The sequence below is a fragment of the Xenopus tropicalis genome, chromosome 5 (genome assembly GCF_000004195.4).
Source record: "Xenopus tropicalis strain Nigerian chromosome 5, UCB_Xtro_10.0, whole genome shotgun sequence".
Taxonomy (NCBI): domain Eukaryota; kingdom Metazoa; phylum Chordata; class Amphibia; order Anura; family Pipidae; genus Xenopus; species Xenopus tropicalis.
The window spans coordinates 70550091-70622179 of record NC_030681.2 but is presented as its reverse complement, the minus strand read 5'-3'; the positions used below and the strand labels follow the sequence as shown (position 1 = coordinate 70622179).

General features: G+C 39.0%; 2 protein-coding genes and 3 non-coding genes across 10 annotated transcripts; 1 reads left to right on the top strand and 4 right to left on the bottom strand.

Moving 5' to 3' along the window:
* Positions 1-12387: 12387 nt before the first annotated feature.
* On the bottom strand, positions 12388-17804 carry rps12 (ribosomal protein S12). Of its 2 annotated transcripts, none has more exons than XM_012962911.2 (6): positions 17774-17804; positions 17526-17637; positions 16873-16989; positions 15979-16081; positions 14619-14720; positions 12388-12479 (listed from the first exon to the last, which is right to left on the bottom strand). In XM_012962911.2, the coding sequence occupies exons 3-6, from the start codon at positions 16968-16970 to the stop codon at positions 12417-12419; spliced, it is 366 nt and encodes a 121-aa protein (XP_012818365.1). In that variant the 5' UTR covers positions 16971-16989; positions 17526-17637; positions 17774-17804; the 3' UTR covers positions 12388-12416. The 2 variants fall into 2 exon arrangements, with proteins under 2 accessions (XP_012818365.1, NP_001008435.1); NM_001008435.2 differs by having other exon boundaries at positions 17589-17637.
* LOC116411287 lies at positions 14788-14878 on the bottom strand. The gene has a single exon (XR_004223035.1). It is a non-coding gene; the product is annotated as a small nucleolar RNA SNORD100 (small nucleolar RNA).
* On the bottom strand, positions 16488-16570 carry LOC116411288. The gene has a single exon (XR_004223036.1). It is a non-coding gene; the product is annotated as a small nucleolar RNA SNORD100 (small nucleolar RNA).
* Positions 17061-17134, bottom strand: LOC116411270. The gene has a single exon (XR_004223018.1). It is a non-coding gene; the product is annotated as a small nucleolar RNA SNORD101 (small nucleolar RNA).
* A 6613-nt stretch (positions 17805-24417) lies between the features above and the next one.
* slc18b1 (solute carrier family 18, subfamily B, member 1) lies at positions 24418-63447 on the top strand. Of its 5 annotated transcripts, XM_031901694.1 has the most exons (17): positions 24418-24534; positions 28737-28808; positions 37968-38045; positions 39031-39180; positions 42417-42544; positions 42620-42715; positions 42967-43040; positions 43756-43903; positions 46524-46680; positions 49523-49659; positions 50678-50779; positions 51004-51095; positions 58969-59064; positions 60581-60655; positions 61124-61217; positions 61298-61350; positions 62553-63447. In XM_031901694.1, the coding sequence occupies exons 4-17, from the start codon at positions 39057-39059 to the stop codon at positions 62617-62619; spliced, it is 1443 nt and encodes a 480-aa protein (XP_031757554.1). In that variant the 5' UTR covers positions 24418-24534; positions 28737-28808; positions 37968-38045; positions 39031-39056; the 3' UTR covers positions 62620-63447. The 5 variants fall into 5 exon arrangements, with proteins under 5 accessions (XP_031757554.1, XP_012818405.2, NP_001015938.1 ...); XM_012962951.3 differs by lacking the exon at positions 28737-28808; XM_031901693.1 differs by lacking the exons at positions 24418-24534; positions 28737-28808 and adding an exon at positions 28577-28693.
* Positions 63448-72089: the final 8642 nt, after the last annotated feature.

The window sequence follows — 72089 nt, the reverse complement described above, 5'->3', positions numbered from 1 at the left end:
TAGACAGAGAAATACATTGTCCATAAGTTTAATTACAGCCACTGCAAGGAGTTTATGTTCTCTCAATAACATTAAAGGAACAGTTTGGTGTAAAAATTAAAATTGAGTGAAAATACAGGCTGTGCAAAATAAAAACAAAATCAATATAGTATATACAAAAATGTAATCTATAAGGCTGGAATGAGTTGATGTCTAACATAATAGCCAGAACACAAGTTCCAAATTTGCAACTAACCTGTTAGTCAGAAGCTCCACATGGGTTACACATAACTGTTTAGTTAGTTTGCTATTGCTGTTTAGTTAGTTTGCTGACTGACTAACAGGTTAGAGAGATGCAAATAAGGAGGTAGTGTTCTGGCTATTACATTACACATCCGTTCAATCCAGCCCTTATAGACATTTTAAAAGCTAAATAGCTACACTGAAAACATTTTTTTGGAACAGCAAGGTATTTACCCAGTTTACACTGAACTATTCCTTTAAAGCAGGGCTGTCCAGCTGGTGGCCCACTGGCTGAATACTGTTCTCCAAAGGATTATTATGGCCCCCAGTCTACTTGAAGACTCCATAGACTTCATTGAATGACAATCATTTTAATTTAAACTGCCCGTCAACCATGCTTTATGAGAAATTATCAGGCCACTACATGTAATAAGTTGGACAGAACTGCTTTAAAGAATAACAATAATGCTTTGTTTCACATTTTAAATGATCTGCTGATCAATGTATCCATAATTCAAAGTATTTTCATAAAAATTAATTATCAGCTTAGTATCTGTGTGTATTTAGCATGCAATTGTTTTTACATATTGATGCCTCTATGACACCTGAACAGTTTAGAGCTAAGCAGGCTGTATGAGTAAGTGAGCAATTGTTCTGCTATGTATGTATGTATGTATATAGATGAAATGCACCTGTTTTCCTGAACATTTTTAGACGAACTGAGAGCAAACTCCATCTAGAAATGGGATAAAATTTCCCTTTTAATAATGTATTAGTTGCTTTGTCCTTTACTGAGCATAGCTGAACAGGGGTTATGACCATACCCAGACACTGGACATAAGGGTGCCACTAATACATAAATAATTAAATATTTCACTGCAGCAGAAAATGTTATATGATGATCAATAGGTCTTTAGATATGCCCCCCTCCTGGTGGATTTGAGATATGTGGAAAAAAAATGGGGGCTGATTCACTAAAGGTCGATAAGCGATATTGCATGCTTTTTTGCGATAAATTGACACGAAAAAAACGCGCAACTCGCTAAAGTATTATCGCATGCGTTAAGTTGCATATCATGTGCATTAAATTGTGCGCAACCGCATGCGTTCATTTTAATGCATTGCGTTAATTTACGCGCAGAAATAATACTAACGCATGATTCACAAACACTTAGGGGCACATTTACTAATCCACGAATGTCCGAAATGCGTTTTTTTCGTAATGATCGGTATTTTGCGATTTTCTCATAAATTGTTCATAGCCTTCGCGCCGAGTACGAAAGTTTCGGATTCATTCAAGCTTCAGTATCGTGACTTTCCTTGGGCCCAGGTTAGAGCTGCAGAGTGCCATTGAGTCCTATGGGAGGCTTCCAAAATCATGCAAAGTCTGAAAGGTTTGCCCGCCGCTTACGAGCGCTCAATACGAAAAAGTTGCGACAATATACGAGCAAATCGTAACGGCTACAAAAAAGTTGCGACAATTTACGAAAAAGTCGTAACGGCGACGAAAAAAATCAGAAAAAATGTTCGTTTCCAATCCGAATTTTTCCCATTCGGATTTGTGGATTAGTAAATGTGCCCCTTAGATGCGCTAAATATCGCAATATGGACTTTGTAGTGGGATTTATTCAAGTATGTGTTGGCCCTAGAGTGATGCATCCTCCAGTTTGCAGGTAAATGGTCATTTTCTTAAAAGTAGTTTTCCGAAAGTAATGGCGCGTATGGCTAATATGGTGTGTTTTTTTGCACGCATTTGTGAGTGCTGCATTAATTAGCACGTGTTGCATCAGATACCGCACGAAAATAGTCTTTGCGACTTAAATAACACAAGCAGCATTACATTTAAATTAACGCAAGTATCCTTTTAATGAATCGTGCGTTAAGAGGGCACATATCATTCATTAGAATTCACAACCTAAAAGTTAAAAAGGAAATAGGACTTCTGTAAAATATTATATGTATTTAGTGATCACATTATGTACCCTTGGATGTTTTCTTATGCCTATTATATCACTATTCTGAGCAGTTATTCTCAGCCCATTGATTGGATACACAGAAAATCCATCATGAAAGACAACAAAATTTGTTATATTGCTGATAGAATGATTATTTATAAGGGGTGATGTATCAACAGTTGAGTTTGATTTTTTTTTTACAATTCAATCTTTTTTGCACTAAAAAAATTAAAATGATGTTAAAAATTATTCAAAAACTTGAATATCTAGTACAGATATAGGACCTGCTATCCAGAATGCTCGGACCTGGGGCTTTCTGGATAAGGGATCTTTCTGTAATTTGGATCTCCATACATTAAGCCTACTAAAAAAATAATTTAAACATCATTTAAACCTAACAGGATTGTTTTGCATCCAATAAGGATTCATTATATCTTAGCTGGGATAAAGTACAAAGTTCTGTTTTATTATTACAGGGAAAAAGGAAATCATTTTTAAAATTTAGAATTATTTGCTTATAATGGAGTCTATGGGAGATGGCCTTTCCGTAATTTGTAACTTTCTGGATAATGGGTTTCCGGATAAGGGATGCTATACCTGTATTTATTAAGTGCAAAAAACTCAAAAACTTGAATGTAAAAATTCGCCATCTAAAAGCTTGCAAGTTTTTATAGAAGTCAATAAGAACTGTCCTAGGCAAAGTCAAGCCATATTCTCACATGTAGATTTTTTGTGAATTTGTAAACTCGAAAAAATTGTAGTATTCGAATTTTCCTAATAAATAAGTGAACGTTTGATAGGCGAGTTTATTCGATTTAGAAAAAAACTTGAATTCGCAAACCCGAAAACTGATAAATAAGCCCAAAAGTATCACAATGAATCCTAAGGCATTTTCTTAAATAGCTCTGTAAGCCTTATAAAATATAAACATCTCACCCACTTTACCTTTTTTCCTTTTTTTTTTTTCTTTTAACAAGCGGAGATCTAATAGAGGAAAATATGTATAACATTCAACAGTTTCACTTAACATTTCTTTCCTGTGTGAAGTGCTGTAAAACTAGCACATTACCTGTTTGTTTACTCCGTAAATCTAGTGTAACAGATTACCTGATGCGATACTGCCATCTGTTGTTCATTTTCGGTAGGCTAAGTATAATTCCCCTTTAAACAATGCATAAACCTTTTATGTGTACCAGGATTTTTGAAGCTGAGTTGACCTGGGATATTGAGATTTTTGAGAGGTATTAATAAAATAATAATATAATATTGATAAAATCTGAAATTGCTGTTTGCCCTTTAATTTGCAAGAAGTGTGTTCAATTGCCAGCTTAATATATATCAAGTTGTGGAAGGGCAATTTCCAAAACAATTTTTTGGATACTTCATCATTAAACAGTTTATTGATTTCAAAAGGTCAGCTTGGGGGTATTTGGAGAATGCAAGAGAACTAAAGAGCAACTGCACCAAGCTTAAACATTCATTTATGGATTAATATAAGGCAGCAATGGTATTCTAAAGCATTTATGAAAAACATTAAAATATAGCTTTGGTTAAACAGGAGAAATTATGTAATAAACTGCTAGCTTTCTACAGCGGGATGTGATTAAACTGAAGGTGCCCAAAGGAGATCCACTTTTTCTTAATCTATTGCAAGCAGAATATGGGGTGTATAAGCAATTACTGGATGTGAGCATATTAATCTAGAGGATCTCTTTGACCACTTACCTACTATGTCCTGTTACAAGCAGAATGGGGAAAATGTAATTATGTCAGGGGTTTGCTCATGACCCCTGAACATTACCTCTTAGTGAGTAGGAGGTGGCAATAGTCATTTATTTTCTCATACCTGGGGTGGGGTTTAAAAGTCCTATGCCTCATCTTGTGGTATACTGTACACTACCTCTCCTGACCAGAGGATTGGGACCTGGTTAAATGTGCCTTTAATTTAAGAATATAAAAAGTACTGGTCAGTAGCAACCTCATTCTCTAAGTTTCGAATAACATTCTAGTATCTGTCTAAAATAATACTGAAAATTAAAATCATGTCACATTCTTTGTCACATTACACAATGGGGGAACTTAATATATAATAAATAGTATAAATAAACATAAATGTTGCTCACATAAACTTGTTTTTATTTACAGTTTGACTATTGACAATGTATGGCTAATGGCAAAGGCATATAATTCATATTAAAACACATAATTTGGCCATTGCCCCTGAACATACATAGCATGCTTAGCAGTCATACTTATTACAGTTCTTTTCTTCACCAATTTACTAATTCTAAGCTTTGTAGTTAAATCAGATGCCGTGAACCAATTATTGAAATTACTCCAATAAAATCCTCCATATTGGAAGACGGAGAGCCCACTCAAGGTTTATTCACCCACACCCACTAGTACAAGTAGGCCATATTGGAACCCAGTTTTGCATTAATTACCCCTACAAATTTAGTAGGCCCTTTCAGTTATTCTAACCCCACATCATTTTGTATCTCATGCCTGTTTCCTAAAAGGGCAGATTTGTTGGATATCTGGGTGTCAGAGAAGCAAGTTTTTGTCTTTTTATAAATGCTGTAAGATGGTATTGGTTCTCCTGCAGCAAAATGAATATACACATGTATCACCTCTAGCTTGGCCTTCTTGAAATCTGTTCCAGTCCGAACAAATCAGCATATTTACAATCATAAAAGGTAAATTTACTGTTAAATGAGAGAAGTCTGCTACAATTTCCATAATTCTCAATAGAAGAATCCATTGGGTGGAAGTGGAACAGCACCTCAGTTTCTATGATCTGTGAAATCTTAAGCATTAAAGGGCCTGTAAGGATTCACATTAAAGAACATAGGTGAACATGTAGGGATATTTTTATGATTATGATTTAGTGATTTTAGTTATATATTATTTCATTATATATTTAATTATATATTATGTAACCTTTAAATTAATAATATGTCTGTACTGCATCCACAGGTATGGGATACATTAACCGGAAACCCAATATCGGAAAGCTCTGAATTACGTAAAAGTCATCTGCAGCAGACTCCATTTAAACCAAATAATTTTTAAAAATGTACACTATTTTCTTTTTCTCTGTAATAATAAGCCAGTAGCTTGTACTTGAAGCCAACTAAGATAAAAAAAAAAACACCTTATTCAAGGCAAAATAATCCTGTTGGGTTTCATTTATGTTGAAAAGTTTTTTCAGTAGACTTAAAGGAAGAGTTCAGTGTAAAAATGAAACAGGGTAAAGTAGATAGACTGCAGAAAATAAAAAAATTTTCAATAAAGTTAGTTAAGCAAAAATGTAATCTATAAAGGTTGGAGTGGGCAGATGTCTAACATAATAGCCAGAACACTGCTTCCTCCTTTACAGCTCTCTAAGCTGTTAGCAGCCTGTAACCAATCAGTGTTTTGAGGGGGCCATATGGGGCATTCTGGATAACAGGTCTCATCCCTGTACAAACAGAAATTCATAGTATTGTTGATGTAGATTGTGCTTAGCTTCCCATTGCATATACATTTCTACTGCCATCTTCTGGAGATTTACATGAACAGAAATATATTTTCAGTTCAATATATTTCAGTACATAAGCCAATTAATGTAAAAAGTTCTGTCTCTTACTCTTTCACTTCTTTCTGTTACAGTTAAAACTGCATTATTTCTGGTCTGAGGGAGCACACAGCCCATCACTAAATGGTGAATCAAGGGAAAGGATGTATAAAGGCCATGTATTGCAATTTGGTAAGCTTCTTTAATAGCCCATTTAATGTGGTATAAACTCTATAATGGCTCAGTATTTATTCAGGGGGTATAGATTTCCTTCAAATACTGTCTGCAAGATGACAGAAGGCAAACAATACCACTGTTGGGGTCAAAGGGCTTTCCCTGAGTTATGCCCTAAGGCTTAGGGCTAAGCTAATATGCTGCAATAATGTTTCCAGCTACCGCATCTTATTGCATGTAAGCTTTAAATAAGAACCTAAATGGTTAATCAGAATGTCAGTGCGTGTATCCTCCTTATATTACTCTTGTAAAACAGCAAAGTTCCAGAAGACTCTAGACATAGCATAACACCATGGTAAGGAAAGAAGTCTGAATATGGACAGGTTCAAATGTATGCTAACTTAGTAAGAAGTTATAAAATGTACAATTAAAAGTGAGAGAATAAAAGTGACGAATAGGGTGAAAAATGCATTCTATGAACTGAACCAGAAATCTTTGTTCCCTGATTGAACATTTTTAGAAGGAAACCAGTTGTCTGTGACTTGAAGGTGAATTTCCCTTTGGACCTAACACTGCCAGCAAGCAAGAACTGACAGGTGAGAAACCACAACTAGATGTTTTTTCAGTTAGTGAAATCTGGTTAAAAAAGATGTTTGAATCCAACCAATAAAGTAAAATCACTGGCTTTCAAAGTCACTCTATACAGTACCTTGTGCTTATGGTTAAATTTTTTTTCTACTGAGCTGACATGTCTTGCCACCTGCAGTTGCATTAGCTATAGATTGCTATACAACCATGTATGCATGTTGATTATATGCCTGCTAAGGTATGCCTTTTATATGTCTCAATGTGTCTTACCTTGCAAGATAAAACACCAGTTCCTTTAATTCCCATGATCCACTTTTCACCTGCATTATCAGGTTCATGGGTTTAATGGATCTTTAAAGACTGATACAGGGCGAAAACACATGCAGCAATTAGTCATCCTTAAAGTGTAACCAGCATACATTCAGCAGCATAATGCAGTTAAGGGGGCTACTGACCAACGCTACATGCAATCAGGGTCAGGCCCCATGGGCCCTGCAGGTGCCCCCGCTGGCCGCGTCCCCTAACCCCCCCCCCAGGGGCCCCCCTAACCCCCAGCAGGGTCCCCCACCCGAAGTCCTTCCTGACCAAGCATAAATTAAATGCATCAGGGGAGGAAAAGTCGGGCAGGGGGAGTGCCGGCAAGGGTCGGGTATGGGCCACTGAGGCCCACTAGGGTTGGCGGCCCAGTCCGACCCTGCATGCAATTAGGGATACTATATTGGTGCAATGAGATCTATATCAGTGTGGGCTATGGGGATGTAACCAGCAAGTGTAGGCTGTGGGCGCTATGGCCATTCTGTGCTACAACAATTTATCAGAATCATCTTAAAGTACATTGACATCATACAAGGTAAAGTATCATAGAAGCAAGTTTGGAAGCACTTAATGTAAACTTCAGAGCACCATGTAAAATGTTTAGATTTCTATATAAGATGCACAGTATTTGTAAATAAGTTTGATGGTTGCCATGCATTCTGTTTTATACAATTGTAGGGGATCAGAGAACTCTTTCCCCTGTTTTTCTGTCTGTGACATGCCCCAGTGCACTGTTGGGAGAGAGGAAAGTGTGCCTTGGTTTGGAGCCAAAAATCAGGACGGGTCCAGCAATTTATAAAGGGAGTCTCTATTGTTTTGCCAGCAATTGAAAGAGAGATCCAAAGTGAGTAGCCAGCCACTTACTGTTCAGACTACAAAGATAGAGGTCTGCTGGGCTGCTGCTGATTGCTAATTCCTCCGTATGAGTCCCTGTATGTGTCCCCTGGTGAGGACAGGTATTGTTTGAGTGCCTGCTATGTGGGACTAGCTGCCTTTCCAAAGGTGAAGGTACTCTGGGGCAGACAACACTACCTGGGGGGGACTTAAGAGCTCTTGGGGAAGGGACTGAACTGAGAAAAGGGTTTTTGCCTATACGGATCAAAGTGTGGACCAGGCACCTAAAGAGACTGTGCCAGGAGTGAATAGACTGCAAAAGTTTCCCAGGGCAGGATTATCAGTTATCCATAAAGTTATTCTTTACTTTATTTCCACTGTTAAAAACGTTATCCATGATGCAAAGTGTGTGTAATTATTTCCTAGTGGAATTTCCCCTGAGGTGTGCTCCTCAGTGCCCACTAGGTGGAGGCACTGCGCTATAAATCCCAGTTCTCTGTACCTTTCATGTAAAGGGGGGTCAGGGGACTAAGCATAAGCCAGTTAAGTTTAATACAACTTTTGCAGAATTGTGCCAAAAAAGGGTTATACAATACACTAACCTCCAATCTCAGCAGGTGGGAAAAGAAAGTTAAGGTACTTAACTTGTGGAGGGAGGGAATGAGTCTCAGGATGCATGGAGACTATTCGCATGGCATCGAGCAGAAGTCCCCAACCTTTCATACACGTGAGCCATAGTCAAATGTAAAAAGACTTGGACAAAAACAGAGCTTACAGGAGGCGTTATTTGGTATTAAATCTTGTTTTTATTCAACCAAAACTTGCCCCCAAGTCAGGAATTCAAAAATAACTACCTGATTGGGGGCACTGAGAGCAACATCCAAGGGGTTGGTGAAAGACATGTTACACACAAGCTACTGGTTGGGGATCACTGACATACAGTCTGACAGACTACTACTAAAAGCTAATTTGCCTCTATAGCCTTATCTAGATTGTTAGTATTTCTATTTACCCCACAGTGGGGATGGTGTGTTCAGAGTAATGTGCAGTGTTAGTTTTCCGCCACACATAGCATTTTGGTCTCATCTGACCAGAGCACCTTCTTCCACGTTTGCTGTGTCCCCCACATGGCTTGTGGCAAACTGCAAATGGGACTTCTTATGGTTTTCTGTTAACAATGGCTTTCTTCTTGCCACTCTTCCATAAAGGCCAACTTTGTGCAGTGCACGACTAATAGTTGTCCTATGGACAGATTCCCCCACCTGAGCTGTAGATCTCTGCAGCTCGTCCAGAGTCACCATGGGCCTCTTGGCTTCATTTCTGATCAGCGCTCTCCTTGTTCGGCCTGTGAGTTTAGTTGAACGGCCTTGTCTTGGTAGGTTTACAGTTGTGCCATACTCCTTCCATTTCTGAATGATTGCTTGAACAGTGCTCCGTGGGATGTTCAAGGCTTTGAAAAAATTTTTGTAGCCTAAGCCTGTTTTAAATTTCTCAATAACTTTATCCCTGACCTGTCTGGTGTGTTCTTTGGACTTTATGGTGTTGTTGCTCCCAATATTCTCTTAGACAACCTCTGAGGCCATCACAGAGCATCTGTATTTGTACTGACATTAGATTACACACAGGTGCACTCTATTTAGTCATTAGCACTCATCAGGCAATGTCTATGGGCAACTGACTGCACTCAGACCAAAGGGGGCTGAATAATTACGCACACCCCACTTTGCAGTTATCTATTTGTAAAAAATGTTTGGAATCATGTCTGATTTTTGTTCCACTTATCATGTGTACACCACTTTGTATTGTTCTTTCACGTGGAATTCCAATAAAATTGATTCGTGTTTGTGGCTGTAATGTGACAAAATGTGGAAAAGTTCAAGGGGGCCGAATACTTTTGCAAACCACTGTATACAAGAGCAGGGCAGGTACCTGGGTGACAGAGGGGTAAAATATTATGAAGCCCGTTAAAACTGTAACAAAAATAAAGTGTTTTATGGTGTGGCAAATGTTATCTCTTAATGTGGATTTCCAGTGGGTTAAGTGTATATTTACTGGCAGGCCTGCATACAGTAGCTGCCAAATCCTGGGTCTGTGTCTTTCATCCAGATTTAAAGTCCTGCCCTGCCAGTTGGCACTAAGATTAAAGCCATCTCCAAAACTCATTTTAGGGGAATATTCTTATAATTCACTTACATCAAAATAGTTTCTGGCTGCAGGGGTCAGTGACCTCCCCCGCATTTGAAACATTGTTACCAGTTAGGCCACACATGTGGCTGGCCAAATTGTATGACATGATTATTCAGCATGTTGGTCAGTCCTTATGCAATGGTAGCTGGTGTGATGGTTTGAGTTTGATCTAACAGATTGCTCAATAAAGGGCCATTACAATGGGCCATGATCATACAGCATGGCTACAAATCAAACTGTATAAAGAAGTAGTTGATGGGATCCTCTTATTGCAATCCAATAGGCCCATCTGCAAAAACACGGAACTTCCCATTGCAGATGACTGACACATAAATTCATATATGTTTTGTTCCTTACATCAGCAATGTCCATAAGCAACATATGGAATGCCCTAAGCATTAGGGTGGGGGAAGTGTATCCCATTGACGGGGTATATATTCAACAACAAAGGAGAGGCAGGAACACAAACACAGCATTCAGACACTCGCACAAACACAGCTAAGACACACACACACATTCATCCACTTTTTAGACATTAGATTCATACATTCATATATTATATTTTATGGTTTTGGTAGGCTGTCGATGATATCTCCAATTGGCTAAATATTTTATGATTTGTATGTATTTTTCTGTAACATTTCCACACATTAAAGATACTTAAAATATCACCATGGTGAGTGGTGTTGATTATAGAACTTACACAAATTTGATAAATGTACAGCAATTATTATACATTTGAGCATATTTGTTAGATATGGTTCTGAACCCTAATTAAGGAAATACTTTGAAGGGGGTTTTTCCTTTCCTTTAAAGCACTGTGCAGAATTAAAAGGGCAGTTAGAGCAGTGCTGTCCAATTTTTGTGGCACCAAGGGCTGGAATTGTTGATAACGAGGGCCAATAATAGAAGCCAGTTTTGACCACCCCTCTTTTTAAATCACACCCATGTTATCACAAGAGCTTTTAAGACCATACCCACATTAATGGTAGCAGCTCAGCAAAAACCCAAATGGTTGCTGCTCACTGTAGGGATATCATCCTTCATTCATATGTGGTATTAAGACATACCCTTAAAGAAGACATATCAAAATTAAGAATGTACCAGTGAATTATACTCTAAATATATTGTGCTTAAAAAAAAAAAAGTGTGTTTCCAACTGATAAAGTGAAACCAGCACCATATATTATTCATAATTACCTACAAAATAAGGGGTTCCCCCCCATTAAAACAAATATGTCTCCTTTAAATCCATATGCCACCGCCACCTCCTCCCCCCTGGGGACAGCACAGCAATGTCCAGCACAAAAAACACCTTAGTGACCATTTAACCGTTTCCAAAGGTAACAAATTCCCAGTACAAACTCCTGGCAGTTTCATGGCCCACAGGCAGCATAGGGTAGGCAGAGTAATGCCTGCATGTGCCACACTCTGCCTGCCCTACACTGCACACAGTATATTCAATAACACAATGCTGGCACCGCTACTACAGTCTGAGGGGTGAACAGGTGAACGATGGTGATTACAGCCTGAGGTGTGAACAGTGCAGAGAATTACAGCCTTAAACTGATATGTTAACCATGCAGGGGGGGGCAGTTAATCTAAGTACTCATGCCATTTAAATCTTACAGAAAGGTAAGCAGTCACAGCAGCCACAGTGGGGGCAGCCAGTTGGACAGCACTGCTCTAGAGAAACAGCCTATGCATTTCATTTAGTACTATAGTTAGTTATTCTGACAAAAGCAGTCTACACACATCCATGATAATAAAGTAAAACACTGGAACAAAGTTAACACGAAGCTCAACAATCTAATTTAGCCTGCTCATCTAACCATTCAGTATTTTGCTACAGACCATTTGTGCAGTTTTGGTCAAGTATTTTATCCAATTTCTCACCCACAGCTGAAGTGTATTCTAGGTGTATAGATGTGATATGTCTGTTAAGAAAAGGGAAATTTATTCTAAAACTGCCATCTTTAAGAAACATTACCACCATAAAATATATCACATTAAAAGAACGTACTACTTAGGGATGCACCAACTCCAGGATTTGGCGTTTCAGCAAGATTTAGCAAAATCCATGCTACTGGACAAAATGAACCCTTAAAATTACATAACTGTGTCACTTTAACATGGAAGTTAAAAATTTCTCTATGCATGCTCTTTAACCCTTCCATATCCCAATTTACATATGCAAATTAGAATTCAAATTCAGCAGGGTATGTGGCAATAGTGCATTTGGTGCATCCCTAGTACTGTTGCCCTGCACTGGTTAAGAGCTGTGTTTACTGTAGAATCAGTTTATATAAGCAAAGGTGCTGTGCAGCCATGGGGGCAGCAATTCGAAACTGAAATAGCACTAGATGTCAGGTTACATAGCAGATAATAGATTATCTCTGTATAACCTGTACCTTCTCTTTTTTACAACTTGAATAGTGCTCCCATGGCTACACAGCAGCGTAATCTATAAACTATAGAAGGAATTCTGCAGCAAGAACACTACACATAGCAAGTGGATGCTACATACAAGACAAAAAAAAAAATAACCCACACACATCAGGCTCAATACTTTTTATTTTAGATGTTTATTTCTTGCTCTTGAAGTATTCTTCGATGACATCCTTGGCCTGAGACTCCTTGCCATAATCCTACAAAAAGACAGTACATAATTACTCTCAACAAGAAAAGAAAGCATGTTTTAGCAAGTAAGGTATCACACACCCATGATCACTTAACTTCCCTCCCGTTAGCAAAAAATCCAAACTAAGCAGAAAGCCAGCTTTCACTGTACCCACATACACCAGCCCAGGTCCACTGACCACCTGAAAAGCAGATTAGTGCTCTGTGTACTTGCTTAGAAAATACCCTGGGCTGGGGCAGATACTTGCAGAAGTGCAAGCCCAGGGTATCCGTAAGCAATTGGCACTTCCCAGTAATACTAATCTTTTGGCATCACCACTAGCAATTCTACATTTCCTTCTTTAAAAAAATGTCTATGTTTTCATAGAAAAAAAAATATGTTATGAAAGTAATTTTGATATAAATAAGTTCTAGGAAACCTCGCACTACAGTAATCTAGTTTGGGTGCTCAGTATTTAAAGTTTTGACATATAGTATATCGTGTTATAGACACAAAGACAAAACTGGCACACCTGTTGTGGTTAAAATATAACTTTTACTTCAAAGTATTTAAAAACGCTTAAAATAGATAGAAAAGAAAAGAGAGGAAATTTGTTTAAAATGTACACAATCACACCTTGAACCTGTTACAATTCTAGCTCTTTTACTCCTGAAGATTGTTACTTAATAAAGTATCTTTAGTGTCGTAATTTGTTTGGTTACATTTGTAACGATTCTATCATTTGGTCTGCACATAATATCCTGTGTGGTTTATAGAGGAAAGTCGTGGTTCTATCACCTAGGTAAGTGAGCTGCTCTATACAGCATATCTTTTATGATTTGTGATCGGAGTCATAATCCTGTTACCCAGGTAAGTAATTAGTCTGCATAAAGCACTTTGTAAGGTTTGTAGAGAGAGTCGTAATTATATAACTTCGGTAAGTCTTGGTAGGGGAAAGTTCTCACAGAGAGTTGGAAATAATCTCACCATCCGTGTAATAAACTTTATTCCACAGTCATGTGTTGTGTCTTTATTTGATCCACGTTTACTTTATGGTGGGGATCAGTCAAGGTATTCACTGTGTAAACCGGTAAGTGTCTTTATAATGCTCGTTGCATGAGGAGTGATAAATCACCTGGCTATTGCCCAATACTTCACCCAATGGTGCGATGTTTCTAGATAGTACTCATATATCAGATTTATCAGAGAATTCCCTATCTCAGGGCGCTTAATAATTCCCTTTTATATACGAGTACTATCTAGAAACATCGCACCATTGGGTGAAGTATTGGGCAATAGCCAGGTGATTTATCACTCCTCATGCAACGAGCATTATAAAGACACTTACCGGTTTACACAGTGAATACCTTGACTGATCCCCACCATAAAGTAAACGTGGATCAAATAAAGACACAACACATGACTGTGGAATAAAGTTTATTACAGGGATGGTGAGATTATTTCCAACTCTCTGTGAGAACTTTCCCCTACCAAGACTTACCGAAGTTATATAATTACGACTCTCTACAAACCTTACAAAGTGCTTTATGCAGACTAATTACTTACCTGGGTAACAGGATTATGACTCCGATCACAAATCATAAAAGATATGCTGTATAGAGCAGCTCACTTACCTAGGTGATAGAACCACGACTTTCCTCTATAAACCACACAGGATATTATGTGCAGACCAAATGATAGAATCGTTACAAATGTAACCAAACAAATTACGACACTAAAGATACTTTATTAAGTAACAATCTTCAGGAGTAAAAGAGCTAGAATTGTAACAGGCTCAAGGTGTGATTGTGTACATTTTAAACAAATTTCCTCTCTTTTATTTTCTATCTATTTTAAGCGTTTTTAAATACTTTGAAGTAAAAGTTATATTTTAACCACAACAGGTGTGCCAGTTTTGTCTCTGTGTCTATAACACGATATACTATATGAAAGTAATTTTAACACTAAACATAGATGGCCAGCCATCCCATACAACTTTGCTGTATTAGCAGTACATGTTGCCATTTTCAGGGACCTTGAATGCCATAGGGAGGCCTCAAGGCTCGTACGATGGCTTTATTATTGCCATAGGATTTGAGCCAGGTCTGAAGAGCATTTAAGCCAACAGCTGCTCACAATGGCATTAGCAAGTTAAAATAGCGCTTACCTTGACAACTACACAACTGCAACCAACCACTTTGCGGGGTTTTCCTTCTCTATCAATCTTGCAGAGACCAACCCATTCACCAAGTTTCTTGTTGTCATCAACCTTAAAGACAATATATTTTTATTAACCAGTCACAATGATGCAGAGGAAGCAAAAAAAGACAGCACTAGCTGTAAACTCAGGAAGTATTGGGTAACATTTAGGCTTTTCTCCTCATAGCATTCAGTAGAGGGAGCCAAGTTATCATCATAGCATACAACTGAAAAGGTAACTTCCACAAGTTATTTAGAATAAAGAGAATAAGACTGATCCCATGATTTAAAAGGCCAACAACTGTTATAGTCACCATTAATAAGTCTGTAAAAACACCCAAATCTCACATTCCATAGCAAAAAATAGCACCCTGTATAGTGCATAGATAGGATCAAGCATGCCAGTATTAGCCAACTACAAAAGTTAGCACTGAATAAGGTTGCAATGTTACCCTTTACTGAAAGACTATTTTCAACACAATTCAATTAGCAGTGTTTGAGCACTGCTCACCATGAGTACAGAACACTTTGCCTACTGGCTTCTCCATGTTTTCAAAAGTAGCGAGTTTACCAGTGCAGAGATGCATAAGGGTGATGACTTATAGCACACTAGTCTGTAGGAAATCTCACTCCCCGCAGGTGAAAGATTCCCATTCAAGGTCTGTCACTATCAGCACCTGCAGGTAGCTAAGTTTCTCACATGGAACAAAGTGCCTGCGTGCTATAATCCTTAGAGAGAAGATTCTCTATAATCCCAAATAGACAAAATTCAAGGAAGGGCTACTTTAACACAGTTCAGTATCTATTTAAACTCAGCTAGCTACATGGAAGGACCTTACATATATGCATGCCTAATCTACTCAGGAAAATTGCCCCATTCAAATCGGGGGGGGGGGTTAGTTTTTTCCTCTCAAAATATCCAAAGCTTCTTTGATCAACCTTTGTGCTTTAACACAAACTCAGGTGTGAATGTCACAACCCTAGTTATTGCACTGTCCTTGTTTCTGTAAATCTATAGTATTAACATTTATTTATAAAGTGCCAACATATTTCACAGCGCTGTACAATAAGTGTGTTTCATACATTGGACATACAGAGTAACATATAAAGCAATCAATAACCGGTACAAGAGGTGGAGAGCCCTGCCCAAAAGAGCTTACAATCTTCAAGTATAGTATTGCTAGTCCGTTGGGCAGGTTTCTTTATCATATCCACTCCCCTGAAACACATTTTAACTGCAATCACATGGTAAAATACCGTTTCGGGTAATAAAGCATTATTTTTCCTCACATCATTTACATTTAAGTTTTTTTTTTTTTTTTACTTACCTTTATAAGATTGATCTGGTGCTCAGCACAAAGGGCTTCCACTAATTTAACATACATTGGCTCATCACAGTTGGAAGCCAACACACACAGGTGAGCTTGGCGCCTTAAAAAAAAAAAAAAAGGTTTCATGAGAACCAAAAAATTAAAGTGACTTCAAAAAAGTTCCAACAGCTCAGGCAACACATTTGTTTTTTCACTTTGACTATACATGTTAAAAAATTTAAAGTAGTTTTTAGCATGTCTTTTGAGCCCAAAAAGCCCCAGAACATACCTTTCTCCCTACATTCAGCTCCATTTTATTTTTTTTATCACAAGCAGCTCAACCACAGCTCTTAGCGGTTATTCTGAGTTTTTTAAAATAAGGTTTACTTATTCTTTAAAGGTAGTTTACCGTTTTTTTAGAACTGATGTATAGTTAAGTTACATTATCTGTCAGATAGGTGACAAGATCTAAGAGTTACCTATACACATATTTGGTTCAGCTAAGAACGTTTGCTATATTCCCCCCATGCACCTCAGAGATTATTGGGTAACAATTGGCAATTTCCTCACTAGTTTCAGAAGAGGGAGCCAAATTCTCATCATAGGTAAAGGTGGGCTGGATATGTGGGAGCAGAGACAAATGAAGCCTTGTGTTAAATTAAGTTTACATTATCTTTGGCACTTGCAGAACTTTTCATGCGCTACAAGAAATTAACAGCATCAAGATGCTCAAGTTTCATTCTACATGAAAGCTAAAGATGCAGAAAGTTTTTTGATGTGTCAAAATTAGCAAAAGTTTAAATATCAATTTGAGTATCTTCATTTAATATTTTCACATTTGGAAACCCATCGAGAAAAGGCCATGTATTAGACAGCACAGCAGTAGGGATTTCAAAACTTTGGAAGGCTTACTTGTCAAGAGCTTTGGCAGCTTCACGAATTCCTCGTGCTAGACCATCATGGATGAGAGCAGTCTTAAGCACCTCTTGCAGTGCGGTGTTAACATCCATTACACCTCCAGCAGAAATGCTAAAAAACAAATGCTGGTCAAATATCTTCTGCAGTTGCACCCAACACAAATACATCTGAGGCTGCTGCAGGTTTGTCAGATAGAAGTTATCACTCAGAAAGAGTGAAGGGGTATCCGACTTTACAGTAAAATCATCACACAAACACTGCAGCAATAACTGAAGACATTATGCTTTTACTCAGATTTGTTATTCCACTTATAGCATTATAACAACCGCATTTCCTGTCAAACAAAAAATCCCAGTTTTATTTACAATGACCCAATAAAAGGAACACTATAATAGAAGGAAAATATAGGCGCAAGATTCAAAAGGATGTTCACACTGAATATATCACTACGTGTAATTCCACTTTTCCTATAACTAGGAGACTGGACATTTAAACGTGCACATAAAAGGAACTAGCTGTATAAGAACAAATTCAACAGCGTCCTTCCCAGAATGCCTCACTCATACCCCAAACACATGAGCCACACATACAAGCAAGTAAAGAAAAGACACAGGGCAGATGCATTCGCTCTTTACACCGGTACGTACAGAAATGTAACGTGTTGCCATTACTCTTTCACACAGCAGGCCACAGCGGGCCTCGGCACTCACCCTTCCTCGGCCATCGTTGGATCAGGAGTGGGAGTAAGGCGTCAAATCGCTGAAATGAAGACATAAAAGGGAAATCGTTACTTAGGCCCTTCTGTGCAGCCTTATGACAGGGCTCGGGACAGAGCGATGCCAAAGATATAAGGCGGATTGCATGCCATCCCCAACCTTCCCACTCATTCACTCACCCTGCCACATCCAGAACAACTGTGGAAAGAGAACGAACGGCGCTGACGTCACATATTTATACTACGCATTTTAAAACACGCCCCCTTCTTACGTTCTACCCTATGCACGCAAATGCGGAAGCTTTGGACACGTTCTGTCATGGCTTAAAGATTACTATAGGTTCGTTTTCCGCTTTGCAACTTTATTTTCCAGACAAAGCGGGTGTGTATACTGAGTCTGAGATGTAGAAAGTTGCTAAAGTGTTTTGAGTAAAGGATGATAGGGCTAACGAAAAGGGATCGATACTCCTTGTTGCTAGGATACAGCCTTGGCACAACTTTTGTAACAACTTTATTGAGAATGATTCAAAAGCGCAGTTGTTTTAGCTGATGGTAGTTATGCACCGTGGTCTAGCAGCTCATTCATTTTTTATCATTTTTAACTGTAGTACTATAATTTAACTGCAATATCGATTAAATGTAAACAAAGTATGTATTTGTTTTGTTAATGTGTTCGTGTTAATCACTGTGACAATTTCATGACAATGACCTTAGCCTTAAGGTGGCCATACACGCACCGATAATATCGTACGAAACCTCGTTTCGTACGATATTCGGTGCGTGTATGGTATGTCGGTGAGTCGACCGATATCGCAGGAAGCTGCTGATATCGGACCAGTTTGAAAATTTTGATCGGGCGCCATAGAAGGCGCCTGACCAAAATCTCCCTTCAGTGCTGAATCGGCAGAAGGAGGTAGAAATCCTATTGTTTCTACCTTCTTACCTGCCGATTCAGCCCTGAATGGTGTGTGGCGGATCTGACGATGTTTCGTGCGACCGATGGTCGCACAAAACATCGTCAGATCACCACGTGTATGGCCAGCTTTAGGGGGAGATTTACAAAGACCTGAACGCTCGGAGCGTTCATGCGAACGCTCCGGGTGTATTCTCTGCAATTTTTTCCGCGTGCCCGTGTGAAAAATTCGGAAAGACTCTGCCGCTGTTTGCAATGGTTCGGTACGAAAATTCTATGACTTTCAGATTGCCAATACGATATTATCGTGACTAATACGATTTTTTCGTAAGCATTTTCGTGATATTTGCAATCTTCAGAAATTTTCGTTTCCAATCCGAATTTTTCCCATTCGGGATTTGAACACGTGTTTTGATAAATCTGCCCCTTAGGGTACCAACAGAGAGCATGAAGCTAAAAAGTTTGTTCTAGCATCTTTTATTTAAAAGGACAATTGGCATTGTTTGTGAAAGTAAAACAAAATTGTAAATTCAGTTTAATTACATGTAGTATGTTTTATCTCTTTGTTTGGCTGTGTGTGGAATTTTGCAAAACTTTAACATATGCTTAGGTCTGTTTGCATTACAATTGCTGGTATGTTTAGCACATTGGTGTCTGGAGAAAGATCTTGGGCTATGGTTTACATCTGTCCAAAAGCAGCTGACCTGGGGAACCCAAAATTATGCATTGCTTTTGAAGTGCACATTTTTGAGTATATATGTGAGTGTTCAGTTTTAACTTTGTTAATTAATGCGCACAGTTAGTTGCATAATTATTTGCCCAATAATGAAGCATAAGGAACTGCACTCTCCAGATGAATATGGCACTGCCTAGACGATTAATGAGAGATCAACCCGCCCATTCTAATTCAGTTGCTGAAGTGTTGGGTGCTTAGCCGGAACACTACTCTCCTGCAGAGTTGTCAGCAATTCAGTGGAGAAAATCCAGTAGCACACCAAAAAATGAAGTGCGAAAGGTGTTTATTTAGCCCATATACACATGTACAAAGGGCAATGTTTCAAGCCTGGCTTGATAAAGGGCCTGGGGGGGCCAAAATGTTGCCTTTGTAGCAGCGGAGTTCGGGTCTGGGCTGGTGGGGCCCACTGAGTTTTTTCCCGGTGCCCCGCTGGCCCAGTCCAAACCTGATGGGAAAACCCTTTTTTTCCCAAAACTTAACAGTTAATAGAGCTTCTTCAGCAGAATCCTGCATTGAAATCCGTTTTTCAAAAACACAGATTTTTAAATATTTAATTTTAAATTTCACACGGGGCTAGCCATATTATTCATTTCCTGTGTGCCACGGCCATGTGACCTGTGCTCTGATAAACTTCAGTCACACTTTACTGTTTAGATGCAAGTTAAGGTGGCCATACACGTCAAGTGAGGTCGCCAAGCGAGCGGATCTTCTCCCGATATCCCCACCTACGGGTGGGCGATATCTGGGGAATTTAGGCTAATTCGGTCATTTGGCCCTGAGGCCAAACGATCAAATTAAACCGACGGTAATGGCATCAACGAGCCGATGTGGTCCCCGATCTGACTAATTTTTTTTAACCTGCCCGATCGATGTCTGCCCGATTTCAGGCCAGATATCGGTCGGACAGGCCCGTCGTTGGTGCCCTGTTAAGCCGAATCGGTCTAAGGGAACGATATCGGCAGCTACAATCGGCCCGTGTATGGCCATTTTTAGAGTGATATCACCCCCCTTTCCCACCCAGCAGCTGATCCGCAGAACAATGGGAAGGTAGCAAAATAGCTCCCAGTAGATATAAGAATAGCACTCAATAGTAAAGGCCCCCATACACGGGCCGATAATTTACTGTCAAACGACCGATTCCCGAACGATCCGATACTATCGCTAAGTTATCGTATAGTTGATGGTGTGGGAACGATCGTCGGCCCACTAATCGACCCGACATTATCGTCCCCAAAATCGATAGGCCAGGTTTAAAAATTTTAGTCGTTTAACGATAAAATCTGCCAGTTGGTGTGAGTGTCAGGCATTTGTCTTCGAACGATTGTTCTCTGCGCATGTCATGATTGCCAGCAGCGGTCAATGAACATAAATAAATACCGCTTCCACCACGACATTGGATCGTACGTAGATGTACGATTGTACGTATTTTATGATAATGATACGATGAAATCTTTGCAAATTATCGTTGCCCCTGGATGGCATATCGTATGGAAACCTGATCACCATACGATCGTTTGTCGATATAATCGTTCGTCGCACAACGAGTGAAATCGCCTCGTGTATGGGGACCATAACAAATCCAGATCCATCTTGGGACTCCTGCAGTTACATGGCAGTAGGAGAAACAATAGGTTACCTGAAAGCTGTTCTAATGTGTAGCGCTGGCTCCTTCTGAAAGCCCAGACTCAAGCACAATGCACTGAGATGGCTGCCTACACACCTATATTACAAATAAAAAAAATCTATTATTTGTTGGTTCAAAAATAACATTTTAAATGGTAGAATGAATTATATGCTATGTAAACAGTGCCATTTAGAAATAAAAAGTACACCATAAAAATCATGACAGTATCCCTTTAATGCATATAAAACACATTATTGTGTTGCCCCATTCCAACTGCAAAGATGTGTGCTGTTTCAGTGTCTCTTTACTAATCACAGTTGCTCTTTTGAATACTGTCAACATCCAGTGTTCCCATCATGTCCACGTAAAGACACATGCATTTAATTCAGTTTCTAATTAGTTTTCTTTTTCTCAATGTAGACTGTACAGAAATGTTATTTAAAAAATGAGGCAAGAGGGCAAACATACAGATAGGCAATGAGAGTTGCTGTCTGGTTTCTATGGGATGCTGCACTTGTACAGTTTTGTACCAGTGTTAGACAATGAGCTGTCCTAGAATCTTACTGATAAAAGTGACAGTGCCAGTAACTAATAATAATCAATCTGCTATTATCTTTGAATCTTCTGCAAGTTAGGCAATGCAAGTAACTGATTGGTTACTGCACTGGTACAAATTAATAAAAAAATACCCTGAAATACAGATTTCTGGGCTTTAATCAAGTGTATCGCTATAACAAAATCAACTATTGTAAAATGTTTACATATTTACTCTATAATACATATTCAGAGAAATCCAGAAACAGTGATGTAGATGCATGTTTCCAGCAGAAAGTGTATAACACAAAGAATATTGTCTATTAGGATACTATTTTTTATGACCCTATTGCCACATATGTCAAGAAGTCTGTAATGAAAACTAGATGTTAATGTATGTTTTAAAGTATTTATAAATAATTAGAATGTGGAGCCACAGTGCTAGCATGACACAAAGGTATGTAAACACTTTTGGTGTACAGTACAGTTCTAGCAAACAAATAGCATAGCCTGAAGAAGTGTGTAAACCATAGTAAGGAAGTGAATATTACTTTTTAATCACTTCACTTAAGCAAAACATAATAAATATATACAAGGTATTCTTCACTGGTCATACCCATACTGTCTTTAACAGCATTCAAAAAGAATTATTCAAAACGTAGTTTATTTGTGCCACAAAAAGTTAAGTTCTGGTCTTAACACCAGTCCTTTATTATGAGTTACAATCCCTTAGTCATATTATTGCAGTTGGAAAAAGGTATACAAGGGAAGGTACTGGTTTGTGGAGTACTGAGAAGTATTATTTTTACCTGAAATTATAACGGGCCTTAAAGGAGAAGAAAAGGTAAAAACTAAGTAAGCTTTATCAGAAAGGTCTATGTAAATACAGCCATAAGCACTCACAGAAACACTGCACTGAGTTCTCTGTCAAAAGAAACAGGATTTGTTGTTTCCTGTGCCAGAGACATGCAGCTCTCTCCCCTCTCCTGCTCCCCCCTCCCTCAAGAATGCTAAGAACTCCCTCCCCCCTTAGGAATGTGTGATCTGAGCCAATTAACAGGAAGCTTCTTCATGTCTTACAAATTGAGCATGAACATTGGTCTTGGTCTTGGTGCAGGAGAGAGGCATTATGGGAACTTTCTTTACAAAGCTCAGCGTTTTTCTTTCCTGTGAGGCTTCTGATTATCTGAACGGGAGAAATATGGGGAGATTAAGGGCACTATTGAGAGAACTGAAGGTATGCCTGCAGTTTGAGGTTAACTCTTTATTAGCCTTTCCTTCTCCTTTAATCAGTATTTCACTCAGATTTGTATTTTGCTGGTAGGCCATTATCGGTAATTCAGCACTATAATTGTGACACACAGCATCATTACACAATAGAAATAAAGGAATAAAAAAACAAGAAAATAAAAAATTTAGAACTTATTACCCTTACACAATTCATACCCCCCAACTGTCCTGCTTTAAGCGGGACAGTCCCGCTTTCTATAGCGCATCCCGCTGTCCCGGATAGTTCCCTGAATGTCCCGCATTTTCGTAATAGATTACGGAAATGCGGGACATTCATAGAAGGATCCGCGACAGCAGGATGAGAGGTCTTAAGCTGAGCGCTCCGACTCCTTGGGCTACTTCTCTTCTTATGTGGCTCCTTCTCCGGCGGTCCCTGGCCCTTTTATAAGGTTGCGCCCGTGCGTAATGACGTCACACGTACACACGGGGCGCAACCTTATAAAAGGGCCTGGGCCCGCCGGAGAAGGAGCCACATAAGGAGAGAAGCAGCGCAAGGAGTCGGAGCGTGTATGGGGGGCTCTGTGTATGGGGGGCTCTGTGTATGGGGAGACTCTGTGTATGGGGGGGCACTGTGTATGGGGGGCTCTGTGTATTGGGGGGCACTGTGTATGGGGGGCTCTGTGTATGGGGGCACTGTGTATGGGGGGCTCTGTGTTTGGAGGGCACTGTGTATGGGGGGCTCTGTGTATGGGGGGGCTCTGTGTATGGGGGGCACTGTGTATTGGGGGCACTGTGTTTGGGGGACTCTGTGTATGGGGGCACTGTGTAGGGGGATACTGTCTATGGGGGCCTGGGGGGCACTGTGTATGGGGGGTACTGTCTCCCCTGTGTGGGTGGGCAAAACTGGTAGATAGTTATAACTCACTTATATTTATTATAACATTTGTCCTCCCTGTGTGTAATTCTGTATATTGTAAGATTGTACAGCACTGCGTACCCTTGTGGCGCTTTATAAATAAAGTTATACATACATACATAACTGACTGCCTTCTCTCTATATTTGTATTTTATATGTACGAGTTGCTATTTTGCTTTCCTTAGGTAGTACAGTATGAGGGTATAGCACATTTGCATCTGATCCTGCCATTTCAACTATATAAAAGGAGTATTTTTAGAAAAAAAATGGGATGTGTTAATTGGGGCGTGGTCACAAAAGTGGGCATGGTCAAAAAATGTTGCCCTCTTTTTGTTTTTCAAATGTTGGGAGGTATGCACAATTTACCTTGCTTCTTATTATATCTTACTAGCAAGGTATTATAAAATGCACAATGCAGGGCTTTCCTTATAATCCTAAACTATAAGTTGCAAATATCAATTTTCTGTGAGTAGCAGCATTCCTGAGAATTATACTGGGGTCTATCAGACAAGTAGAAATCCACACATTTTAAAAGCTGATTATTTTGTAATGCAGGCGCACTGTTGATCTGGACTAATACAGTAATACCCAAAAGTTAATAGCTAAGGTTTCAAAATCTGACACATGATGCAAGACTGAGAAACAATCAAAATGGTTTATTTGCAGTCCATTTGCAATTAGGGCAGCACATCTAACTGCAGCCATTCATGATTACGCCACAGCAGGCAGTTTTGAAGAAAAGCTGCAGAGTGAGATCTTATTCCACACTTCTTAACAAAGAGAGCAGTAACGCTGCAGTAGTTTAAAAAAAAAAAAAAAGTCAAAGAATAAAATAAAAATAGTTCTCTCTCAAATCAGCTTAATCCCATGTGATCCAAAGAGGAGGGAGTTAGATCACATGGGTAAAGTGTATGCAGCTCACAAGAGTTTTTACAAGTTGCTAGCTTGGAGTCACTTGGGGAGCCTAAGGGAGGAGCTGATTGTTCATGTAAGTTGCTGGGATTTCATACTGGGAGGCTAATGTTCTGTTAGTTAAGGTTGCTGTACTTTTGTGATAGATGCACTGTGTGCATAAGAAAAATATGAGTGAATGTGCCAAGGGATTTCCCTGTGTGCTGCGAGCTACAGACTGGTGAGAGATAGTAAAATGCTTGGCCTGGAATCTTTTTTACGCTGCACAGATTTATTGGTGATAGAAATTGTGCAGATCTTATATGTGTATGTTAAACAACTCACTTTATTTTCATGTATTTACAATAGTCCCTGGCTGATACAAAAACAAGGCATTTTCTAATTCACTGCCAATAAATTCCATTACAAATATCCAAATGATTGGTCTTCTGCCATTGATAAACTAATCTATTCACCACAGACAAGATTAAGGCTGTCAGGGGATGCTGGGAGCTGGAATTCTGTAACTGTTGACTGCAAGTTGGACATTCCCTAAAGGAACAGTAACACCAAAAAATGAAAGTGTTTTATAGTAATTAAAAGAAAATAGAATGTACTGTTTCCCTGCACTGGTAAAAATTGTGTGTGGCTACATAAGAGCTTTGTTTATATAAACTATGGTAGTGTTTCTGAAGCAAACACACAACTTTTATCCAGATCTGTTAACCAGAATGCTTGGGGTCTGGGTTTTCTGGATAAAGAATCTTTCCGTAATCTGGATCACCACACCTTTTGTCTGCTAAAAACATATAAACATTAAATAAACCCAATAGGATTGTTTTGTCACCAATATTGTTTTGTGTGGCTTAGTTGGGATCAAATACAAGGTACTGTTTTATTACTACAGAGAAAAGGGAAATCACTTTTAAAAAACAGAATTATTTGTTTAAATGTAATGTGGGAGATGGCCTTATTATAATTCAGAGCTTTCTGGATAACGGGTTTATGGATAAGGAATCCCATACCTGTGTACATAAACTGTAGATTTCAGAGGGGTTTCCAAGCCAAAACCTTTTTTATTTTGCATAATAAAATACAATACCATATTATAATATGGCATAATTTAATACAAAAATTTAAATGTACACATGTAAAGCCATTTATAAATGTAATTGCTAATGAAAGCAGTTTCTGTCTGACTTTTTATATTTATTGCACCTTTGGTTCTTACTCCTAAAACTATGTAGTAGAAGCCAGTTGGCTATACTACTATTGAGCAGAATATACATTTACAAATAACTTTAAAACTGGTAACATTTTTAATTAAGGAAGTCACAAATATGTTTGCCACCCCCAGCGAATTCACTGGCGCAAGTGCAACACTATACTATGGTAGAACAGAAAATTTTACTATAACTGTACAGCTCTAAGGGGCTGATTTACTAATCCACGAATCCCGAATGGGAAAAAATCGGATTGGAAACGAACATTTTGCGATTTTTTCGTAAATTGTCGCAACTTTTTCGTAGCCATTACGACTTGCTTGTATATTGTCGCGACTTTTTCATATTGAGCGCTCGTAAACGGCGGGCAAACCTTTGCGACTTTGCATGATTTTGGAAGCCTCCCATGGCACTCTGCAGCTCCAACCTGGCCCAAGGAAAGTCACGATACTGAAGCTTGAATGAATCTGAAACTTTCGTACTCTGCACGACGGCTACAAAAAAGTTGCGACAATTTACGAGCAAGTCGTAATGGCTACGAAAAAGTCGCGACAATTTATGAGCAAGTCATAATGGCTAGGAAAAAGTCGCGTCAATTTACAAAAAAATCGCAAAATACCGATCATTATGAAAAAAACGCATTCGGTCGCTTTTCGGACGTCTGTGGATTAGTAAATGTGCCCCTAACTGTACACTATAAATGCCTGGAAAGTACATATAAGATGGCTGCATTGCACTGCAACAGAAATGCCCAGGCCAGACTGGGGAAAATCCCGGAGCTACAACCACCTCCTTACCAGGCTATAGCTCTGGGGATCCCCTAACACCCAGCTTTAATAGGCAGCATACTTTTTTTTTTTGTAACTTACAGTTTTTATTGTTTTTAGAAACCACCTCTAAAAAGAACCACCTCTATGCCTAAGGCATAGAGGCGGGGCAGGGCAATATATGATTGACATCTGGGATTTTTAAATGCTTTTATAATGGGTTTGGATGTGTTAATAAAAAAAATGAGTTTGGGTTTCCTTTCTAATTTGAAATGGGCTTTTATTATACAGTTTTTATGCCTGGGTGACAGGTCTTTTTTAAGGCATTTTGTACAGTTGGCCATACATATGTTATTAGACACTGTAGAGGTTTAAATATAGCACACCATAAACAGCTGTTACATACAAAAAACATAGCGAGGCAGTGGCCTAAATCAACACTGCATGTAGGAGGTTAGTAGATATACAGCAGAACCAAGGGTGTTTGGCTGCAGCTATATGGGGTGCATAGATCTGTGAACGACCATATTTTAAGGAATTGAGGTATTTTATTCTGTAACCGGGCCAGACCATATTCAAATGGTTTCATGCCATTAACCCTCTGTTTCACTTCTGAGAGAGAACGGATGGTAGGCGTCTTCCATTTAGCAGCAATTGAGATACAAGCAGCTGAAAGTACCAGATTAACCAACTTTTTTGTGTGCTTCTAAAGATGTTAGGAAGGCTTCCCCAGGAGTAAAACAAGGATATCCTTATCTAGCTTGACTGGTGTGTGGTACCAGGACATAAGTGTGTTATAACTATTTTCCTAGTTCTAACACATTCGATCCCTCGCTCCGTGTTGTCCCATATGGCTTTCCATTCTTTTTCATCAATTGTTCTCCCAAAATGAATATCCCATTTTCGCATGTAATTATGTTTAAAACCCTCTACCGTAAAAAGATTAATTAGTAGCTTGTAGATAGTTGAGATTAAACCCTTCTGGGGAGGCCATGGACAGCTAATCGTTCAAAAGGAGTGAGGGGATCTCCTCTGTCTGCTGGTAATATAGGGATGAAGTAATGTTTTAACTGGAGATACTCATACCACAATAGGGAAAGACCCTGTCATTCAGGGTCTCCCGTGATAGAAACATACCATTGACTGGGTCAGTCATATCACGTAAGGTGAAAAAAGGGGTATTGTGAAGGTAAAGCTCCAAATCGGAGATTAACAGGGACAGTTTATATTTAAATCTAAGCTTCCACTAGAGTCTCAAAGTATGTTTTTTTGTTTTAAGCATTGGAACTTTGGGTCTGTTTTTCCCCAAACACATGCGTTGGGGTGATAGGGCAAAAACTGATGCGACTCAATGTTTGCCCATATAATGTTGGAAGACCAATGTGACCAGGCCAATATTTGGCGGATTTGAAAAGCACACTTGCGCCTATAGATGCAGGCTAGATGTCCAGATAACAAGATTGACAAAATGTGGGCACAGTTGTGGTAATTTTGATGGTAGGAGCATCATACCCTTGCAACGACAAATACAGCTGAAACTGTGGGAAAAAACATGGCAATTATGTTGGAAATTGCACTTTGATTATAGAGTTTCTTAATTAAAATAATAAGCAGAAATGTATAAAGCAAAACCTCAATTTTACATACCCTGATTTTAAGTGCTCCCCCATTTTACACCATTTTTTTGCTCCAAACTATATATTATGAATAATGCATTTCCCTGATTTTATATAATTTTTTTCTAGTCTCCTGAAAAACGTAAAATGGGGGTTCTGCTGTATTAAACAAAATACATATTCCTCATTTTAGACAAGGTGATATGCTGCCAGTTTTTTCTAATTTCAATTCAGTTGTGTTAAATGCAGAGCATTGTGCTTTGTCAGTTGGGGTGATAAGGACAAGAACAGTAGAAAATAAAATAAGAGAATGTTCACCTTTGTGCAAGTTGCCTCTATAGAGACAATGTGGCATTTTATATATGCCACATATGTCACTTTAGTATATCATAGTGAGAGCAGCAGTGGGTTCAGGAATTTCACATATGCACCTTTTTGTGTGATGTCACTGTACTGACGCAAGGCTTTTAAATGGGTGGGGTTTGTAAGTATAAGTATGTGTGTTAACTAAGCACTTGTTCACTTGAAAAAGAGCCACTGCTTGAAACATGTTGTGGGAATGAAGACTGTGCGACTGAGTTATGCATGTGTGTCCTTATCTTCTCTACTTTATAATATATGGCTTCCTTGGGACAAAGACAATCATTCAGGTACTCACGTTTACATTTGTTCCATCTGTAACTTTAAAACTAGAAATAGAAGCCGGTGCTGGCATGTTTCTATGTTTCTGTGACTAAATCAACCAAAAGAAGATTGATTTCAAAGGTAAAATTTGTATTATTTCTATTTATTGTTATTGCTTTTGCTTCCTGACTTTCTTTTATTCATCTTGCCTTTTAGAGCCTGATGCATTGTTTTTATGTCTAATGACCCTGGCAACCAAATATCACATTAAATGATAAACTAGCAAGTTGCAGAACAAAAAGCTATATATTTTTATAGTTCCATTACTAAAATAAATCATAATACAGGTATGGGACCTGTTATCCAGAATGCTCGGGTCCTAGGGATCTTTTCGTAATTTGGATCCCCATAACTTTAGTCTGCTACAAATGATTTAAATATTGAATAAACCCAATAGGCTTGTTTTGCCTCCAATAAGGATTAATTATGAAATGAAAACCTTTAAATAGCTGCATGTTGTTTCAATACTTTATAGTATAGATCAGTGATCCCCAACCAGTGGCTTGTGAGCAACACGTTGTGCACCAACCACTTGGATGTTGCTCCCAGTGGCTTCAAAGCAGGTGCTCATTTTTTAATTTCTGGCTTGGGGGCAGGTTTGGTTGTATAAAAACCAAGTATAATGCAGAACCTTGTGTAGACTGCCATTCCACACAGGGGCTATTAAGCCAATTATAGCTCTTATTGGCACACCCAGGAACCTTTTTCATGCTTGTGTTGCTCTCCAACACTTTTTCCATTTAAATGTGGCTAACAGGTATAAAAGGTTGGGGATCCCTGGTATAGACTATAAAACAGTCCTTATTTAGTTTTGACTTTGTAGCTTTTTCCTGCATGCCTGTCCCAAAAGACTATAAATATGGAAGAAGATCAATTTTATTGATACAATAGCACATCGAAATGTAAGCTGATATTAATCATGCCTTTTTTATTTACCACTAGCTGTAGTTGGAGGAATTTGGTATTTTTCTGCATGTCATTGTTGAAAAACTTCAGCCAGAGAAGCAGCTATTTATGAAATGCCAGTATCAGCAGCTTAGTCCAGCAAAAAATAGTTGACTGGCACAACGAGTGTAATGCAAGCGGGGCTTGGCCCCTGTGTGTTTATTCAAAAAACAGCAGCAACGTTTTGGGGGCGCACCCCTTTGTTAGGCCTGATGAAGGGGTACGTCCCCGAAACGTTGCTGCTATTTTTTGAATAAACACGCAGGGGCCAAGCCTCCTCCAAGAATAGTTGGAGGAGGTAAGGGTGTGCTGGGAGAACTTTTCTTGTAGTATCACCAGCTTACCAGCATTGGTTTTGTGTGTCCCTGTATAATTTACAACCAACTACGTTTTACTAGAATAATAATAGATTTAAAGGCAGTAACATATTCAATTGTTCTTCAAAATATAAGTATCAGTATTGTCGCTTTTTTAAGCCAACCTGACCTAAATTTTCAAACTTGTCTGAATTGTGAACTGACCATTATCTAGGCACAAAAATATGGATCGAGATCATCTGCCCAACATACAAACAGTATCATGCAAAAATCATGCAAAACTTTGTTTCATACTACAGTAGCTTAAAAGTTCATTAGCTTAACAACTATGGGAGACTTTGAACTAATGAATAACTGATTTGGTGATGATATCTACAGCTATAAAACAAAGACTGTAGCAATAATGTATTTCCAGTAATATATTACATATATTACAATAATAGCTGGGCTGCAGAACAAAGGGGCAAATTTATCAAAATGTGAGATTAGAGCTCACCACAGAAAAGTTTACTCACTTTCTATTCAGTCCTATGGGATTTTTAGAAGCACATTTATCAAATGGTGAACTCATTGATAACTTTCACCCATTGATAAATACACCCAATCCCACAGGAATGAACAGAAAGTTTTGGTCTTTTTTTTCATTAACCAGAACCTTAATGTAGAACAAGACTTTGAGACAAGGTTCTCAGCATAACTGATGCTTTATTCATTAATCAAAGACAAAGTCTAGTGGAAGCTTTCAGCAACACAGAACAATAAGGGCTCTGGCACACAAGGGGATTTGTCGCCTGTATTTTTTTCCCCCGGCGCTTTGGCGACAAGTCGCCACGACAGTACACACAAAGAGATTTCATGCGAGTTGAGCTCCAGGCGATCTGCTACCCATGGTACCACTCAACAGTTACCCCTCCCACATGTTTACTCAAGTCGCTCAGAAAAGGGTCTGTGTGCGATTTGAAACTGCAGGCGACTTGAAGTAGCCTCGTATGTTTTGACGCTGGCGATTTCCATTGGTTTAGCATTGGCGTCTTGTCGCTCGTCTTGCCGCTAAATCGCTCTTTTAAAAATCGCCAGCGACAAATCTCCTCATGTGCCAGAGCCCTACCAGAAATGTGCAACAAACAGCTTTAGTTGGGGCCGTGAATGTGTCAGCCTTTTACAGATATGGCATATTACGGCATACTTTATCTCAAATGTAAATAACACCCCTTTTACAACTTTCTGTGTAATCTCTGGTTACAGCTGTGCAAACGGCAAAGTGCATGTAGGGGCTTAGCTAGTCAACACTATCATGTCAGGTCCTTGTGGTTTTGCAAGATGACATATTAAATTTATATTATTCTTTGGTAACCTCTAATCTCACATTTTGATAAATCTGCTCCAAAGTATAATGTCTGTAATTACAGTTGTCTGATGATGTTCCAGCATCTGTTTGCTTTGATGAAAAGCCAGCATGTAAAGTCACAGTAGGAACTGATATAGAGGTTGGCAGGGATGATGGATCAGAAACCACTCAGATGTTATTATCAGGCTAAGTTTGACTAAAACACAAATAAACCACTATATTAAAATATGTATTTAAACATGAGCAAAATGTGTAGTCAACTGAAAATATATTTCCTTAAAGGGGAAGGAAAGGCTAAGTCACTTGGGGGTGCCAAAATGTTAGGCACCCCCAAGTGACTTAGATCGCTTACCTTGTACCCTGGGCTGGTGCCCCTGTTAGGAGAAAAAAGCACCAGCCCAGGGTACCTGTAGGAAGCGCTTCCTCCTTCCTTTCTCTTCTGCCGGCAAAATCCGTCGGCCGGCGCATGCGCAGTAGAGTGAAAAGCCGACTTTAATGTTTAATATGTCTATGAAGATTCTCATTCATCCAGGTCATGATATACAGTATCTAGTAGAATTAAGTCTAAAACAACTGGACTTTTCTGAGTTTTTCTTGAAAACGTTTCACCACTCATCCGAGTGGCTTCTTCAGTTCAAATGACTGGTAGGGAATTCCCCGGTATTTAAACTCTTGATGGTAGTAGAGTCACAGACATCCAATCACAATGGTTCCATTGAACTTGTTCAGTTAGGTGTTAGCTGAAACTGACAGGTGTAAGAAGGTATGATCCAATCACAATGGTACCAAGATTCTCATTGATGAAGGTGTTAATCCTTCAAAGTACATGACTGGAAGTGTGAACTGTTGTGAAACTGCCGGGGTAAGGATGTCAACGCGCCATTGTATGTTGGTGACAAGCGGTGTCTCAGGCCCCCTCCTCTGTTCAGGGATGGTTTTTCCAGGTTGGCATAAATGGCCTCTTTCACACCTCTTTCAAACCATCTGTCCTCTCGGTCCAAAATATGCACGTTACTGTCCTCAAAAGAGTGACCTTTTTCTTTGAGGTGTAGATAGACCGCTGAGTCTTGTCCTGAGGAGTTTGCCCGCCTATGTTGGGCCATTCTCTTACAGAGAGGTTGTTTTGTCTCCCCAATGTATAAGTCTGAGCACTCTTCACTACACTGGACAGCATAGACCACATTACTTTTCATGTGCTTGGGTGTTGGGTCTTTCGGGTGCACCAGCTTCTGTCTCAGGGTGTTGCTGGGTTTGAAAAACACAGGAATGCGATGTTTGTTGAAAATTCTCCTAAGTTTTTCTGATGTTCCAGCAACATATGGAATGACTATGTTGTTTCGCCTGCTGTGTTCCTCCCTTCTGTTTGTAGGTCTGGTCTTTCTGTTGGTCTTTGATTTGGTTTTGATGAAGGCCCAGTCTGGGTACCCACAAGTTTTCAGAGCTCCTTTTAGATGTTTATATTCTTTCTCCTTGGCCTCTGCATTGGATGCCACAGTTTCAGCCCGATGATGTAGAGTCCTAATTACACCCAGTTTATGTTCCAAAGGGTGGTGGGAATCAAACAGCAAGTACTGGTCTGTGTGGGTGGGTTTCCTGTATACTTCAATATCCAGGTCCCTCCCCTCTTTGATAACTATAGCACAGTCCAAAAAAGCCAGTTTGCTGTCTTTCACATCTTCCCTTGTGAACGTGATGTTTTTGTCCACCGAGTTTATGTGTTTGGTGAAGGCTGGAACCTCGCGTTCTTTAATTTTGACCCAGGTGTCATCCACATATCTGAACCAATGACTTGGTGTTGTTCCCTTGAAGGTGTCCAGGGCTTTCTTTTCCACTTCTTCCATGTAAAGGTTCGCTACAATTGGAGACACAGGCGAACCCATGGCACAGCCATGTTTTTGTCTATAGAAAACGTCCTTGTGCTTGAAGTAAGTGGTATTGAGACATAGGTCCAGTAAGGAACAAACTTGTTCTGGGGTCAGCTTTGTTCTGCTGCTGAGGGTGGTGTCTTGTTTCAGCCGTTTCCTCACTGTATCAATTGCCTCGGCAGTGGGTATGCATGTGAACAGAGATGTTACGTCATAGGACACCATTGTATCATCGATCTCCAGCTTTAACTCCTTCACTTTTTTGACAAAGTCCATGGAGTTCTGAATGTGGTGTACTGTGTTTCCAACTAAGGGGGCTAAGATGTTGGCCACGTATTTAGCAATGTTATAAGTCACACAGTTAATGCTGCTGACAATTGGCCTCAAAGGGGCTCCTTCTTTGTGTATTTTTTGGGAGTCCATATAGGCATGGAGTGGCTTCGCCTGGGTAAAGGCGACGATACAAAGCTGGACTGATGACCTTTTCCTTCTCAAGGTGCTGCAAGCAGTCTATAACCTTCTTCTTGTAGTTGCTTGTTGGATCTCTCTTGAGTTGCTCATATGTGTCTGAATCGTTGAGCAGTGTGGACACTTTGGCATGGTAGTCTGATGTATTCAGTACCACTGTACACCTTCCTTTATCTGCTGGCAGGATGGTGACACTTGAGTCCTTGGCAAGTGATGTCAGAGCCCTCCTCTCTTGCAGACTTAGATTGGAAGGGGGAGCTTTAGCATTAGCTAGGGCTGCTGATACTTTTAACCGGATGTTTTCAGCCTCATCCACTGGTATCTTATTGTTGTGGATGGATGATTCTGTGGCTGTGATGAAGTCTACCACTGGTACATACCGTGGGGCCACTGCAAAGTTCAGTCCCTTGGCTAAGACATCCTTCTCTGGTTCTGTGAGTTCCCTGTCTGATAAATTCTTTACCCACAGATCCTTGATGTTCTGGCATGTCTTGTTTTCATCTTCCTTCCTCCCTGTTGATTTGTCTGTTCGCTGGGTGTTGTTGGTACGTGATAATAAACTGGTGAATTTGTTTATTTGCCTCTCCTTGCCCTTGGCATGTTGTGCAAGTTGCGCCCGCTCTGTGAATTCAACCACTCTTTGCAACGTCAGCACCGGTAGTTTTGCTGTCAGTCTCTGTTTTGCATTATCAAATTTATGAACCAGGACCTCAATTGAGAAGTTAGTCTGCCTCACCCGTTCATTTAACAGTTGTTTCTGGGCTTTCTGAAGGATCACCTTGGCCCTGTGACCTTTAACCGAAGAACCCAGACGTAGGCTGCATGGTGTGATTCCCTGATATCGGCATCGTAGGTTAAAACGAAGATGGTTTCTGTAATCCGCAAGTTTTCTGGCCGTCCTCTCATATTCCCGTACCAATTTTAGGGTATTCTCCCCAAATTGAGTAGCAATATGTCTATGAAGATTCTCATTCATCCAGGTCATGATATACAGTATCTAGTAGAATTAAGTCTAAAACAACTGGACTTTTCTGAAAAGTCCAGTTGTTTTAGACTTAATTCTACTAGATACTGTATATCATGACCTGGATGAATGAGAATCTTCATAGACATATTGCTACTCAATTTGGGGAGAATACCCTAAAATTGGTACGGGAATATGAGAGGACGGCCAGAAAACTTGCGGATTACAGAAACCATCTTCGTTTTAACCTACGATGCCGATATCAGGGAATCACACCATGCAGCCTACGTCTGGGTTCTTCGGTTAAAGGTCACAGGGCCAAGGTGATCCTTCAGAAAGCCCAGAAACAACTGTTAAATGAACGGGTGAGGCAGACTAACTTCTCAATTGAGGTCCTGGTTCATAAATTTGATAATGCAAAACAGAGACTGACAGCAAAACTACCGGTGCTGACGTTGCAAAGAGTGGTTGAATTCACAGAGCGGGCGCAACTTGCACAACATGCCAAGGGCAAGGAGAGGCAAATAAACAAATTCACCAGTTTATTATCACGTACCAACAACACCCAGCGAACAGACAAATCAACAGGGAGGAAGGAAGATGAAAACAAGACATGCCAGAACATCAAGGATCTGTGGGTAAAGAATTTATCAGACAGGGAACTCACAGAACCAGAGAAGGATGTCTTAGCCAAGGGACTGAACTTTGCAGTGGCCCCACGGTATGTACCAGTGGTAGACTTCATCACAGCCACAGAATCATCCATCCACAACAATAAGATACCAGTGGATGAGGCTGAAAACATCCGGTTAAAAGTATCAGCAGCCCTAGCTAATGCTAAAGCTCCCCCTTCCAATCTAAGTCTGCAAGAGAGGAGGGCTCTGACATCACTTGCCAAGGACTCAAGTGTCACCATCCTGCCAGCAGATAAAGGAAGGTGTACAGTGGTACTGAATACATCAGACTACCATGCCAAAGTGTCCACACTGCTCAACGATTCAGACACATATGAGCAACTCAAGAGAGATCCAACAAGCAACTACAAGAAGAAGGTTATAGACTGCTTGCAGCACCTTGAGAAGGAAAAGGTCATCAGTCCAGCTTTGTATCGTCGCCTTTACCCAGGCGAAGCCACTCCATGCCTATATGGACTCCCAAAAATACACAAAGAAGGAGCCCCTTTGAGGCCAATTGTCAGCAGCATTAACTGTGTGACTTATAACATTGCTAAATACGTGGCCAACATCTTAGCCCCCTTAGTTGGAAACACAGTACACCACATTCAGAACTCCATGGACTTTGTCAAAAAAGTGAAGGAGTTAAAGCTGGAGATCGATGATACAATGGTGTCCTATGACGTAACATCTCTGTTCACATGCATACCCACTGCCGAGGCAATTGATACAGTGAGGAAACGGCTGAAACAAGACACCACCCTCAGCAGCAGAACAAAGCTGACCCCAGAACAAGTTTGTTCCTTACTGGACCTATGTCTCAATACCACTTACTTCAAGCACAAGGACGTTTTCTATAGACAAAAACATGGCTGTGCCATGGGTTCGCCTGTGTCTCCAATTGTAGCGAACCTTTACATGGAAGAAGTGGAAAAGAAAGCCCTGGACACCTTCAAGGGAACAACACCAAGTCATTGGTTCAGATATGTGGATGACACCTGGGTCAAAATTAAAGAACGCGAGGTTCCAGCCTTCACCAAACACATAAACTCGGTGGACAAAAACATCACGTTCACAAGGGAAGATGTGAAAGACAGCAAACTGGCTTTTTTGGACTGTGCTATAGTTATCAAAGAGGGGAGGGACCTGGATATTGAAGTATACAGGAAACCCACCCACACAGACCAGTACTTGCTGTTTGATTCCCACCACCCTTTGGAACATAAACTGGGTGTAATTAGGACTCTACATCATCGGGCTGAAACTGTGGCATCCAATGCAGAGGCCAAGGAGAAAGAATATAAACATCTAAAAGGAGCTCTGAAAACTTGTGGGTACCCAGACTGGGCCTTCATCAAAACCAAATCAAAGACCAACAGAAAGACCAGACCTACAAACAGAAGGGAGGAACACAGCAGGCGAAACAACATAGTCATTCCATATGTTGCTGGAACATCAGAAAAACTTAGGAGAATTTTCAACAAACATCGCATTCCTGTGTTTTTCAAACCCAGCAACACCCTGAGACAGAAGCTGGTGCACCCGAAAGACCCAACACCCAAGCACATGAAAAGTAATGTGGTCTATGCTGTCCAGTGTAGTGAAGAGTGCTCAGACTTATACATTGGGGAGACAAAACAACCTCTCTGTAAGAGAATGGCCCAACATAGGCGGGCAAACTCCTCAGGACAAGACTCAGCGGTCTATCTACACCTCAAAGAAAAAGGTCACTCTTTTGAGGACAGTAACGTGCATATTTTGGACCGAGAGGACAGATGGTTTGAAAGAGGTGTGAAAGAGGCCATTTATGCCAACCTGGAAAAACCATCCCTGAACAGAGGAGGGGGCCTGAGACACCGCTTGTCACCAACATACAATGGCGCGTTGACATCCTTACCCCGGCAGTTTCACAACAGTTCACACTTCCAGTCATGTACTTTGAAGGATTAACACCTTCATCAATGAGAATCTTGGTACCATTGTGATTGGATCATACCTTCTTACACCTGTCAGTTTCAGCTAACACCTAACTGAACAAGTTCAATGGAACCATTGTGATTGGATGTCTGTGACTCTACTACCATCAAGAGTTTAAATACCGGGGAATTCCCTACCAGTCATTTGAACTGAAGAAGCCACTCGGATGAGTTGTTTTAGACTTTAATGTTTAAGTGCGGCTTTTCACTCTACTGCGCATGCGCGCGCAAGCGAAAAGGAAGGAGGAAGCGATCGCTGCTACCCCGGGCTGGTGCTGTTCTCTCCGTACAGGGGCACCAGCCCGGGGTAAAAGGTAAGCGATCTAAGTCACTTGGGGGTGCCAAACATTTTGGCACCCCCAAGTGACTTAGCCTTTCCTTCTCCTTTAAGTGTATTAAAATATATTTCCTCAAGAAAGCCAAGTACAGTTCATTAAGCTTTGCGATGAAGAAATAAATACATTTATTAAAGAATATATCTTTTTCTCAGCCTTTCTTTGCATTACTGGAATTGTTTGGTTTCCTTTGTATTTGAAGAAATGCACATGCTTCTTATTGCTAAATAATTTTCAAAATATGAAAGAATGCTAGAGAAAACATATATCTGGCAACAGAGCCTAAAAAGTAGGCAGATGTCCTTCAAAGTTCAACTCCTCACAAAAACTTTTGTGTTTCTTTTTCAGAAGAACACAATTGTGAATCTTATCTATGTATCCCCAAGGGTCTAAAGAAAAAAAATCATCCTGATGCCAAGTTTGCAAGTAATTTCTTAATGCATGCTGACCAAAATTGATATTTGATTTTGCAGTTTTCTTTTAAAAACCAAATACTCAGCAGGCGGCTGTCACATGAGGGATGCTTCATTCTCACTCTTACTGCAAAAAAAATGTATGGGTCTATAGTATCCACTGCATAAATAGTCATGATTTTTTGCCTTTTTTTATTTGTAAGGTCCAGGACCTAAGGGCTGTGGCACACGGGGAGACTAGTCGTCCGCGACAAATCTCCCTTGTCGCGGGCAACTAATCTCCCCAAAATACCAGACAAGAAGTTTCCTCTCGAAGCATGTGTATGCTTGTATGCAATCCCACCAGCGATTTACATACTTGCCGGTGGGATGGTATTTCAGGGAGATTAGTTGCCCGTGACAAGGGAGATTTGTCGCGGGCGACTAGTCTCCCCGTCTGCCACAGCCCTAATATTTATTTCCAGCTGCAAACAGCACATGCTGTAATAAGCTGGTTTCAGCAAGAGATAAGGAATGCCCCACTACCAACTAGAACAGTTGAGATAAAATATATAAATCCAAATATAGCATCTGTTACCCAGAATGCTTAGGACTTGGAATTTTCCAGATATGGTATCTGTAGTTTGAATCACCATACCTTAAATCTGGTAGGATTGTTTTGCCACCAATATGGATTCATGCATCTTAGTTGAGATTATGTACAAGGTACTGTTTTATTGAGAGAAAAAAGAAATCATTTTTATTTTTATTTAGGATTATTTGCTTGTAATGGGCTCTGGCTTTACAGTAATTTGGAGCTTTCTAGATAAGGTATCCCATACCGTTACTATATATATATATATATATATATATATATATATATATATATATATATATATATATATATATATATATATATATATATATATATATATATATATATTGTGCTTGTTAAGTGTAAACATACCTTAAATGATTATATTATCTTTTTACTATCATTTCTGTGTTTTGTCATTAAGGTCATCATACATGAACAAATAAGACTATGATGGATTCAGTTAATGTTGTGTGGACTGAATCTTCAGAAAACAAAAGCACCATTAGACAAGACTCCACCACACAAATAATTTTTGACGAAGATACTAACAGACTTAATGGACATGTTGAAGGTGAGGATAATTGCTTTGTTTGTCTGCACAGAAGTATATTAAAGGTTTTTTTATTTAACCTTTTAGTTAACTTATTTATTTTATTTTATTTGCTTCTTTGCATAGGTGATTAGGTAAAACTAGAATATTCTGTAATGTCACAGCTTAATTAAATATCTTTAAATTACATTATTGGTTGTGCAGTTTACAAAGGAATATCCTACAGAACTATCCCCTAAAATCCACAACATATACTTAATTAATTAGATATCTTTTAACTTAACATTAAAAAAGTAATGCAAAAAAGGAAAATAGGGCAGTGATGCTGCTTATTATCTTTTGGACTTATGAACCAGTACAAGATCACCACATTCCTAGTTAAATTATCAAGATGTGAACCTCTGAAATTGCCCATAATAGGCCCCCCTCATCATCTATGCTGATTCACAACACATGCTTTAGGCTGCTGTCAGTTTTCAGACATAGCAATATAAAATTCACAATACAAAGCTGATTACTGAATTATGAATTTATACAATGAATTAATTACTAAAGCAGAACTGAGTAATTATGGCATGAACGTCTATATAACCTCACTTTCTTCTAAGATTTAAATGATTTCTGACAATCCCAAGCTTTGCTTCTCAACAGCAGGCCAGAGCACACTGAGCATATGAAGTGACAGACACTCAAAGGATGCCCATATAATATCAGAGGATAATGAGCTGCAGTGGACAGTTTGAAGGCATAAATAATTAGTTATAGGGCTGCTGAATCTCTTATACAGAAAGTTGCTGTTGTTTTTTTAGATTTTTTTTTTTTTGGGGCATGACAAAATATTAGAAAATGTCCCCTGCAACATTCCATAGATTTACAGATGCCTAAAAGTTTTAGTGCCGGTAAACTTTAGGCTAATGGCAGATGAGTCATAGGGCGGATATTTTCGGCAAGCGGAAAAGCGCCTCCTACATGTGCCTGCGTCCGAATAAATGAGATAAAAAGGCGAGACTTTGCATTCTCTCGCGTTTTTATGCATATTTTGGCTACATGTGCCTGCACCCGAGCGTATCTCATTCATTCGGGTGCAGGCACATGTAGGAGGCGTAGGGTGGAATTTTCAGCAAGCGCTTTTCCGCTTGCCGAAAATATCCGCCCTACACCTCGTGTGGCATTAGCCTTAGGGGCCATGGCCCACGGTTCATTATTAAAATGCAGGAAACAACTGTGTAGGAAGGACAGTATAGGCTAGTCTACTGTGTTAGTAATTAAAGTTATCTATTGGGTTGTTGAACAAAATGCCATATAAATGCGTGGGAAATTATTAAATACTTCATCATCCTGATGTGATAGAAAGTTCTCCTTACATAACAATTTCACATGTCAAACATTTCCATGAATATAAATTTTCTTTTGTGCAATTTTCAATAAGCAGTATTTAAACATACATGCAAAGCAGTTGATTGTCTTAGCAATTAATGAATGAAGCATCTTTGAACCATGTGTAAAACAAAAATAATGTGATTTATTGATATTTTTTGCATGGATACACGGGTTTGTGCACACTTCCAATTTGTGCCTGTATGTTACCCAACCACTTAGACTGTAAGCTCTATGGGGCAGGGACCTCCTTCCTACTGTGTCTCATACCACATGGCACTTATTCCCTGTGTATTTATACTTATTTATTATAACACTTGTCCTCCCTGTGTGTAATTTTGTATACTGTAAGATTGTACAGAGCTGCGTACCCTTGTAGCGCTTTATAAATAAAGTTATACATACATACATACATACACACTCCATGAAATCTTTGCAGCAAAATTTTCTTTAGAATGGGGGCTGCAGCTGAGCATGAAAGGCTGTATGTGGCCCTGGTCCTCCTGCTGAGATGTACAAGGAACAGTACATGGTTGTTCATAAAGCTTTGTACTACAGAATTGCTGTGTTATTCTTGTGAAAGCACACTACTCGAACTACCCCTGCAGCATCAGCCAAGCCATTGTGTATGGACCTTGCTTTGTTTATGGGAGCATTATTGTACTGAAACAGAAAAGGGCTTTCTCCAAACTGTTGCCTCAAAGCAGGAAGCACAAAATAGTCAAAAATTGAATTGTACACTGTAGCATTGTTTGTTGTTCACTAAAACCAGAAACCCCAACCAAACACTAAAAAAACCCCATTATTTTTCCAACTGTATACCCAGCATTACCCTTTTAGGCAAGTAGCATGATGAATGTGTGTCTCCTTTACCCTAAAAAAAAAAAAAAACAACTTTTTACTCTTATTTTGTTTTTAAACTATTATTTTAAGCAATACTATCATTCCCATAGTTCTTCAGATTTATTATTTTTACTTACAGTATTATATATTTCATTATACAGAACAGCATCTGATGGAAAAAAATACTGTCATATTAGTGTAATAGAAATAATACCACTCCCACAGCATATCACAAAACTGCCTTTATTTCACATTCATCATGATTAGTGCAATATTTTAGTTTGAGTCCTTTTTCTGAAACGCTGTTGTGACCATGTCAAATGTGAAATAAAGGTAGTTTCATGATACCGTGGGAGTGCTGTGATTTATTTTATATTGGACTCTAAAGGTACTGTATGGGGCCCATTCATCAATGCGCTATTGTGTCCGAATACAAAAAAATTGTATTTTTTCTAAGTTTTTCAAGTTTTAGAACTGTGCGTATTTTGTACGATATTTCCGTTAATTTGCGCAACTTTTTCGTACTTTGCGACAATTTGTGCGACAAAATCGCTTTTGTCGCGAAGAGTACGAAAGTTTCGGAATTCATTCAAGCTTCGGTATCGTGACTTTCCTTTGGCCAGGGTGGAGTTGCAGAGTGCCATATAGTCCTATGGGAGCCTTCCAAAATCATGCACTGAAGGATCAGAAACCTTTTTTGCGCTTTTTTGCATACGAAAATTTTGTAACTTTTGGATCGTACCACAATATATTTTCGGATTGTAACAATACGATTTTTCGGAACATTTACGCACATTAGAAATTTTCGTTAATAATACAATTTTTTTTGTACCTGTACAAAAAATCAGCCCTTATGTGTACATTAAAAACCTTGTACACAGGATATAAATGCTGGACCCTCTCTAATTTTGTTTTTATCATAATTAAGCTACAGACATTTTCCTCTATTAATATTCTGTATGGCCTTTTTTTACCAGTGATAGTCCACATTAGAAATTGTCTCAACTAATTTTATTTTTTATTTCTTTTCCCCCAAGATCAAAATGTACCTGCAACTTTTAGAAAACTCTCCAAAACTCAGATCTTTACTTTGATATCCACTGCCTCACTCAATTTCAGTTCAATGATCTGTTACTCAATATTGGGGCCCTTCTTTCCTCAAGAGGTAATGAACATCTTTTTCTAGTATACGTGTTTTGGGGTATCTGTTCTTGTCAAAATGTACCTTAATTTCTTTTAGGCACTGAAGAAAGGTGTTAGCAGTACAGTTATTGGGCTGATATTCGGATGCTTTGCCTTTTTCAATTTTTCAACATCATTAATTCTAGGAAAACACGTAAGTATCATTTATTATTAAGTATCCCTTATTAAAAAGACTACACACTTAGATCAGTTTTGTTTTTAGCAGCCTGTGATTAACATATTCTGTATACAGGTATTTAATTTATCATCTTTTTAGTGGTTTTCTGTAATTCTGTTATTTTATAGAATAGTACTTGAGTACATTGGCTGGGAGGTGAGGGCAAATCTTGTTTAAAATCTATACAAATACTTTGTACTGTGTATGTTTTTCCCTTACTGTTTCAGCTTGTACAGATTGGAGCAAAATTCATGTTTGTAACTGGTATGTTTGTATCTGGAATTGCAACCATACTCTTCGGGTAAGCGCTGATTCCAATTCAGGTAAAACTGATATTGTAAATATGGTACCCTACTACACATGATGCATAACGGGAGAAGGAAGAACAAAGGACATATTATTGTGGATTGTTAAGGGACTAAAGATTACAGGCACTAGAATAGTTTACTTTATTGCCAATAATCATGAACATATGTGCACAGTCTACATTTCCTTCATTGACTTTCACTGTCTCAAGTTCTATTTGAAACCATCATACACAAGGAAAAATAATGCATTATGAACAGTATTCAAAAGAATTGTGGCAGTAGCCTTGCAGAGAATTCTCTAAATTTTAACCCCTTTCATCAATAAAGTATGCTAATATATATACAAACCGGATTCCAAAAAAGTTGGGACACTAAACAAATTGTGAATAAAAACTGAACGCAATGATGTGGAGGTACCAACTTCTAATATTTTATTCAGAATAGAATATAAATCACGGAACAAAAGTTTAAACTGAGAAAATGTACCATTTTAAGGGAAAAATATGTTGATTCAGAATTTCATGGTGTCAACAAATCCCGGGGATATAAGAGGACAAATGGCCAAAAATAATTACATCTTTTAACACAGAATAATAAATACTTTTTTCTAGTTGTTTAGAAGAGTAGAGCTGTTTTTTTTAATTGTATCTAATAAAATATCTACTCTCATTATTGTTAAACATATATGAATATTTCTTGTTTTTGCAGAATGTTGGACAAAACACCTGATGGACCAATATTCATAGCATTATGTTTTGTAGTGAGATCAGTTGATGCAATTGGATTTGGAGCTGCCATGACTGCCTCTTTTTCTATTCTTGCAAAGGCATTCCCTAACAATATTGCAACTGCCATGGTTTGTCTATTTTATTTTACATTTCTGAAAAGAGAAAGCATAATACTAGTAATTCCAAAGTAGCTATTAGAGCTAAGGAGCTTTAGGAGTCAATTTACATATTGTTGAAATAAGCTTATAGTCTCACCCCATGTCCTTCTTTAAACACTCTACTGCGAGTGTATACCTGTTTATAATGCTTCTATCATAAAATTGTCATAATGCCCAGTAAAGCTGACCTTCAAAAACAGAAACAGGACCAGGAACAGGCTGGAGATATAGTAACATGCTACTGTTCAAGTAGATAGGGATCATAGACTGACCAAGGTTTGGGAAGGCAGCAGTGTGTGTAGTTGGCAGGAAAGTACCAAAGCCAAGAAACAGGCTTAGGTTCAATGAACAGAAGAGACAGTTTCCGGCAATGACTGGTAACTGAGCCAAGCATGGGCCCTGGTCAAATAATAGGAAAAGTTTAACCTTTTTACTGCTAGCCGTTTTGGTCAAAGCGGAACTTGTATTGCCAGACAGTTTTTTAACATCTTGCACTTCTTCACTTTAGGGGGCTTTCCTCAGGGGGACTTTTAGTTTACCCAGGAATTTTTGTGTAATTCCAATTCTGTAACAAGATATGGGCTTCTAAATGTCTAAAAATGAAAAAAAAAATCCTATTTCCCATAATATAAACAAACATACCAGAAACAAAAATTATTTTATGCATGAAAATACAACTGATTTGGAAAATCCCATGTCTCCTAAACATGCCAATACCAAATATATATAGTTTTATGGAGATTTCTTACTTGTATAGGTCAAAAACTCCCAGCACTACACTACCAAATTTCCAAAGCACTGCTTCATAAAGTTGCATACTTTAGATTTCAAGGCCAAAAATTCCACTAACAGAAGGTTTATCCCAGAAAATTGTACATTTTGGAAAACAGATTCTAGGGAATTCAGAATAGGCACAACTGTCTGTCTACTCCAAACTATCAAGTCACAATGCTTTCCTAAAGTTATTGGTTTTTATCAAAATTTGTAATTTTTTTTAAAAATCGCTTCAAAGCTTCCAGTCTATAGTATCTTATCACCTACAGGTCATAAAGTAACCAAATAAAACACCCTAAATATGAATGCCAGGGGTCCACTGAACAGTTTGATGCCCAATATGTATAGGTTTACTTAAGTATGTGGCATGTAGGGGCCCCAATGTGAACATACCCCCATATATACTGTCATTTCTGTCATTTTAGCTCCAGCAAAATCAACACATTTACATCATTATATGTGGTATAAAGCTAGTATAAAGTATGCTCACCCCAGAAAGTCCATATATTTTTGGAAAGTACACATTCCCCTGAATCTAAAATGGGTACCCATGTCTTTCTACTCCAAAGTACCAAGCGGCAAAGCTTTTCTAAAGTTGGCAATTTTGATTGGCATTTCCAAAAATCCCCTCAAAGCTTCCAGTTTTCAGCATCTTATCTCCCACATAGTATTAGGTACCAAGACACCCTAAATTTGAACACCAGGGGTCCACTGAACAGTTTGATGCCCAATATGCATAGATATACCAAAGTCTGTGGTATGCACTGGCCCCAAAATGAAAATAGCGCATATGGATTTCTTGCCTGCCAACTCTTGCACACAGAGCCCCTTGACCGTGTATTATGTGCCATAACACTCCTAAACTATACAGAGACCCCCAGAAAACCATATAGTTTTGAAAAGTACACATTCTGATGAATTCAAAATAGGTAAAGTTATTTTTCTACACCAAAGTTACACATGGCAAAGCTATGCTTAACACAGATCAGGAACACTTATACAGGGATAAAAATGCAATAAAACCACAAAAATTGTGCAAATCAGTGAAGCAACAAAATAACAATAATGTCACACAACAGTGTAATTAGCGGTCAGAATATCTGACAGAATATAAGTGGTACCTGGTTTAAATCCTAGTAGAGCCTTATATTTGCTCTTATATTGATAACAGAGAGGAATATGGCGCTTCAGGTTTACTTCCATTATGTTACTGTATAAAGTCTTTCATGCCCCACATGTTCAAGCTTAAACCACCTTAACTGCAAAAAGGGCAGCACTTATTCTTATTTTTTGATCCTCATTATTTAAGCTACTGCAGGAGATGATATAAATGTACATATTTTTATAGGATCCTAATGTATGTGTTATTCTGGGGCCACAGCAATTGTAAAGACCAAAATGAAACATTCAGTTTTTTATATAATTCTTGTACAAGCAATTAGGGGCACATTTAGTAATCCACGAATCCGAATGGGAAAAATTCGGATTGGAAACGAACATTTTGCGATTTTTTCGTAAATTGTCGGGACTTTTTTGTAGACGTTACGACTTGCGTGAATTGTCGCTACTTTTTCGTAGCCGTTACGATTTGCTCGTATATTGTCGCGACTTTTTCGGCTACGAAAAAGTCGCGACAATTTACGAAAAAGTCGTAACAGCTACGAAAAAGTCGCGTCAATTTACGAAAAAATCGCAAAATACCAATCATTACGAAAAAAACGCATTCGGACGCTTTTCGGACGTTCGTGGATTAGTAAATGTGCCCCATAGTATTGGTTTCCAAATTTCCATTAAAACACAATTCTTTTATCTGCAGGGCTGTCTTGAAATCTTCACTGGCCTAGGTTTTGTGTTGGGCCCACCAATCGGGGGCTTATTGTATGAATCATTTGGATATGAAATACCTTTCATTGTGCTTGGTTGCGTTGTCCTGCTAATGGTTCCATTGAATATGTTTATCTTGCCAAGATATGGTATGTACTTTATTATTTTAGTATTATAATAAAAATAATAAATTGTATTGTGTTATTAATAAAAGGGGATGTTTATCTTTATATTAACATTTTGTATCTTATAGATGGACCTATTCTGAACAACTTTTCACTTATTGTTCTTTTTGCATTTTTTTGGCTCTTGAATAGAATTCCTATTTTGCCTATTTATATCCTGCAACTAAAAATGCTACTGGTTGTTGGGGGTCATTGAACCCAGCAACCATATAACTACAAGAGTTAAATTATTAAAGTTGTGTATATTTTTAATTGCTTAGCTTTCTTTATGTCTTCTATAAATCTTCCTTTGTTACAGTAATTAACCCCTAGTGAGCTGTTGAAATTTCAAGTTTGAGAGTTATAGAAAACTGATGTTTATATCATGCGAAAAGTTAATATTAAGGGGAAATACCTCTTTTTACATCTTAAATCATTCTAAATGTTTTTAGCTTTCTAATGCTGTTTGTCATATTTAGTTGTTATTTTTAGGGATGCACCGAATCCAGGATTCGGCTCGGTATTTGGCCATGATTCAGCCTTTTTTGGCAGGGTTCGGATTCAGCCGAATCCACGGTCCTGGCCGATCCGAAGCTGAGTCATAATTAGCATAAATTAGCATATGCTAATTAGGATTTGGAATGGTTAAATGTTACTGGAAACATTTTTTTTTTACCTCTTGCGATTTTTGCCCCTTCCGGATCATCGGGATGGATTTGGGGGTTCTGCCAAACCCAAAAAACTGGGTTTGGTGCATCCCTAGGTATTTGACATATTTATTTTTTCATATGACTCAATTTGCCAGAAAAAAAGGAAAAGGATTTGGAAAGACTTACATGAAAGCGCGTGCCTACAGTGTACAGTACTTTAAAAATGTATGTTGTGCCCATAATTCCCATACTGCCACTATGTCCTGTACGGCGGGAGAGGAATGAAAAGAAAATTGTACTGGTCCCCCTGACTCCCCTAAATGAAGACACATGGAGCAGGGGAATGGAGTTGCAAGTGTATGGATCCATAGCCTGCTAGAAAAAGGACCAAGGAGACCTCTCACACATTTGTTTTAAATACCCACTTACCATGGGTTATATAAAGCCAATGGAGTCAATTGTGTTGGTCCAGGTGATTTTACATGTTATTAGCATTTAGAATAATATTAACAAAAAGGTAAATAAGACAGCCAAACCTCATATTATAAAAAAACTGTTGTGTTTATTATGCAGTGACCATGGTACATATTGCAGGCCTAACCCTTTATCATTGGCACTTGATAAGGTGCTAGAGCTAAAACATCTAATGTAGTCACTGTATAATAAACACCACAGTTTTTATAATGCTGAATTTGGCTGTCTGCTTTGTCTTTTCGTTATTATTCAATTGATTTTGGTGAAGCAAAGATAGCAGCCAGCCAGGGCAGTATTCTGATCGGATTCCCAAATCCAGAGCTTTATTCCCAGTTTCAGTAGTCCAGGCATGATACGATGAGATTCTGAATTGGAATTTTTGTTTCATCCCGGGTGATAAATGATTTTTGAAATATTTCTTAGGTAAAAGTGACATGGTTTAAAAAGTGATTGGTTATGAGGAGTGAAGGGCAGGGCAGAATCAAGGATAACTCCAAAGCACTGGGCCTTGGGAGATAGGGTTTTAGTGGAATTGTTAACTTTTAGGATGTTATGGGTGCTGGATGGAAGTAAGAAACCAATTCTGTCTTAGAGAGGTTTAGTTTAAGGTAGTGTTGGGACATCAAAGTAGGGATAGACAGGTAGGAAGAGACCCAAGTTAAGAGCTCTGGTTTAAGATCAGGAGATGAGAGATAGACTTGAGTATCATCAGCATAGAGTTGGAATTGGAAAACATATGAGTTGATTAGGGAGAAAATAAAATAAGGGGCCCAGGACAGAGCCTTGAGGAACCCTGAAAGAGGTAACAGAGAAGAGGATACTTCATTGTAAGAGACACCGAAAAAAAAATGTGAGGTAGCATTTAAACCAGGACAAGGTAGTATCATGAAGGCCAAGAGAGTGAAGGGACTGGAAGAGGAGAGGGTAATCCATGTTGTCAAAAGGAGTTGAGGGATCAATAAGAAACTCTTATTAGGAATAAAGTAGGACAGAGCTAGCAACCTTTGCATCATGTGCCTATATTGAGATCACAAGACATATTTTGCTTCTCAGTGTTAAGACCTTTTAAGACTTGTTACAATAAAAAAATGAATATATTGCTTTTCTTGATTTTCCTGTAGACTGTAGTTTAGTTATAATTTTTCTGATATCCATTTGTTATAAATAGTTTCTTTTTTCTATATCACATGCTTAATTGGGGTGTACAATGCGGGACTGTTTAAACATGAGATATACTTCTACAGTCACCAAATTAGCTGTATGTCTTTTCAGACATCTACTGTGTATTAGATGGTGTCAGAAGTTTAACTACAGAAAAACATTTTTTTTGCAGTATAGAAAAAGGTTTGTCACATGCTAGCAAAGTTTGTGCTACATCATATTGCATGTGCATGTTATGAAAACTGCCTACTTGCTTGGCTAGCTTTCTCCATAGTTGTATGTTGTCTTAATAGAAAAAAAAGCATAAGGCAGGAAAAGGGGTATCAGAAATGTATACCTGTTTTTCCCTGCCTGCTTAAAATTAAAGCAGTAAGGGAGATAGATGTCATAATGAAAAGAGAATCAGCTATTCTTGTTGTAGTTGGGGGCAGCTTAAAACCATATTTAGCTGTATTTGAAGAATAATTTAGAGGTACACATTGAATGGCATATATTTGGGATTGTATTTTAGATGTGTTTTTTTTTTGTTTTATTTTTTACAGATGCAGTCCCTAGCAAAGACTCCTTCTGGGCTTTACTAACTTGTCCGAAAGTTATGCTGATGTGTTTTACTATGGTCTCATTAAGCACATCTTTAGGTGTATTGGACCCAACATTATCACTATTCGTTATAGACAAAGTGAGCATTCTGTATTTTAATTGCAATACATTTTCTTCTATTTGCTACAGCAGTTAAGGGGCCATTCACTAAATTCCAAATTTTTTGGGCTTAAAATCATGCTTTGGAAACGATAATTTCTGATGCTCTAAAATGTCACGAAAATGTTTTTATCGGTCATACGAAAATATCGTAATTGTCTTCTGAAAGTCACAAAATTTTCGGATCCGAACATTCGTAAATGGCACAAAAGCCTTTCTGACTTTGGAAGCCTTCCATAGGACTCAATGGCACTCGACAGATCCAACCTGGCGAAAAGATAGTCGCAATACCAAAGCTTGAATGAATTCTGAAATGTTCATAGTCTTTGCGAAAAGTACGACTTTTTCATGAAACTTAATGAAAAACATGAAAAAGTCGTGGAATTTTAACAAAATTATTGTAGACATTCCGAAATGTTCGATAAGTTAGAAAAAATACGATTTTATCTCATTGATACTTAATCGAGGTTGAAGAGGAATGAAGAGAAGCAGATGCTAAAAGGAAAAGATAAACTTGATCATTTGGAAGTGGGTTGGACTTATTATTTATTATTTTTAGAACATTTCTTATATTAAAATTTCATGTTTGCAGTAGTTCCTCTTTAAATATGTATAGCTTGCACATACAGAACAAGCGGAAGAAGTGTTTAGGACATTAGTTAGTCCTTTAGCTATGTAAGGTTAGTCCATGCAATATATACATAGGCATGAGCAGATATCAGTGGTCTCTACCACACATCACCCCTCCTATTAGTGATTCTTTTTCACCCCCACATGAGCTAGGCAGAGGGTACACTGATTAAAGAGTGTTGCTTGTTAGGCAGTACTGTATGTTGTAGTCACAATATATTTCACCATTACAAACAAGAAAAACTTAACCGATCTACTGTATATTTTTGGTTATTTAAGATGCTGAAAGCCAAATGCATATAAAATAATAGAATCTCAGTATAAATATCATCCCCCTCTCATCCAGTGTTTTTCATTTTCCTTTTCAGTTTCATTTAAAAGTTGGATATGTTGGCTTGGTTTTTCTAGGACTTGCTTTGTCATATAGTCTGAGTTCTCCACTTCTTGGGCTTATCAGTGACCGCTTTCCAGTAAGTACATTTCCTCTACAGGTATATGTAATATTAACAACGTATCTTTCATAGTGTTTGCATTTTGGTGATACATTGTATATTTTATTTAAAACCATTTTTATATTTTATAGAAATTCATTAATGTTCCTTTTTATTTTTAAACACTCAGATATAAATGTTTGTATTAGAAAATAAATGCTTCCTTTTTTAATATTGTATGACTTTTTTTTTGTTTAATACAGGGGCTGAGGAAATGGATTCTCATCATTGGCAACCTAGGTTCAGCTTTCTGTTTCTTTCTATTAGGACCTGCTCCTATCTTTCAAATTGAGAGGTAAGTTTATGCTTGTATGTACATTAAATAGTGCTGAAATAATAGCGGAGTTGTTCATTTGTGAATGATATTGCCACATCTTAAACAGCAATACATACACTGTCAATGTAAGAACATTTCATTACAGTAGGGAGCCTGGGTTACAGTATAAACAACAAATCTGTATACATGTTCAAACATTAGATAAGACACAACCCCTACCTTAAACCCTTGTAAATCTTGTTAGCAGGGGTTCATGATGTGGGGAAATTATCTCTAAACTATTAATATAATAATCTACCTTGCAGGCAAAAAACATGGAATAGCTAATTACAAAAATAACCAGCACGCTGTGGCAAGTGATAAATTCACCAATGTGATTTAGAAACTTAAGCAATTAAGATATCATTACTATTCACTTCACCCCTTAGTGTAAAAATCCCTTAGCAGTAGTGATGAGAAAATCTGTCCCATTTTGATACGCCATTAATTTCACGAAACGGCGAAAAATCCGTGAAAAGCATTTGTCACGAAATTGTTTTTGTCACCGCGTCTTTCTTGTCGTACGTGTCTTTTTTGGTTGTCCAGGTTTTTTTTTGGTTTTTCTTTTGTCGGTCGCCATTTTTTACACGACCGCGTCCTTTTTCGACGCGACTGCACCCTATTTTTGCCAACGTAACTGTGCCTTTTTTTACATGACTGTGCCCGATTGGACATGCAACAGACATTTTTTTCCGCACAACAAATTTTTCCGCAGCAAAAAAAATTTGCTCATCACTACTTAGCAGTCCAAGTATACTTCATTTACATTTTGTGTAGAGTCAAACAACCACAACATAACTTATTATTATTATTAACATTTATTTATAAAGCGCCAACATATTCCGCAGCGCTGACTTAGACAATCATATCAATTTTGGAAAATCCATATTATAGGTAAAAAGAGATACTGACACCAGAAATTAAACATTTTTTTACATCTATCATAACATTGTCTTTGCATGCTATTTATAATTATGCCTTAAAAGTATTTTCCCGATACATTTACAGTAACTATCAGATCCCCTATGTTCCTCTATAATGTGTCTGCCATATTTGTGCAGCAGGAGCCTGTTAGCATTAGAAGCAGGGCTGGAACTAGGGATAGGCAGAAGAGGTAGCTGCCTAGGGCCCAACGATTTGGGGTGCCAGGCAGGAGCCTCTCCTGCCTTCCCCCTAGTCCGCGCTCTTTTTTCATTGCCCCCCCCGCATGCATTAAAATTAACGCATTCGGTAGTGCGTAATTTAACATGCGATATGCGACTTAATGCATGCGGTAATACTGTAGCGAATCACGCGTTAGTTTTCGCGTCTATTTTACCACAAAAAAGCGTGCGATAAAAATTAACGCACTTTAGTGAATCAGCCCTATTTTGTTCATATTGCCGGGGGGTCCGAAATGTCATGCTGGTTCTTATATGCGCATTTAGTACATGGTGAAAAGTGATTTCCCGGTGTTGCTGGTGTTTTTTTTTTTTTTTTTTTTTTTTAGCAAAAAACCTTGCTTGTCTAAAATGCCATTGGTAGATGTCTATATCAATTCTGTATACAAAGAGAAAAGCTTTGATTATAATGCTTTTATTAGAATGAGTAATCTCACTTTACAAAGTGCCCATTAGGGGGCACAGTTACTAATCCACGAACGCTCTGAATGTGCCCGAATGCGTTTTTTTTCGTAATGATCGGTATTTTGCACGTATTTTTAGTGACTTTTTCGTATCTTGCACGTATTTTTCGCAAAAAAATCGTATTGTTGCGCCGAGTACGAAAGTTTCGGATTCATTCAAGCTTCAGTATCGTGACTTTCCTTGGGCCAGGTTGAAGCTGCAGAGTGCCATTTATTCCTATGGGAGGCTTCCGAAATCATGCAAAGTCAGAAAGGTTTTCCCGCCGTTTACGATCGTTCAATACGACAAAGTCGCGACAGCGACGAAAAAGTTGCGAAAAATACGAAACGGTGTGACGGAGACAAAAAAAGTCACACTATTTTCGTTTCCAATCCGAATTTTTCACATTTGGGATTGAAATTCGTGTTTTAGTAAATCTGCCCCTAGGTGTCAGAATCATGCTAATACATAATGAGTGAAATAACAACCACTTGGCAAAAAGCATCATTCAGTTCTGTAGGTCTCAACAAACTGCATAAATATTAATACGTCACATATCTATACCTATACCTATGTGTTAGAATCTTGTGATTTATGTATTTTTAGCAAATCATTGGGCAGAGCACATTTTCAATATAAGCTTTGTTCAATGTTGTTATGCATCCTTGCTGTTGTGCATGTCCTGTGCATACCTTGTTAAAGCACTTGGCATTTACTGTTTGCATCTCCAGGGCATAGTCAGCAGGTAATTTACCCCTTTACTGCTTGATAACAAGACAGGAGCAGGACATTTTTTTATAGGGCCAAAATCCCAAAAAAGGGGAAGTACACAGGGGTCTGTAAAAAATAATATAAAATAATGACATATTTATAAAGCCGACATTTACTTTTTATGTGTGATTTTATACCATGAATTATGCTGCAACTAGCTGCAGTATTTGTACATTTTTTTAAACCATCTGACTGCTACGTCTTATAGCTGTCGTAACCCATTCAGTCTAGTGGGAAAAATTACAGATGGCAAGAAAATGCTAGTGTAAGAAGCTGGGTAAAAAGGGGGGACACTTTTTTTTTTTTTACCAGAATTTTACACAGGGCTTTACCGTCACCTAAATTACTTTGTTTAACACATCTTTACTGTATAAATAAGCCCCACACCTACTGTTTTCACAAACAAATGTATTTATCTAACACTTAACCAACAGATAGTTTATATTATGTTAAGTGACCTATTAAAGAACATACCTATATATATAAATATTGAACTTTCAAATCTTCATTTGTGATAGTCTGAGTGCTCCCTCAGAGATCACCTGACAGGAAATAATGCAGCTCTGTCTATAACAGGTAGGTTTCTATAAAATATTCTGCATAAAACAGCTTATATGTAAAGCCATGCTTAATAAGTCATTTTCATAGAAATATACTTTTTTTAGTAGTATGTGCTATTGGGTAAACTTAAATAGAAAATTGCCATTTTAATTAAGGGCTGTCCCCTGAGATTATTTGATTCACAGTGCACACAAACAAACCACAGGAACACATACATGCTAGGCCTCATCCGCCATTTATTCTCACACTTCTTCCTGTTACAGTTAAAGCTGCAATATATATAATATTGTGGTAGAGTGACCTAACAAATGAGAGAAAAATTCAAGTTTTCCCTTTAAGTTCTCCATAGTGGGAGATGCAGGCTTTAACCCTTTCACTGCCAGCCGTTTTGGACCAAAGTGGAACTTCTACTGCCAGACAGTTTTTGAACATTTTGGACTGTTTCACTTTAGGGGCTTTTCCTCGGGGGAACTTTTAGTATACCCAGGAAAAAAATATATTGTTTTTTTCAGGGCAACCTAAGCTTTTAAAATATGGTATTTTTGTGTAATTCCAATTCTGTAACAAGATATAGGCTTCTAAATGTCTAAAAAATGAAAAAAAAATATTATTTTCCATAATATAAACACATACACCAGAAACAAAAATTATTTTATGCATGAAAATACAACTGATTTGGAAAGTTCCATGTCTCCTGAACGTGCCAATACCAAATATATATAGTTTTATGGAGATTTCTCACTTGTATAGGTCAAAAACTCCCAGCAGTACACTACCAAATTTCCAAAGCACTGCTCCAGAAAGCTGCATACTTTAGATTTCAAGGCCAAAAATTCCACTAACAGAAAGTTTATCCCAGAAAATTATAGATTTTTAGAAAGAACAGATTCTGGGGAATCCGGAATAGGTAGAACTGCATGTCTACTCCAAACTACCAAGTCGCAATGCTTTTCTAAAGTTATTGATTTTTATCAAAATTTGTAAAATTTTTTAAAAATTGCTTCAAAGCTTCCAGTCTATAATATCTTATCTCCTACAGGTCAAATAAAACACCCTAAATATGAACACCAGGGGTCCACTGAACAGTCTGATGCCCAATATGTATAGATTTACTTAAGTATGTGTCATGTAGGAGCCCCAATGTGAACATACCCCCATATGATCTGTCATTTCAGCTCCTGCAAAATCAACACATTTACATCATTATATGTGGGATAAAGCTAGTAAAAAGTACTCTCACCCCAGAAAGTCATATATTTTTGGAAAGTACACATTCCCCTGAATCTAAAATGGGTACCCATGTCTTTCTACTCCAAAGTACCAAGCCACACAGCTTTTCTAAAGTTAGCAATTTTGATGACATTTCCAAAAATCCCCTCAAAGCTTCCAGTTTGCAGCATCTTATCTCCCACATAGTGTTAGGTACCAAGATAAAACATATGGGACACGTCGTTGGCATTTAAGCCCTTTTACTGCCACGACGTATCCCATACGCCATTGGCAGTAAAAAGGTTAAAGGGTTGTGCTGTCTGGCCCTGGAAGCTATAGTGTTCTGGAAGGAACAAGCGATCCATTCCAGAAGTCCAGCTCACTTATTGTAGCTTACCGTATATACTCGAGTATAAGCCGATCCGAATATAAGCCAAGATACCTAATTTTATCTAAGAAAGCTGGAAAAACTTATTGACTCGAGTATAAGCCTAGGGTGGGAAATGCAGCCGCTACTGCTAAGTTTTAATAATCAAATTATTTAATAAAAGGACACTCAAATGGACTAATTAGTGTAAATCACCGGCGCTTGTTACATGAATACATTCTCTGGCCATCTAACAGCATTAAGCTGCTAATGTAACTCTGACCAGTTGGCACAGGACTTACTCTACTTTATGGAGCCACAGGGGCCATCATCAACTAGACAGATGTAGAACAGGGCTGTGTGTTTGCAACCCTTTATCCTTCCTACAGCCATTACTGAACTACAACCAGCATCCTCTAACAACCTAACACATTCAGGTATGGGACTCTGGCCTGTGCCCACCTGGCAGTGCTGCCAGCTAGCTAATATGTATGGCTGAAAATGGGGGCAGACAGCAGAGGTACCTTTCTAGGGACCAAGCATTTTGGGAAATGAAGAGGTCAGAAATACAGCATAAATTTATTGTGCTTTTATTCCAATAAACTTAAAATAACAGGTACTTGTCTCTTACCTGCATAACAAAGTTTGTGTCTGCCATGAGCTCTGACAGGACAGTGCCATAGCGTTTGTACCATTGGGTTTGTTCACAGACCATGGGTGCTGAGGCGCGCGACGTACCATCTGTTCATTCTTCGAGCCGGGGATGGAACAGTGCGCACGTGTGTGTTCAGTCGTTTCAGCTTGGGGCATCGCAGGGGGGCGGGCGGTGCGGGTGACATGCCATGCGCACGCTTCATTGCCGTGCATCACACGGGGGTCCGGGCCGGCGCATTGCACACGGGGGAGGGGTGGTTGCGGGCGACGTGCTGAGCGTACGTTCTCGGTCCAGGCCGGCGCATCGCACGCGGGGGCAGTTGTACGGCCGACGTGCCATGCATGCATTCTCGGTTCGGCCCGGCGCATCGCAGGGGAGCCGGCCGACGTGCGAGCATTCATTCTCGGTTCGGCTCGACTCGCCTAGTCGCACGGGGGTGTGTGTGCCTGCTCAGTACTGAACGCTCTGACATGTAAGTGCCTACTTGCCTCGAGTATAAGCCGAGGATTCCTTTTTTAGCACATTTTGAGTGCTGGAAAACTCGGCTTATACTCGAGTATATACGGTACTTTCCACATGAAGGCTGTCCTGTGGAAAGGTATTTAATTGTATGGAAAAGTGTGCAGTGAGCAGGGCACAGAGCAGGAAGGATACCTGTCTGTGTAAAGAACTCCCAGAGGGGCTGGGGGAGCTTCCTGCCACTACAAGGACCTGAGGGAGACTTGACAAGTGACCAAGAGACTGAGCTTCTGAGGAGCTGAGCGGAAAGCCAGGAGGCTGAGCAATTTGTGTTTTCTCACTGGTAGTCCACAAGGGGCCCAGTATAGTGAGGGAACTCATCTAATGTGTGAAGGTAGCGCCCAGTGGGCAAGATTTATTTTTATGATTTGTTTTGTATGCCGAAATGGGCTCCTCTGTGTAGAGAAACTGCCTTAAGCTAAGAAAGTGTCTGTCGTGGATCATGCTAGTTTACATACATACATATATATATGTAACCCTTTCTTGGCTGTAACCAAGCCAACAGCATGGCTAGATAGGTTTAGAGCATGGGGTACACATGACTCAATTCTTCAGGATGGCCCTTCGCTAAGTGGAAGTGACCAAACGGAGCTATGGTGTAGTACAACTACAACCCACTGAGCTGTGTGCAGTGCAGAATAACAAATGGGCACCAGAAGGTTCTTGCAGTTGAACAATTGAATTGGTTTATTGTCAAAGACAATCAATATGCAGGGTTAGTGCAATATACTCACATACAGCAGTTTAGCATAGCATTTCTCTGAGGACAGCATAGAGAGGGTGCACACCCGCTTCTCCCAACTCCTCTTGAGTCTGGTCAGGGTCAGTGCCACCTGGTCAGTTGTCCACCCTTTGGAACAGTCAGCTTGGATATTACACTCCTCAGGTTGAACACCTCTAGCCCTCAGGGTCCCACAGCAACTCTGGATCAGGGTTCAAATACTGCCTGCCTCCTATGTCTTAGGACTCTTTCAGTTCCTGTAATATTCAGCTGACACTCATTTTTGGAAAATGGTGAGGCAGTCTGATCGCTACAAAATTAATACACAGGCCAGTGCTATTTTAATTAGCACAGCAAGAAAGCTTAGCAAAAGAATAATGCAGTTTATTTTTTAAACAGCCCAGCACTTACTAAACATTTATTTTCAAAACATGTAGTTTACAGATTGACAGTAGAGAGATGCCAACCTTCTAGAAGTGATTTCTGGAACACCCCCTGTTGCACTCAGACCATGCCCAATCACATCCTGAACATGCCCTCTGTATAAAACAAGGCAACTTCTGGAAAACATGGGTGACAGATCTATAGCACACACTGAGAAAAACTGACAACTGAGATATTTCCAAGGATGTCATTTTCCAGGACAGTCAAGAATTTGAACTGACCCTGGGAAAGAGTAATTTTGGGAAACTGTTGACAGTAGTAATGATTTCCCTTAATTAAATGAATAAGCAGTTGGTAATTTAAAGAATAAGTAAACCTTTTTTTTTTTTCTATGAGTAAAATTACTCTAAACAGCCTCCAGAATTACCTACCTTTGTCCTAGCATTCTCTCTAACCTGGTTCCTCAGTTAGAAGGTATTCTTTTTCTTTGCTTCCTTGTGCAGAGTGAAGCCCCGCCTCTACTTTCTCTCATCAAAAAAATAAAAAACCCAGCTAATGCACAGACTGTCTCCTGCTGCCTCCAGGCATGGGCAGAAGGCTCTCCCACAACCTTGTCGAATTGAAGAGAGAACTGAACAGGAAGTGGGGGTGGGGCTTCACTCTGGACACTGAAGCAAATAAAAAGAATACCTTCTAACTGAGGAACCAGGTCAGAGAGAATGCTGGGACAAAGGTAGGTAATTCTGGAGGCTGTTTAGAGTAATTTTACTCATAGAAAAAAAAAGTTTACTTATTCTTTAAATCAATGTATTTACATAAAAATCATGCGTTGGTGCAAAGACGGTAATGTAGCTGAGGTGTTGTAGACATGCTTCTTGTCTTGTAACACTACTTTTAAAATGCTGCAATAGGTTTTTGTAGCAAATGGCTAGTAAATTTAAATGATTGCAGTCACATGGAGTTAAGTGCCTGAAAGGACAAATAGGTATTTACCATGTGTTTTGTTATGGTGAAAATATAAGTGTAACAATACAATGACAATGATAATTTTGTTCCCTTAGTAAACTTTGGATGTTTGTCCTGATGTTACTTCTGGATGGTTTCTGTATTGGACTAGTTGGCATACCAGTTTACCCAGAAATGCTCTCGTGTGCATAGTAAGTACTCCTTGTCTTGCATTGTGTTATTTAGTTCATGTAGTTAAAGCAACTCCAGAAAATGAAAATGGCCTAAAAGGATTTACATTTAGCAGCATGTAAAACATAGCAGTCTGAAAAAAATAAAGCTGACTTATGTTTTTCTGGGAATACATGGGATTTAATGTCACATGTTGTTACAAATATATCATTTATAATGGTGTGTACTATTTTTTGCCAGACTAATGCCTAAATTAACAGTTAGTCATACTTATGTAGACCTGGCATACCTTACTGAAATCAATGGGACAAACTTCAGAAAGCAATGATTTTCTTCCTTCAAAAGTGGAAGCACTTAATGACATTTTTTACTCTTCTTTTCTCCTAAAAATGTCTTTTTTTGCTAGAATTGTTCATGCAGCTACACATTTGCATAAAACAATTATGCAGCTTTATAAATGCATCTGATTTTATGTGGTTTTGATGTGTCAGTGTTGTATGTATTTGAAAATATTTGTTGTTTTTCTGCTATGAATTTGTATTATCTAAGATTTCTTTGAACACAAGAGAAAATGGTTTTGTTCTTGTTGTACAACAGATATAAATTGGCTGATGTTAATGTATGTTAATGCAAGGTAAGCATGCTGTAAATTGGTCGATGCAGTGCCCATTTTCAGTGTGTTTTAGGACCCATTTTAAATGTTAAACCTTGGGGTGAACAAAATATTCCTAACTCTTAAAAGACTATTCTCTAAAAGAATTGGAGTAGAAGTAAAAAAGATAAGACTTTGCAAAAGAACAAACTGTGTTTTTGGAAAAACTTGTTCCTGAGTTCCTTATGTACTCCAAGATTTCAGGTAGAAAGGTAAGTACATTCAATGCTTAATCCAGGAAGATCTGTAGCAAACAGTGCACTTATATGGCCTTTTCTTCCCTGGGTTCATGTTGGCGAGATTTTTATTTGCTAGCTAGTCAACTATCTGAAAGTCTAGAAATGTTAGCCACTGAGTTACAGCTGTTTATTAATAGTATGATTGGAATTCATTTGAAGCAGATTTCATGAGCTTATTTGAGAAACCAAAATATGCAGAATATTCTGAAAGTTTACCTAATAGGTAAACTAATTTGAACTGATGTCACTGAAAATGCTGTCTCTCTGAGCTTGTTTGCAGTTGTACCCTCAGCCTGTCTGTGGTCTCTGCAGGCCATTGCTTTATTTGCCCTTGTTCCAGGCCTTCTGCGGAATCCTTTTACAAAAAATTGACACATTTTCTTACATTGTCCAGTTCTGTAGTTTTTATCAAATTATGGAAGGTACCAATATCTTTGATTAGCTTGCAACTATTATTTTTATCACAATTCATATATTCATATGGTTATTACAAATATTCATTTCAGTGTACTCCTAGTAAATACTGACAGCCTGTTAATTGAATTGTATTAATTTGATATGCAAATAATACTGCCAGTTTTCCTTATGCAAGATTTATTATTTGAAGCGGTAAGCTTTTATTATTTTAATGCAATTTTCTTCCAGTGAACATGGATTTGAAGAAGGCCTTAGTACTTTGGGTCTGGTCTCTGGAGTGTTCGGTGCAATGTGGGCTCTCGGGTATGTTGGTTTTTGTTATGAAGCGTGACTAATGATTCTCTCTAAAAAGAGTAAACTGTAAATGCTGATATTCAAACTAATAACTACAGCTGAACACAATAACATTCTGTTAAGTTATACTGCGGGAGCTTAGTGTTATGTCTTTGTAAGGGGCCTATGAGAAGGCTGCTTGGTCCTAAACACTTGTCTTGCTAGAGCAAGAGTCTTCCCCCTGCAGCTTGATCTATTTTTTAATTACATCACAGTCTTAAGTGCTGGGGATACAGGGATATAGACTTTAACAGCAGCTGTGCATCTACAGGGTTAAGATCCTGAAAACACTTTCTAGACTAGATTTTCCACCTACAACCTCTTATACAATTAGCACTGCCAGTTTACTGATTCTGCAGTAAATTATGTTCTGTGAACTTCAACTAATTCCCTTAAACTAAAACTTAAAAAAAAATCTGAATATTTTTTTTTCTCTAGATCATTTCTGGGCCCAACATTTGGTGGATATCTCAATGAACGTCTTCATTTTGAATGGACAGCTGCCATTCAAGGGCTGTTTCCCTTGGTAGCTGTAAGTTGCATAAAGTGGTAGTGTTTCTAAATAATATATGTATATTTGCCAATTTGTCTAATATATATTGTTTTTTTTAGGGTATTTTATGTGCAATATATTACCTGTGGGAAGGAATGGCAGTAAGGAAAAGGTGAGTTAATTAACATAGTTTGCCATTTTGCCCAGATTAGTACTGATCAGAGTTGGCAAAAAAAATTAATCAGATGCATTTGGTATATTTATTTGCTTTAAATTGCAGGATTGTGCATTTCTCTCCAGTTGGCTGGTAAAAACAGTTTGGTTCACGCAACTTTTTTCTGTTGTGAATTGCCCAACAAAGTTTTCCGTATAGTCCACAGATAATCCTCTGCATTAACTCCTCCTTATCTATGAGCTACAAATGCAGTTTGCAACCATGAGAAGGGTGGAGCTTGAATATACAGAGGTCATTATTACAGGGTAAAAAGAATTACTTCTTAACTGCTTTTATAATAATAAAAAAAAAAAATTCTTAAAGGAAAAGAATAGGCAGACATATTTAACACAAGTCATATAGATTGTGCTCATGTAAACAAATGTATACCCTTTACAAAGTATAAAAATACACTTCCAGGATGTTGAGCCCAAGCCCAGTAATAAGTTTTGCCTTTTCATATATATAGTGCGTAGTATAGGTTAAGGTGTAAATAGATTCCATGGGCAGGCTTGGACTATAGACCCAAGCCTTATTTACAAACATAGTACATGGTTCAAAATGCACTTTTCAGAGAGACATTGCAGTTGTTGTTTTGCCAGAATTATAAACCTCACAAATAGTCCTGAAGTGTATTGACACAAACGTAGTGTCCATTTAATAAATTATATGTATACAGTCTCTGCATGATTTCAGTTATGGCCACCCTTCCAGAGCATTGTGATAATATCTGCATTATCATTTGCTTCACTTGACATAAGTAAATAGGAATTATTGCTGCAATATGCTAGCAGAACCCTGCAGCTGCCACCACATCCAGGCTGGCAGCAATTCCAGGCAATGCCTTGCCTGGGTGCAGTGCTTGCACAGTATTTATTAAAGTAGGTTTGTCAGGTACTGTAGTGCTTCGTGCAAATTCAAGGAGTATTTTATAAATAGTAGAAATGGGCTGCAATTATGGGACCATTTTAGCATGTTGCACTTGTGGCTGGTTCATACATGAATCCGGTTAGTATTCTAGATACATACCTAACAACTTTACAGAACTGAAAATCAGCCCTACCACATTAGACATCTGCTAATCTTTCAGACTAAATTGTATTAGTGGGGGCTTTTTATGAGGCTTTTTATAATTACATATATTTATTTTTTCTTTACAGGTCTAATTTGCTTATGGCCAACAGCACAGTTCAGGAAAGAGAACACTTAATCAAAGAGGAGAAGTAAAATGAGAAAGAAGCCCTTATGTTTCTTTCCAAAACCCCTTTAGTCTTTACCATATTTCAGTTCCAGTATTGGTAATATGGTGCAAATGTGACTGGAAAATGCTGGAGTGTATATAAAGCTGTATTCCTAACTGGGGATATTGTGACTGGATGAATTATAGTAATTCATGTTTCAGTGTGCATTTTACTCTACTGCAAGAAGCTTGAATGCTGTATTTTTTGTAAATAGCAAAGTTTCTGTAACTTTCACTGGCAGAAAAATGGATCACAAGAGTGGAGAATCGTGCCAAGTACTAATTGCCATTATTTACTTGGCCTTTCAGATCTGCAATTTAGTGTTCCTTTGTCTGACAATGTGCAACAAAAGTAACTTTTTTATTTAAAATATATAAGAAATATATATATAATCTCCACATTTCTTTAAAAAGAAACATTACTTTCTGCAAAATATTAATGATTTAACTTTTATAATTATCTGTGCTGGGACCATGTTTTGAGATTAATTTAGATATGATGATATAACAGAGCAGTGCTGTCCAACTTCTGCGGTGCCGAGGGCCGCTAATGAAAGGCAGTTTTGACCACTCCCCCATAGTTTCTGTAACTTTCACTGGCAGAAAAATGGATCACAAGAGTGGAGAATTGTGCCAAGTTCTAATTGCCATTATTTACTTGGCCTTTCAGATCTGCAATTTAGTGTTCCTTTGTCTGACAATGTGCAACAAAAATAACTTTTTTATTTAAAATATATAAGAAATATTTATATAATCTCCACATTTCTTTAAAAAGAAACATTACTTTCTGCAAAATATTAATGATTTAACTTTTATAATTATCTGTGCTGGGACTATGTTTTGAGATTAATTTAGATATGATGATATAACAGAGCAGTGCTGTCCAACTTCTGCGGTGCCGAGGGCCGCTAATGAAAGGCAGTTTTGACCACTCCCCCTTTTTAAACCACACCCATTTTATCACAATAGTGGTAGTGCAGCAAAACTGCAAATGCTTGGTCCTTACTGTGGGGATATCAACCGTCATTCACATGTGAAAGAATGATATTATGTCATATTAGGACACACCCTTAAATCCATATGCCTCCTCCTCCCCTGTGGATAGCACAGCAACACCCAGCACATAATTACACACCTTAGGAACCATTTAAAGGCTATTGCTGCCTGTGTGTGCCATACTCTGCCTGCCCTATGCTGCCTGTGTGTGCCATACTCTGCATGCCCTACCCTGCCTGTGTGCGCCATACTCTGCCTGCCCTATGCTGCCTGTGTGCGCTATACTCTGCCTGCCCTATGCTGCCTGTGTGTGCCATACTCTGCCTGCCCTACTTGTGTGTGCCATACCCTCCCTGCCCTATGCTGCCTATGTGCCATACTATGCCTACCCAATGCTGTCTGTGTGTGCCATACACAGAGGCAGCATAGGCCAGGCAGTACATACAATGTCTGAGGTATGAGGAGGTGAACAATGTGGGTGATTACAGTCTGAGCCTGAGGTGTGAACACTGCAGGGGGTGAACAACGCAGGGATTAAAATGTGTGAACAACACAGGGGATTACATTTGTAAACAATACAGGGGGATTACAGCCTGAATCTGGAACCATGCAGAACCATGCAGGGGGCCAGTTTATCTAAGTACTGATACCCTTTAAATCTTACACAAAGGTAAGACATCAAAGCAGCCAAACAGGTGGGGGGCCACACAGAGGGGGGTCGGGCCGCGAGTTGGTGAATCTAGATGTGCCAGATGCCTAAATATGTCAGGAAGACTGTTTTGTGGATATTTTTCTTTTATTTGATTTTTTAGTTCTTATTTCCAACATTGGCTTAGTTATGTTTTGTAACTGCACCAGATTTCATTGTTTGAGATTTCATTGAAATTCTGATTCTGAGTTTCTTTCATTACAGTAAGCACGTGCCATTTTAATGTATACAACTAATGGAGGCAAGACTTAAATGATAAATATTCACTTGTAATGCTACCACATTCACTGATGTAATAGGAATTTTTGCCTACTCTTTTGCAAAAGCAATTTAGCAAAACAACTATGTAATAAAACATAAATGCAAGATGATCATATGGACAGTATGCCTGCATGGCCTCCCCATCCTGTAGCTTAGTTTCCTTACTTGCAGGCTTCAAGGTGAAATAATGTAGATTTGCTGTCAACCAGTCTGAAAGGTGCTGTACTATTACTGATGTATTATGGGCAATTGGACCAATATACTTTTAGGAGCACACTGATTTCTTAAAAGTGAATTATTATATATTTTATATCAGTAGTTATCAATAAAAACAAGAGCCAAATAAATATCCGTGCCTAAGCTTGGTTGTTGTATTACAGCTAGTTATAATCAAGTTAAGGGAACAAGGGACATATATATTTCCAGCACTGATGCATCCAGTACATTGTTTGCAGGGATATAAGTAAAAGTGGCCATACAGGTAGCAATAACGATCATTTGTGCGACCATTGGTCGCAGAAGAGATTGTTCCCACCCTCGATTGATGTTCAGGGCTGAATCGTCAGATATGGAGGTAGAAACAATAGAAATTCTACATCCACCTGTCAATTTAGCTCTAAAGTTAGATTTTGCTCAAAATCCTTTAACCTGCCTGATCGTCGAGAAGACCGATATCCACAGCCTTTGCGATATTGGTCGTCTCGTCAAGCTGCCATACATGCACCAAATATCATACGAAACAAGGTTTCGTACGATAATATCAGTGTATATATGGCCGGCTTAGCAGTATTTGTTCTCCAGTATTTCTGTACAGTAGAATTTACTGAAATACTGCTGGTATCTTCTATCTTCAGGAGAAAGGCAACTCATTAGAATGATCCCTGTAACCCTGGACATAATGCAACAGTGGTACTAAATGAAATACTAAACATCAAGGTACAGGGGCTGATTCTTAATTGTTCCAGCGCATTGTCCCATAGCAACCTTCAGAGCTTAGTTTTCATTAGCCTACATAGAAAATTGTGTGCGTATATGGTATTCCGTGCACAGGGGCAGCTACATGGTAGCAATCTTTGGAGTGCGGTGCTGTCGTGTGGACTCTTTTATATATCTATCTATCTATCTATCTATCTATCTATCTATCTATCTATATATATATATATATATATATACAGAAACAGAAAGGAGCACACCCATCAGGCAAACGAATGCCCTGGGTGCTGGTCAAAAAAAAATTTAATAAGCAAACAGAGTACCGCACACATAGGGACTTTATGAAAAAACAAAAAAGGTTTATTGAAAGAGATCCGACGTTTCGAGCACCAAACTGTGCTCTTCTTGTCCCTGAGGAAGAGCACGGTTTGGTGCTCGAAACGTCGGATCTCTTTCAATAAACCTTTTTTGTTTTTTCATAAAGTCCCTATGTGTGCGGTACTCTGTTTGCTTATATATATATATACAGAATTTGATTGACAGCACTCACCGGATTTTCATGAAGCAGTCACATAGTTTCATTAAATAAATGTGAAACTTTATTTAGTCCGACATTTCAGCTTCTAACTGGAGCTTTCATCAGGGACAGTAACACCACAGTGCAGAGTGCACGTTTAAAAACCCAAAAAGGGCACCAATGTTGTTGCTAGGCAACCCCAAACAGACATAATGACAAAAACAACATACATCAATAAATAAATTTCACCCTAAGTGCACAGAACGTGTATGAAAAAAGGACATAAGCAGATATGGCCAATATGGTCAGTGTTAATGGGTGAGCGTTCACACAGACATAAGTGGCCTGTAATAGACACCAAATCTTAATAAAGGTGCAAAACCGAGAGAGCCCCGTATTTCGAGACACCCCCTAGTGCTGGAAGGAAGCCACATGCCTATAATTCGACCCCAGAACCCCGGGTTTATGCGCACGGTGGTTTGACAGGTTACGTTACAGTTGCTAAGCAACCACATAGCGGTGAGCGGACATCAGAAGTCCGGGTGCCATTCACAATATTAAGACGCTGAAAGCGATTGTGCGGGGTGATACTGTCATCTATCGGGGGACAAGTGCTGACAGCGGGAACACAGGTCACTGGAGGGATGATCCTGGTATTGCAGTGTTTAAGGCAGTAGTTACTATAAGTGCACCCATATCAGAAATGGGTGCATCGGGGGTGAGACAGTCCATCAAAGGGTCAGCACTATATGCTGCAACCCGCGCTCAGCAGTTTGGTATTAAATGTTACCCTTGCTCACATACGTGGTACCTATTGTCCGTGCAGGAGTGCCCAAGGCCATACGCGGGGCGTATACATGTATAGGGGGTAGGGGAACCGCCTAATGTTGTCGTGGGGCACGGAACTAAAGTACAAAAGGGGGCATGGGTACAGCTGCTACCCATATACCCAAGGGCATGGGTACGCCTGCTACCCATAAAAACACCTTGTGATAGAATCATAGAACTAGAAAAATCATACTACAAAGCAATATATATATATATAAAAAGGGACAACTATATTACATTACGGTAATTTAACCAATTTAAACAAAGCATCCCAATGGCAGAGTTTCATTTACCCCGTGGGGCCACACAGTCTAGTCTATGTATCCAATGGGATTCTCTCCTAAGCAGTGCCAAGTCTCTATCACCTCCTCTCAGTAATGGAGGCTGATGGTCGATAGCCATACATTTAAATGTAGGCAGGGGATGTCTCATGTTCAGAAAATGTCTCGCCACTGGTTAATTTGATTCTCCTTCTTTAAGAGCTTTGCTAATGGCAGAGTGATGGTTCCCAATACGTTCTCTGAGAGTGGTGACAGTTTTGCCCACGTAGTATAGATCACAGGGGCAGGTGATGATGTACACAAAGTTGAGTCTCTACTATATGTTCTTTGTAGCCTCTTTCCAGAAACCTATTGAACATCTCGTGGAGCTGTATTTTAGCTGTATCGGCCGAGCTGTTGTTCCTAATAACCCTGAGGAATTGGGAATACGGGATGCCTTTGATTGTGGCCGGAGGGTGGTGACTGGAGGCATGTTACAATCTGTTGATTTGCGGAAAATCTGGTCCACACTGTACCTTCTGTTTTGAAGATATTGAGATCCAAAAAGTCAATATTTTCTTTGTGGTGATTCAATGTGAGTTTGATGGGGCAATCAAGGTTGTTGAGGTACTGGTGGAAGGAGAGTAGATGTAGAAGGAACTCAGTGGGTATAACCTTGGAGTTACTGGTTGATAATGCCCTTCTTACTGACATAATACCTTGGTCATGCGGGATTACCGTATATAGGCTAGTAACGTCCATAGTAACCAGAATATAGCTGTCAGGGATGTCACCCAATGTTTTCAACTTCCTTAGTCTTGGGTATATGAGGTCATGGTCTTAACTAAAGGTTGTAAGAATGAGTCAATTTATATATAGATCGGTTGATAAAGGGAGCCAACCACAGAGATTATTGGTCTGCCCGGGGGTGCTGATAGAGACTTATGGACCTTTGGTAGTGTATATATAATAGGTGTATGGGGTTATTCGGTAACCAGAAAATTATATACATCCTTCGTGATCCAGCCAGCATTCAAGGCCAGGGAGAGATACTGGTCTAGTTCTTTTTGGAACTTGACAGTCGGATCCCCAGGTAATGCCCTGTATGTATCAGAGGCTGATAATTGTTTCAATATCTCTTCCCTATAGTATGTGTAATCTAATAATACTATAGACCCACCCTTATCAGCTGGTCTAATGATCAAATCTTGGTCGTCCTGAAGGGAGCGGATAGCCTGGCGCTCAGCAGGTGATAGGTTAGGGTGCAATTTGCATACCTTACCCATTTGTTTGGCCTCAAGTGAGAGCACCTTACCAAATGTACGCACCGTAGGTGGTGTGTTTGGCAGTTGAAAGTTACTCTTACCCCTAAAATGGGATTGCTCTGTGGCAGGGGAGTTCCTGAAATGTTCTTTCAGTTTTAGTTTTCTTTGGAATTTATGTACTGTATATCAACCAGTATGTTAAATGTGTCAGGTTGGAAACAAGGTACAAAGCCCTTTAGACAGTAGGGAAATTTCCCCTTCTGTCATAATGTGTTTGCTTAAGTTGAAGATAATGTTTTCTTTGCCTTTGGGGGTTTGTTTTTTGTATTTCCTTCCCCCTCGTCTGGTGTGCAGTCGTTGTCTCTGTCCCTTCTTGAGCGAGTGGTCACCCCTAAAAAAGGTTTGGTAGTAGTGCTATTGTCTGAGTCCGTAGACTGGTCTGAACTATCAAGTGTCAAAAGTGGTTTGGGTATCCTCCTCTTTCTTAATGGTCTAAAGTTACAAATGTGTCCAATTTAATCCCCAATAACCAACCTTTTTGGATCTCAATATCTTCAAAACAGAAGGTACAGTGGGGACCAGACTTTTCCGCAAATCAACAGATCGTAACTCTATTCTACATGCCTCCAGTCACCACCCTCCTGCCACAATCAAAGGTATCCCGTATTCCCAATTCCTCAGAATTATTAGGAACAACAGCTCAGCCGATACAGCTAAAATACAGCTCCACGAGATGTCCAATAGGTTTCTGGAAAGAGGCTACAAAGAACATATACTAGAGACTCAACTTCAAAGAGCCCTGAATCACACTCAAGAGACCCTACTCAGCAGAACACATATACAGACTAAACAACCAGCTCCACTAATTTTTACAACTACTTTTTTATCCATCTCCCGGGCATTGTCAGAAAGCATCAGCAAAAATTGGCCGATGGTTAATCAAGACGAATCATTATCCCTGCACCAGTCCCACAAGCCCTTGATGGGGTATAAGAGGGGGAGCAGCCTTAGGGACCTATTAGTCAAAACTGACTTTAAAAACCAGAAGGATGCACAAAAGAACTGGCTGTCGTCACACAAAAAACTGGGGTGTTACAAATGCCCAGATTGTACCACATGCAGATGCCTTCTTAGTGGCCCGGACTTTCCTCACCCACATATGGGAAAAAGATACAAGATTCTCCACAGACTGGGCTGCCTCTCTACCTTTATTGTGTACATCATCACCTGCCCCTGTGGTCTTTACTACGTGGGCAAAACTGTCTCAGAGAATGTATTGGGAACCATCGCTCTGCCATTAGCAAAGCTTTTAAAGAAGGAAAATCAAATTAACCAGTGGCGAGACATCTTCTGAACATGCGACATCCCCTGCCTACATTTAAATGGATGGCTATCGACCATCAGCCTCCATTACCGAGAGGAGGTGATAGAGACTTGGCATTGCTTAGGAGAGAATCCCATTGGTTACATAAACTAGACTGTGTGGCCCCACGGGGTAAATGAGACTCTGCCATTGGGATGCTTTGTTTAAATTGGTTAAATTACCGTAATGTAATATGATTGTCCCTTTTTATATATAAATATTGCTTTGTAGTATGTTTTTTCTAGTTCTATGATTCTATCACACTGCCGTATCCATTTTCTCAACGTGACTGAATCAAGTTGTTTTCTGGTTACTATGTGTAACTTCCTTAGATACAATGTTTCAACTTCACTGCTGGACTCGTGAGATCGTTTTGGGTGTGAACATGACCTCTAGTGGCAACTGTGTATAACTCCATTTCTTTCCACAAGGTGTTTTTATGGGTAGCAGGCATACCCATGCCCCTGGGTATATGGGTATTACATTACATTACATTAACATTTATTTATAAAGCGCCAACATATTCCGCAGCGCTGTACAATAAGTGGGTTACATACATTGGACATACAGAGTAACATATAAAGCAATCAATAACCGATACAAGAGGTGAAGAGGGCCCTGCCCAAAAGAGCTTACAATCTACAAGGAGGGTAGCAGCTGTACCCATGCCCCCTTTTGTACTTTAGTTGCCTGCCCCGCGTGGGACACGACAACACCCCCTCCTGGATTGGATGCGAAGACTAATGGGGACATTAGGCGGTTCCCCTACCCCCTATACATGTATACGCCCCGCATATGGTCTTGGGCACTCCTGTACGGACAATAGGTACCACGTATGTGAGCAAGGGTAACGTGCAATACGAAACTGCTGAGCGCGGGTTGCAGCATATAGTGCTGACCCTTCGATGGACTGTCTCACCCCCGATGCACCCATTTCTGATATGGGTGCACTTATAGTAACTACTGCCTTAAACACTGCGGTACCAGGATCACCCCTCCAGTGACCTGTGTTCCCACTGTCGGCACTTGTCCCCCGATAGATGACAGTACCACCCCGCACAATCGCTTTCAGCGTCTTAATATTGTGAATGGCACCCGGACTTCTGATGTCCGCTCACCGCTATGTGGTTGCTTAGCAACCCAAATTTGCTAGGCATGTATTGTGGGAGTTGCAGTTCCACGTCCCAATTTTGCAAGGTAGCGGGGGCCACTTCAACTCATACCCACATATCCCAATAGATATATAAGTGGCCTGTCCTTCTTATGCATCCCTCATTTAGTGACCAACGGAACCCATGAAGGTGTGCACCTAAAGGAAAAAAATTTAACCAAGAGAAGAAAGAGGGGAGAGGACAGAATATATTCCAGAGAGACTCAAGGAGACATGATAAATCAGATTGTAAAGGATTTGAACAAAAGACTAGTAAACTTGTTGCAACATGTTACAATATAGCCACAAGTGTTAACATCTGGCTACATTGTGCATGCAAATCACATTGTGACATGGGGAGAAACCCCCATCTATAGCAAATAAATTACATATAAAGGCTCAATCCACGTGGGGCAACAGAGTCCAATCGGTGTATCCAGCGCAATTCCCTCTGTAATAAGGCCAGGTTTCTGTCGCCACCCCTATCCAGGGGGGGTGAAAGTCAATTGCCATGGAGCGAAAGGAGGGTAAGGTATGACCCATATGCAATTGTTTTACCAACATAATATAAACCACATGGGCCGTATTACTAAATCAGTATCATCTTTTAGAGTTTGTATAGCCTGTCGTTTTTGGACAGAAAGGTTTGGGGGAGTTCTGCTAGTATGAAAAGTTGTTAATATCTCTTTAGAGATTACTTTTCCAAAGGTGCGTACTGCGGCCTCTGAATTTAGAATAACACATTGTGGGGGTGTCCCTAAAGTGTTCCTTCAGTTTTTGTGTTTTCTCTGAAATTTGTATGTATCAACTAAAAGGTCAAAACTGTCAGGTCCCTGACTAGGTATGAAGGAAAGCTATGCTGGTAAGGGAGGTGCTATTGTCCTTTTAGACTATAACTAATATAAGCAGGAATTATTGACACAACCTAATGATGGCCAGACCTATCATAAACTCCCAAAGGACCCCACAAGACATTTTAAACAGGAACTTGACTCTATTCTTACTATGGCACTACAGGCTGCTTGGCTGGACCAAGAAATATATCAACATTTAGTCTCTGAAATCCCACGCATCCCTATCATTTATACACTGCCCAAGATTCACAAGTAACAGCTAAAGACAGTTCCCAATGCAGTTATGTAAGGTGTATTCAGGTTGTGTCATTAGAAGTCCCT

Bases quoted from the DNA above. Each gene is read 5' to 3' on its own strand.
- rps12 (NM_001008435.2), bottom strand. The intron at 16,082-16,872 runs GTAAGCCTTCCA...TTTTTTTTTAAG, and splicing joins GCTGCCAAAGCTCTTGACAA to GCGCCAAGCTCACCTGTGTG. The intron at 14,721-15,978 runs GTAAGTAAAAAA...ATTGTCTTTAAG, and splicing joins ACCAGATCAATCTTATAAAG to GTTGATGACAACAAGAAACT.
- slc18b1 (XM_012962951.3), top strand. From the start codon at position 39,057: ATGATGGATTCAGTTAATGTTGTGTGGACTGAATCTTCAGAAAACAAA. The intron at 42,545-42,619 runs GTAATGAACATC...AATTTCTTTTAG, and splicing joins GGCCCTTCTTTCCTCAAGAG to GCACTGAAGAAAGGTGTTAG. The intron at 43,904-46,523 runs GTTTGTCTATTT...TTTTATCTGCAG, and splicing joins ACAATATTGCAACTGCCATG to GGCTGTCTTGAAATCTTCAC.